The sequence below is a fragment of the Stenella coeruleoalba genome (assembly GCF_951394435.1).
Source record: "Stenella coeruleoalba genome assembly, chromosome: 14".
Classification (NCBI taxonomy): domain Eukaryota; kingdom Metazoa; phylum Chordata; class Mammalia; order Artiodactyla; family Delphinidae; genus Stenella; species Stenella coeruleoalba.
In genome coordinates, this window is record NC_137160.1 from 36,289,099 (window position 1) to 36,361,187 (window position 72,089).

Sequence of the window (72,089 nt, forward strand, 5' to 3'; positions counted from 1 at the left end):
TCATATGCTACAAAAGGGAAATAGCCCAAATTGCACCTACTTGGGCCTGAATTATCGACTTCAGCTTTGAAGTGCAAATGAGCTGAATGAAAACATACTTAGACTGCAACACAGAAACTACTCCTACTAGTTGATTGATGGTGCATTAACTGTCTTGTAAGGAAAGCCTTGTATTGCTATGGATTTGTCATCCCCTGGTCCAATTATCACACAGATGAAGGTAAACACCACACACCATATGAACTAGTCAGTAGTGGTCATTTCTTTCAATTCTTTACTTTTTCTTTTTTCTAACAATTCGAGTTACTGGGTCACCCATAAAATAGTTCTTTTGTGGTTTATCAGCCCTGCTGCTTCTAAAGTTAGACTTATGGACTTGAGCTAGGAAAACAAAATGCTATAAACAACTTCTCAGTAGGCTAAAATCATCAGTATTTATTGTGAATGCAAACTCCTTTGGAAACTTCTAATTACCATAATCCATCTATATAAAAATAATCCCTGACTAAATGAATATGCCTGGAAGGAAAAATGAACAGAGCATTTATACAACCACACAAAATGCCATGTGCAATTATTAAAAGGTCTTCAATATTTTGCAGCTTCAAAAAAAAATGAATCTATATAGATCCCGACCATACATGCTTTACTTTGGAAAATAACGTTAGAAATTTAGTAATTTCTTCCTGAAATCAGAGATATTTAAATGAATAAATGTATTCTTTGTTCATCATTTCCCATCTGTGACATTTTAAACCATGTATCAAGCATAATTGGGAGGACTTAAATCAAAATCTCTCTAGGGAATGTCTCAGTGATGTTAGCATAGTAAGATTTGCTTCAGAGGAGGGTCCCCTACCTTGCTGAAAAGAGTAACAGATAGGTAATGTTTAAAATCTGATTACTTTAAGGTACCATAAACATCTCTTTTGTAAGATTATGATTTTTAACAACTCATTCATTCATCTTTACTATTCTATCCAAGAGGACTTTCTTTTTGCATCCTAGAAATAATGCTTAGGGCTCTTAAGAAGGAAAGGAACCAAACTGAACAGGGGACAAATAAGGTTATATTAGTTTTCCCTTTTGCAGGCCCCTGTGTTGGAGACAGAATTTTAAGATTCACCCAAAAATGTTACTACTGATATAACCACCCTTTTTATGTAGAGAATTTCTCTAGAAAAGACAATAGCCCCAGGGAGTGCTTGGATATAGATTCTAACATTGTGTTCCCCACTGCTAAGATAAGGGAGAAGGTCTAGAAGTAATGACATGTAAAGATAATCTTCCAAATTCATTGTCCTTCCAATAACTTTCACTGCTTCCCTCACAGAATATTCAAGCACACATGTGCGCAAAGAGCAAGATTCATTGAGTTGAAATTCCTTTTGCTCACAAAAAAGGACAGAACAAAAGGGTCTTGCTAGCCAACAAATGAACTAATCAGACTCCAAATAATTAGCAGGTATCAATTCAGCAGTGCTGAAGTTTGAATCCTTAATACAGCCGTAAAATTGTCATGTGATGGGAACCAAATGAGAAAGAAGAAAAGAAGATGAACCCATTTGACTATAAAATTGTACCTGAGCCATTTCCCCAGGTTAGATAGACCTAAAATCCCACATTTGCAGCTTCAAAACAGTTTCAGAAAAGTTTTTATTATTATCATTGTTCAATTTCATGCATCTGTGCACTTGAACTTCCAGCCAGGAGCAGGAGTCGAACTGCCAGAAACACTGTGAACAAACAGTGTTTTTCCTGGCATTTCCAGCCAACATTTTCAGGTCCAGGAGATTTGAAGACACATCCAAACTTTTGAGTGCTAATAAAATATGAACATCTGAATCTTCTGAGATTTTTTTTCGCTGTCAATCAGAACCAAATTATGAGCTAAGGAAGCAGAAGGATGGAATACAATATGAGAAGTTATTTTCTGTGGTGGATACAATATCTGCTGGCCTCCAGATTTCTGGTATGTCCCATCTCTACTCTGAACATTAAATGTAATAGCTATAAAACTAATTATGATGCGTATTATCAAGAATGCCCAATGTTTCTTGTGAATAACCTCTCTGTGAAATTTCAATCTCTATTTGAATGAGTATTCAGTTAACAAGAAAATGTATATGCTTTATGATCAACATAGAACAGCTGTGCACTACACAGAACATATTAAATTATCATTTAATTTATCCAAAATTTTAAGGGGACAGGTATTTTCCAGATAACCAGAATCTAGTTTCACAAGTCAAAAACAAACTTATTTCAACAGAGTATGATGGAGTTATTCCTAACGTGTCTGATCCCAGAGAATGCTAAATATCACTTAACCACTGCTTGATAAATCCATCGCAGTTACCACTATGATTATTTTCCTGCTAACTGTAAATACACACTTTATCTTTGGTCTGATTTTTTGTGTAAATTTGTTGTTACTAACTATATTTACTTGCAAATGTCAGTCTGCTGATTCAAACAAAACCTCTCTCTTCTCTGATTTGAAACTTAAAATATGCTCTGTTATGAATAAGCAGATAATCAACTGTGGTATGTTAAATCAAAGTTTTTAGATGTTGAAGGAGAGCCCAAGTACCTGCATTTTACAGTATTTTTTTGTTTTGTTTTGTTTTGTTTTGTTTGTTTGTTTGTTTGTTTTGCCGTACACGGGCCTCTCACTGTTGTGGCCTCTCCCGTTGCGGAGCACAGGCTCCGGACGCGCAGGCTCAGTGGCCATGGCTCACGGGCCTAGTCACTCCACGGCATGTGGGATCTTCCCAGACCGGGACACAAGCCCGTGTCCCCTGCATTGGCAGGTGGACTCTCAACCACTGCGCCACCAGGGAAGCCCCTTGTTTTTTTTTTAACCAACTTTATAGGAGGATAATTGTTTTATAATGGTGTGTTAGTTTCTGCTTTATAAAAAAGTGAATTAGCTATACATATACATATATCCCCATATCTTCTCCCTCTTGCATTTCCCTCCCACCCTGACTATCCAACCCTTCTATGTGGTCACAAAGCACCGAGCTGATATACCTGTACTATATGGCTGCTTCCAACTAGCTATTTTACATTTGGTATTATATATAAGGCCATGCCACTCTCTCACTTCATCCCAGCTTGCCCTTCCCCCTCCCAGTGTCCTCAAGTCCACTCTCTACATCTGTGAATTTTTTTTCTGTCTAATATGATTTTTTTAATTTAATTTTATTTATTTATTTTATACAGCAGGTTCTTATTAGTCATCAATTTTATACACATTGGTGTATATATGTCAATCCCAATCACCCAATTCATCACAACACCACCCCCACTCCCCCACGGTTTCCCCCCTTGGTGTCTATATGTTTGTTCACTACATCTGTGTCTCAATTTCTTCCTGCAAACCGGTTCATCTTTACCATTTTTCTAGGTTCCACATATATGCGTTAATATACGATATTTGTTTTTCTCTTTCTGACTTACTTCACTCTGAATGATAGTCTCTAGATCCATCCACGTCTCAACAAATGACCCAATTTCGTTCTTTTCTATGACTGAGTAATTTTCCATTGTATATATGTACCACATCTGTATCCATTCATCTGTCGATGGGCACTTAGTTTGCTTCCATGACCTGGCTATTGTAAATAGTGCTGAAATGAACACTGGGGTGCATGTGTCTTTTTGAATTATGGTTTTCTCTGGGTATACGCCCAGTAGTGGGATTGCTGGGTCATACGGTAATTCTATTTTTAGTTTTTTAAGGAAGCTCCATACTGTTCTCCATAGTGACTGTATCAATTTACATTCCCAACGACAGTGCCAGAGGGTTTCCTTTTCTCCACACCTTCTCCAACATTTGTGGTTGTAGATTTTCTGATGATGCCCATTCTAACTGGTGTGAGGTGATACCTCATTGTAGTTTTGGTTTGCAATTCCCTAATAATTAGTGATATTGAGCAGCTTTTCATGTGCTTCTTAGCCATCTGTATGTCTTCTTTGGAGAAATGTCTATTTAGATCTTCTGCCCATTTTGGGATTGGGTTGTTTGTTTTCTTAAAATTGAGCTGCATGAGCTATTTATATATTTTGGAGATTAATCCTTTGTCCGTTGATTCGTTTGCAAATATTTTCTACCATTCTGAGGGTTGTCTTTTTTGTCTTGTTTATGCTTTCCTATGCTATTCAAAATCTTTGAAGTTTCATTAGGTCTCATTTGTTTATTTTTATTTTTATTTCCATTACTCTAGGAGGTGGATCAAAAATGATCCTACTGTGATTTATGTCAAAGAGTGTTCTTCCTATGTTTTCCCCTAAGAGTTTTATAGTGTCTGGCCTTACATTTAGGCCCCTAATCTATTTTGCATTTATTTTTGTGTATGGTGTTAGGGAGTGTTCTAATTTCATTCTTTTGCATGTAGCTGTCCAGTTTTCCTGGCATCACTTATTGAAGAGGCTGTCTTTTCTCCAATATATATCCTTGCCTCCTTTGTCATAGATTAGTTGACGATAAGTGCATGGGTTTAATCTCTGGGCTTTCTATCTTGTTCCATTGATCTATGTTTCTGGTTTTGTGCCAGTACCATATTGTCTTGATTACTGTAGCTTTGTAGTATAGTCTGAAGTCAGGGAGGCTGATTCCTCCAGCTCCATTTTTTCCCCTCAAGACTGCTTTGGCTATTCGGAGTCTTTTGTGTCTCCATACAGATTTTAAGATTTTTGTACTAGTTCTGTAAAAAATGCCATTGGTAACTTCATAGGGTTTTCATTGAATCTGTAGATTGCTTTGGGTAGTATAGTCTTTTTCACAATATTGATTCTTCTATTCCAAGAACATGGTATGTCTCTCTACCTGTTGGTGTCGTCTTTAACTTCTTTCATCAGTGTCATAATTTTCTGCCTACAGGTCTTTTGTCTCCTTAGGTAGGTTTATTCCTAGGTATTTTACTCTTTCTGTTGCAATGGTAAATGGGAGTGTTTCCTTAATTTCTCTTTCAGATTTTTCATCATTAGTGTATAGGATTGCAAGAGATTTCTGTGCATTACTTTTGTATCCTGAAACTTTACCAAATTCATTGATTAGCTCTAGTACTTTTCTGGTGGCATCTTTAGGATTCTCTATGTATAGTATCATGTCATCTGCAAACAGTGATAGCTTTAATTCTTCTTTTTCAATTTGCATTTCTTTTCCTTCTCTAATTGCCGTGGCTAGGACTTCCAAAACTATGTTTAATAATAGTGATGAAAGTGGACATCCTTGGATCTCTTCCTGATCTTAGAGGAAATGTTTTCAGTTTTTCACTGTTAAGAATGATGTTTGCTGTGTGTTTGTTGTATATGGCCTTTATTATGTTGAGGTAGGTTCCCTCTATGCCTACTTTCTGGAGAGTTTTTATCGTAAATGGATGTTGAGTTATGTCAAAAGATTTTTCTGCATCCATTTAGATGATCATATGGTTTTTATTCTTCAATTTGTTAATAGGGTGTATCACATTGATTGATTTGCCTATATTGAAGAATCCTTGCATCCCTGAGATAAATCCCACTTGATCATGGTATATGATCCTTTTAATGTGTTGTTGGACTCTGTTTTCTAGTATTTTGTTGAGGATATTTGCATCTATATTCATGAGTGATATTGGTCTGTAATTTTCTTTTTTTGCAGTATCTTTGTCTGGTTTTGGTATCAGGGTGATGGTGGCCTCATAAAATGAGTTTGGGTGTGTTCCTTCCTCTGCAATTTTTTGAAGCCATCTGCTCCAGGACTTCTTTTTGTTGGAAGATATTTAATCACAGCTTCAATTTTATTACTTGTGATTAGTCTGTTCGTATTTTCTATTTCTCCCTGGTTCCATCTTAGAAGCTTATACCTTTCTAAGAATTTGTCCATTTCTTCCAGGTTGTCCATTTTATTGGCATACAGTTGCTTGTAGCAGTCTCTTAGGATGTCTGCTTGTAGTAGCCTCTTTGTATGTCTGTGGTGTCTGCTGTAACTTCTCCTTTTTCATTTCTAATTTTATTGATTTGAGTCCTCTCCCTTTTTTCTTGATGAGTCTGGCTAAAGTGTTATCAATTTTTTTTATCTTCTCAGAGAACCAGCTTTTAGTTTTATTGATCTTTGCTATTGTTTTCTTTGTTTCTATTTCATTTATTTCTGTTCTGATCTTTATGATTTCTTTCCTTCGAAAACTTTGTGTTTTGTTTGTTCTTCTTTCTCTAGTTCCTTTAGTTGTAAGGTTAGATTGTTTATTTGAGATTTTTATTTTTTCTTGAGGTAGGCTTGTATAGCTTTAAATTTCCCTCTTAGAATTGTTTTTGCTGCATCCCGTAGGTTTTGGATCATCGTGTTTTCATTGTCATTTGTCTATAGGTATTTTTTGATTTCCTCTTTGATTTCTTCAGTGATTTCTTGGTTATTTAGTAACGTATTGTTTAGCTTCCATGTGTTTGTGCTCTTCAAGGTTTTTTTTCCCTGTAATTGATTTCTAATCTCATGCTGTTGTGGACAAAAAATGCTGAATATGATTTCAAATTTCTTAAATTTACTGACACTTGATTTGTGGCCCAAGGTGTGATCTATCATGGAGAATGTTCTGTGAACACTTGAGAAGAAAGTGTAATCTGCTGTTTTTGGATGGAATGTCCTATAAGTATCAATTAAATCTATCTGGTCTATTGGGTCATTTAAAGCTTGTGTTTCCTTATTAATTTTCTGTTTGGATGAACTGTCCATTTTTGTGAGGTGTTAAAGTCCCCCATTATTTTTTTGTTACTGTCGATTTCCTCTTTTATAGCTGTTAGCAGTTGCCTTATGTATTGTGGTACTCCTTGTTGGATGCGTATATATTTATAATTGTTATATCTTCTTGGATTGATCCCTTGGTCATTGTGTAGTGTCATTCCTTGTCTCCTGTAACGTTCTTTATTTTAAAGTCTATTCTATCTGATATGAGAATTGCTACTCCAGCTTTCTTTTGATTTCCATTTGCAGAGAATATCTTTTTCCATCCCCTCACTTTCAGTCTGTATGTGTCCCTAGGTCTGCAGTAGGTATCCTGTAGACAGCATATATATGGGTCTTGTTTTTGTATCCATTCATCAAGCCTGTGTTTCTTGATTGGAGCATTTAATCCATTTACATTTAAGGTAATTATCGATATGTATGTTCCTATGACCATTTTCTTAATTGCTTTAGGTTTGTTTATGTAGGTCATTTTCTTCTCATGTGTGTCCCACTTAGAGAAGTTCCTTTAGCATTTGTTGTAGATCTGGTTTGGTGGTGCTGAATTCTCTTAGTTTTTGCTTGTCTGTAAAGCTTTTGATTTCTCTGTAAAATATGAATGAGATCCTTGCCGGGTAGGGTAATCTTGGTTGTAGTTTCTTCCATTTCATCACTTTAATTATGTCATGCCACTCTCTTCTGGCTTGTAGAGTTTCTGCTGAGAAATCAGCTGTTAACCATAAGGGAGTTCCCTTGTATTTTATTTGCCAGTTTTCCCTTGCTGCTTTCAATATTTTGTCTTTCTCTTTAATTTTTGCCTATTTGATTACTATGTGTCTGGGCATGTTTCTCCTTGGGTTTATCCTGTATGGGACTCTCTGTGCTTCCTGGATTTGGGTGGTAATTTCGTTTTCCATGTTAGGGAAGTTTTTGACTATAATCCCTTCAAATATTTTCTCAGGTCCTTTCTCTCTCTCTTCTCCTCTGGGACATCTATAACACGAATGTTGTTGAGTTTTTGTTGTCACAGAAGTCTCTTAGGCTGTCTTCATTTCTTTTCTTTTTTTTCTTTATTTTGATCCACAGCAGTGAATTCCACCATTCTGTCTTCCAGGTCATTTATCTGTTCTTCTGCCTCAGTTATTCTGCTATTGATTCCTTCTAGTGTAGTTTTCATTTCAGTTATTGTATTGTTCATCTCTGTTTGTTTGTTCTTTAAAACTTCTAGGTCTTTGTTAAACATTTCTTGCATCTTCTCGATCTTTGTCTCCATTCATTTTCTGAGGTCCTGGATTATCCTCATTATCATTATTCTGTATTATTTTGCTGGAAGGTTGCCTATTTCCACTTCTTTTAGTTGTTTTTTCTTGGGTTTTATCTTGTTCCTTCATCTGGTATATAGCCCTCTGACTTTCCATCTTGTCTATCGTTCTGTGAATGTCATTTTTGTTCCACAGGTTGAGGGATTGTAGTTCTTCTTGATTCTGCTGTCTGCCCTCTGGTGGATGAGGCTATCTAAGAGGCCTGTGCCAGTTTCCTCCATCTGTGTCTTTATTCCAGTCCTGCCCCTAGGTTCTTCATGACCTTTTTGTATGTTTGTTGTTGGATTCCATATATATGTGTTAGCATACGGAATTTGTTTTTCTCTTTCTGGCTTAATTTCACTCTTTATGACAGACTCTAGGTCCATTCACCTCCCGAAAAATAACTCAATTTCATTTCCTTTTATTGCTGAGTAATATTCCATTGTGTATATGTGCCACATCTTCTTTATCCATTCATCTGTTGATGGACGCTTAGGTTGCTTCCATGTCCTGGCTATTGTAAATAGAGCTGCAAAGAACATTGTGGTGAATGGGTCTTTTTGAATTGTGGTTTTCTCAGGGTATATGCCCAGTAGTGGGATTGCTGGGTTATATGATAGTTCTATTTTTAGTTTTTTTTAAGGAACCTCCATACCATTCTCCATAGTGGCTGTATCAATTTACATTCCCACCAAAATTTCAAGAGGGTTCCCTTTTCCCCACACCCTCCCCAGCATTTATTGTTTGTATATTTTTTGATGATGGCCATTCTAAACTGTGTGAGGTTATATCTCATTGTAGTTTAATTTGTATTTCTGTAATGATTAATGATGTTGAGCATTCTTTCATGTGTTTGTTGGCAAAGTGTATATCTTCTTTGGAGGAATGTCATTTTAGTTCTTCTGCCCATTTTTGGATTGGGTTTTTTGGTTTTTTTTGTTATTGAGCTGCATGAGCTGCTTGTAAATCTTGAAGGTTAATCCTTTGTCAGTTGCTTCATTTGCAAATATTTCCTCCCATTCTGAGTGTTGTATTTTCATCTTGTTTATGGTTTCCTTTGCATGCAAAAACTTTTTAAAGTTTCATTAGGCCCCATTGTTTATTTAAAGTTTCATTAGGCCCCATTGTTTATTTTTGATTTTATTTCAATTTCTCTAGGTGGTGGGTCAAAAAGGATCTTGCTGTGATTTATGTCATAGAGTGTTCTGCCTCTGTTTTCCTCTAAGAGTTTTTAGTGTGTAGCCTTATATTTAGGTCTTTAATCCATTTTGAGTTGACTTTTGTGTATGGGGGTGTTCTAATTTCACTCTTCTGCATGTATCTCTCCAATTTTCCCAGCACCACTTATTTTGGTGGCTGCGTTTTCTCAGTTGTATATTCTTGCCCCCTTTAGCAAAAATAAAGTGACCATATGCATGTGAGTTTACCTCTGGACTTTCTATCCTGTTCCATTAATCTATATTTCTGTTTTTGTACCAGTACCATACTGTTTTCATTACTGTAGCTATGCAGTATATTCTGAAATCCAGGAGCTTGATTCCTCCAGCTCCATTTTTCTTTGTCAAGATTGCTTTGGCTATTTGGTGTCTTTTGTGTTTCCATACAAATTGTGAAACTTTTTGTTCGAATTCTATGAAAATGCCATTGGTAGTTTGATGGGAATTGCATTGAATCTGTAGATTGCTTTGTGTAATATAGTCTTACACAATATTGATTCTTCCAATCCCAAAACGTGCTAATATCTCTCCATCTGATGTATTATCTTTAATTTCTTCCATCAGTGTCTTACAGTTTTCTACATACAGGTCTCTGTCTCCTTAAATAGATCTATTCCTAGGTATTTTATTATTTTTGTTACAATGGTAAATGGAAGTGTTTCCTTAATTTATCTTTCAGATGTTTCATCATTAGTGTATAGGAATGCAAGAGATTTCTGTGCATTAATATTTTATCCTGCTACTTTACCAAATTCTTTGATTAGCTCTAGTAGTTTTCTGGCTGCATCTTTAGGATTCTCTATGTACAGCATCATGGCATATGCAAACAGTGACAGCTTTACTTCTTCTTTTCTGATTTGGATTCCTTTTATTTATTTTTCTTCTCTGATTGCTGTGGCTAAAACTTCAAAAACTGTTGAATAATCATGGTGAGAGTGGACCACCTTGTCTTCTTCTTGATCTTAGTGGAAATGGTTTCATTTTTTAACTATTGAAAATGATGTGGGCTGTGGTTTGTTATATATGACCTTAATTATGTTGAGGTAAGCTCCCTCTATGCCTACTTTCTGGTGGGTTTTTATCATAAATGGGTGTTGAATTTTGTCAAAAGCTTTTTCTGCATCTGTTGAGATGATCATATGTTTTTTCTCCTACATTTTGTTAATATGGTTTAGCACATCGATTGTTTTGCGTATATTGAAGAATCCTTGCATTCCTGGGATAAAACCCCACTTGATCATGGTGTATAATTCTTTTAATGTGCTGTTGGATTCTGTTTGCTAGTATTTTGTTGTGGATTTTTGCATTTATGTTCATCAGTGATATCGGTTTGTAATTTTCTTTATTTGTGACATCTTTTTCTGGTTTTGGTTTCAGGGTGATGGTGGCATCCTAGAATTAGTTTGGGAGTGTTCCTCCCTCTGCTATGCTTTGGAAGAGTTTGAGAAGGATAGGTGTTATTTCTTCTCTAAATGTTTGATAGAATTCACATGTGAAACTATCTGGTCCTGGGCTTTTGTTTTTTGGAATATTTTTAATCACAGTCTCAATTTCAGTGCTTGTGATTCGTCTGTTTTTATTTTCTATTTCTTCCTGGTTGAGTCTCAGAAGGTTTTGTTTTTCTAAGAATTTGTCCGTTTCTCTCAGGTTGTCCATTTTATTGTCATATCTTTGCTTTAGGAATCTCTCATGATCCTCTGTATTTCTGCAGTGTCAGTTGTTACTTCTCCTTTTTCACTTCTAATTCTATTGATTTGAGTCTTCTCCCTTTTTTTATTGATGAGTCTGGCTAATGGTTTATCAATTTTGTTTATCTTCTCAAACAACCAGGTTTTAGTTTTATTGATCTTTGTTATTGTTTCCTTCATTTCTTTTTCACTTATTACTGATCTGGTCTTTATGATGTCTTTCCTTCTGCTAGCTTTGCGGGGTTTTTTTTGTTGTTGTTGTTCTTCTTCTTTCTTTAATTGCTTTAGGTGTAAGTTTATTTTGTTTATTTGAGATGTTTCATGTTTCTCGAAGTAGGATTGTATTGCTATAAACTTCCCTCTTAGAATTGCTTTTACAGCATCTCATAGGTTTTGGGTCATCGTGTTTTCATTGTCATTATTTTATAGGTATTTTTTTATTTCCTCTTTGACATCTTCAGTGATCTCTGTGTTATTAAGTAGTGTATTTTTTAGTTCCATGTGTTTGTATTTTTTACCATTTTTTTCTGTAATTGTTATCTAGTCTCAGAGCATTGAGGTTAGAAATGGTACTTGAAACAATTTCTATTTTCTTAAATTTACCAAGTCTGGAGTTGTGACCTAAGATATGATCTATCCTGGAGAATGTTCCATGAGCACTTGAGAGAAATTGTATTCTATTGTTTTTGGATGGAATGTCCTATAAATATCAATTAAGTCCATCTTGTTTAATGTATCATTTAAACTTGTGTTTCCTTATTTATTTTCATTTTGGATGATGTCTCCATTGGCACAAGTGAGGGGTTAAAGTCCCATACTATGATTTTCTTACTGTTGATTTCCCCTTTTATGGCTGTTAACATTTGCCTTATGTATTAAGGTGCTCCTATGTTGGGTGCATAAATATTTATAATTGTTATATCTTGTTCTTGGATTGATTCCTTGATCATTATGTAGCATCTTCCTTTGCCTCTTGTAATAGTCTTTATTTTATAGTCTATTTTGTCTGATAGGAGAATTGCTACTCCAGCTTTCTTTTGATTTCCATTTGCATGGAATTACTTTTTCCATGCTGTACGTGTCCCTAGGTCTGAAGTGGGTGTCTTCTAGACAGCATATGTACAGGTCTCGTTTTTGTATCCATTTTCCCAGTCTATGTCTTTTGGTTGCAGCATATAATCCATTTACATTTAAGGTAATAATCAATATGTATGCTCCTATTACCATTTTCTTAATTGTTTTGGGTTTGTTATTGTAGGTCTTTTCCGTCTTTTATGTTTCCTGCCTAGAGAAGTTCCTTTAGCCTTTGTTGTAAAGCCGGTTTGGTGATGCTGAATTCTCTTAGCTTTTGCATGTCTTTAAAGCTTTTAATTTCTCCACCAAATTTGAATGGTATCCTGATGGGTAGAGTAAACTTTTTGTAGGGTTTTCCCTTCATCACGTTAAATATGTCCTGACACTCTCTTCTGGCTTGCAGAGTTTCTGCTGAAAGATCAGCTGTTAACCTTATGGGGATTCCCTTGTGTGTTATTTGTTGTTTTTCCCTTGCTGCTTTTTATATGTTTTCTTTGTATTGAATTTTTGACTGTTTGATTAATATGTGTCTTGGTGTGTTTCTCCTTGGATTTATCCTGTATGGGACCCTCTGTGCTTCCTGGACTTGATTAACTATTTCCTTTTCCATATTTGGGAAGTTTTCAACTATAATCTCTTCAAATATTTTCTCAGTCCCTTTCTTTTTCTCTTCTTCTTCTGGGACCCCTATAATTTGAATGTTGGTGCGTTTAATATTGTCCCAGAGGTCTCTGAGACTGTCCTCAGTTCTTTTCATTCTTTTTTCTTTATTCTGCTCTGCAGTAGTAATTTCCTCTATTTTATCTCCCAGGTCACTTATCCATTCTTCTGCCTCAGTTATTCTGCTATTCATCCCTTCAAGAGTATTTTTAATTTCATTTATTGTGTTGTTCATCCTTGCTTGTTTCATCTTTAGTTCTTCTATGTCCTTGTTAAATGCTTCTTGCATTTTCTCTATTCTATTTCCAAGATTTTGGATCATCTTTACTATCATTTCTCTGCATTCTTTTTCAGGTTGACTGCCTATTTCCTTTCATTTTTTGGTCTGGTCCGTTTTTACCTTACTCCTTCTTCTGCTGTGTGTTTCTCTGTCTTCTTATTTTGCTTAACTTACTTTGTTTGGGGATTCCTTTTTGCAGGCTGCAGGTTCATTTTTCCCCTTGTTTTTGGTGTCTGCCCCCAGTGGCTAAGGGTAGTTCAGTGAGTTGTGTGGCCTTCCTCATGGAAGGGACTGATGCCTGTGTTCTGGTAGACAAGGCTGGATCTTGTCTTTTTGGCAGGCAGGACCACATCTGGTGGTTTTGCTTTTGGTGTCTGTGACCTTATTATGATTTTAGACAGCCTTCTAATGGGTTGGTTTGTGTTCCCTTCTTGCTAGTTGTTTGACATAGGGTGTCCAGCACTGTAGCTTATTGGTCTTTGAGTGGAGCTGGGTCTTAGCCTTGAGATAGAGATCTCTGGGAGATCTTTTGCTGTTTGATATTACACCAAGAGATCTCTGGTTGACCTATGTCCTGAACTCGGCTCTCCCACCTCAGAGACACAGGCCTGACACCTGGCTGGAGCACAAAAACCCTGTCAGTCACACAGCTCTTGGGAAGTCTGAGGTTCTGACAGCATTCTCTAGGTGTTCTGTATGCATTGTTTGACATGTAGTTGTATTTCTGATGTATTTGTTGGGAGGAAGGTGTTCTCCACGTCTTACTTCTCTGCCATCTTGAAGGTCTCTATAGTGGGGTTTTTATGATGATTAATTTGTGTTGTCAGAGGAATTTTTCCTCTTTATTTCCAGAAATGATTTTATATTCTCACGAGACAGGATTACTGCAACAGTAATTTCTGCACATCTGTATTTAAAATCCATCAGTGATGGGTATCACAGTTAGGAAACTGGTTGTACAAATGTCATATAGCTACACTTTAGAAAAAACATAGGGTACATGTTAACAAAGATGGTTCTCTGAAGAATGTGACTGGAGGGACACTGGCATGTTTGTACCTGCCCCTGAATACCTTGTATATATTTTGGTCATAAGACTAGTTTCAAAATAACCTCACTTTTTTAGGTATAACTTTAGACCACCTCCACATAGAGTGAAGGATTGCCTTCAAATGATTAAAATCATCATGAAAAAATGGCAATTTCTGGAATCAGAGTCCAAATGCTTTCTCAAACACTTCTTAGCTTTTGATCACATGCAAGAAATATAGTACCCATCATTAGTATGGTTTGAGAATGCAATAACTTATTTTGTACATTAATATCAGTAAACATTATACTCTATGTCAGGCATTGTTCTACGTACTATTTATATGTTGAGGAATTGAATTCTATAATGACTCTATATAGTTGGTACTACTGGCACCTGAATTTCACATCTAGAAAAATCAAGGCACAGAATTTAAATAATTTTTTTGCTGCCATGTGGTTACTAACTGGAAAAATCAAGATATGAATGCAAGAAGTGTGATTCTGGAACCTATACTCTTAACCACCCAATAATAATATAACTAGGAGTAGGGTGAGTTAATTTTTTTTTCAATGTTATGTTACCTGGTGAGGAAAGGAAGTTCTGCTCTGTCATATGACTTTCACCATCTCTTGTGACCTGTTGGAAGTTTTTTTCATGCTGGTCAAGCATCTCTTTGAAGATCTAAGAAACTAGTCAAAGGGGATTGAACACCAACCATCTAAAAAGATACCAGGGCTGCTATTGGATAACTTGTTTTGAGGAGCAGAAGAAAGACAAGTTGAAAGAAGAAGGCATGAAGAAAGAAAGAAAAATAAATAGTAGGTTTACAATCTGAAGACAGTTTATGAAGGGGAGGCAGGGACCATATGGAGCAGCCCTTGGACAGGGAGGTGAATTGAGCAGATTGTGCACAGGGAAAGGGTGAGATTTGCAGGGAATTTAAAGTTCCCCATTAGTCATTTTTGTCTTATTATGATCGTGATTCATCCTAAGTTGACTTTTAAAATTCTTCTCTTCCCCACCTGTCATGGCACAGTGAATAATCAACAAACTTGCTGCTTCACAGATGTCTAATTCTACCTGTCAGTAATAGCTCTTAATATAAACAATGTCTTTTTTGTGTTTTTTAAACTGTTAACTCTATATTTACAATAATCTTAAATTTGGTTTTTGAGAAACGAGGCTAGGTATAATGAAGAATTTAAATATCTTCTCTTATGCGTATGTATAAAATATATGCACACATATACACACTAACCCTACTTATATTTATTATAACTCAAAATAAACTAATTTATAAGAATATGTTTTTAGAAATATAAATAATGCTGCAATGTTGGTAATAGCATACTGAGATTATTTTCTTATATGGTCTGGACAATACACTTCTTTAGTGTAGAGGGATTCCACGTGTACTTTTAAGAAAGTATATCATTATGTGAAACTAACACCTAGAAGTTCACCTGACTCCCTGGACATAAATCATGCTGTCATCACTCTGGGGAATAAAAATTGCATTTTGTAAATGCAGTGAAACATGCCCCTTCCCTCTTCATCCCCATCTTGATCAAATAACTGTGAAGAACATGACAGTATAATCATGGTCACATGACTGAGCATACAGGAAACAAGACTTACTTACATATATTTTCAATTCTTTACCTTACTTTTGTCTTAAAATCTTATTTATTTCACGATAGGTTTTCCATTTACAGTGGCACTTCAAGTAGTCAAGAATGAGTGAACACAAAAATAAGGCACCCACCTTAGTACAATGTGTATGTCTAATTTCTGGGATAGCTGTGTCTTAAAGAAATGGAATACTTGGTTACTTCCCTTTGAAACATCATTTTAAGTATTTTTTAAATATCAATTCACAGGAAAAAGGTCAGGGGAACAGTAGTTAAAAAGATCCTATTGAGGCTTACATTTTGTTTATGGAAAAGTTCTCTTCAATTTTTGACATATGCTGTAGGTTTTCCTTTGTCACTGATAGATATAGATATAGATGATATAAATATAGATACAGATATAGATATATTTATTTGCTGCACCGCACAGCTTGTAGGATCTCAGTTCCCTGACCAGGGTTTGAACCTAGGCCCTTGGCAGTGAAAGCACCAAGTCCTAACCACTGGACAGCCAGGGAGTTCCCTATTGCTGATATATTTTAAATGGCTCATGTATGTAGGACACCCATTCAATTTAAGGTTCTTAAAGCAAATGTCAAAAGTGGAAATATGGCAGCTTAATTGGAAAGTACACTGGGCAGAATATAGAGGATCCTGGGTTCTACACTGGGCAGAATGTAGAGGATCCTGGATTCTAGGCTTGGATTTGCTACAAATGTACTTGGCACCTGACTACAGTTTACTTATGTATCAAATGTTGATGATAAGCATGATCTCTCATGATGATAACCATTGTGAGCATGACAATGACATCCATGGTTTCATTTTGTGATACACTAGCCATGGTAAAAATAACAATTTCTAATTGTTATTGCCCTTAGTTCCTGGAAACCAGCAGAGCTACTGGCATATAGAAATTGCCAATAAATATGTATTTAAATGAGTGGGATGAAACTGTGTAAATAACAAAAATGTAAACAAGATGGCAACTCATTTACTTAAACTACTTGGGTAAAATGACAGTTTAAATTGTTAAGTATGATTATCAGAATGCTTTTAAAGAAACGCAGTATTTCTGACACATTTAGTAATGGATTTAACATTGTATCACCATGTATAGATTTCAAGGAAACCATCTTAAGAATAAATAATATCTCACAATTAATAAATAAAACCAACATGATGAAATTAAATCATTGGTGTGTCTCAAACTTTTGGAAATTATTCTCTGAAATTTTTCAGACATTATTCTGAGAACTTAGGTACTGAATATACTGATCAAGTACATTTTTAATGATGTGGTTTAGCTTTCCTACCCCTCATTCAGAATATTACTACATTAATTCTAAAATAAGGGAGGAATTGGTGAGGGAGATATTTATCAGATTTCATAGAATTCTGCTCATTTGGTATTTTCATTAGAATTGTTGTGCCTTATAGTAACGAGAAAATGCTAAAAAAAAAAAATCAGTAGATCAAGTCCGCTTTGTGGATAATGTGGGAAAGAGTAAAAGTCAACACTCTCTCTGATCTCCTCTTTTTCCTATGCTCTCCGGAGATTCACATCTATAAACCAGATCAGTTGGCAGCTGTAAAATGGCTGTTTACCTCATTGGCCCCATGAAGAATGGCTTTAGCTGAGATAAACAGTGAGGCTGATAGATTCTTCCCTGTTGGTTGAGTCCATGCCCACAACGGCTATAGAAGCCTAATTTTGTCAGTGTAAACTGAGGTTTAATAAATTTATCTCCCTATGAAATGCATTACTGCACTTAGTAGAAGACTTTTATGTCTTGATTCTTTACCATATTTTACAATATTTAAGCATTGTTTGTATTTTACTTGGTGTGACTTGGCAGCCCAGTAACCTCACAGCTGGTGTAGATTGGTTCCAATTGAACATGAGCTCTAGACTAGACATGAGAACCCAGTCTGTGAGCCAAGTGGAAGTGAGCTCCAAAGCTGCATTTTTGGTGTCAAAGTGTATAAAACAGCTTCAAAGGTGAAATACTGGGGGGAATGTAGGCAACAAGGTTGCCTTTTCTTATTCTAGGGCTTCTCAAGCCAAGAGAAGTATGTTATAATAAGTCTGATGTCTTCTGTCAAAACGAAATTACTCATTCCAGAAAGGACTGGTTTTTGAAGAATGTGTGATCATGATCAGTCCATTAGGAATACTATTTACTCAGTCAAAAATACACAAAATAATTGAATGTCTTTTGACCTTGAAATTTGATAACCCTTATATCCCTCAGAAATTAAGAAGCTTGGTGGAAAAGAATTGTAAACCAGTTCTTGGGAAACAGAAAAGCTAAAAATATTGAAACTATTCTCTTCCTAAATAAGCTTGCCTAATGTTATATTTATGGCTGAATTCATAACTGAACCTTATACAATACAATTGCCTAACTTCAAAGTTCAGACATTACTTTGTAATGGCAGAATTAATTTCCTTGATTGCTAATCCATCACGCCTAAGTGTGATGCATGCGGTATCAAACATGGGTATTTATGCTATCATTAATTGTGGCATATTGTCACAACCGATAAGGAAATGCAGTAAGAGAAAAAGAAGAGAGGCCCTGATATTGGAAGTTTAGCCTTGTTTTCCCATAAGCCATGGCAGGTACAGCCAAAGCCCTCAAAATAAAGGGAGGGGGCCCTTGTGATTCTCACAAAGAGAAAAGACAGGCATACAGAAGCATCAATCACTGGGTGAAGCCTGCTCACCATTTGCCAAGCTGTTGTTCATTGTGAGATAATGATTGATAGGGTCTAAACAAATGCTGGGAGAAATCACCAAAGATGCAGGCACTTAGGTGTGACATTTGGTCACAGGAAATCTTCAGGGAAGAGGCCAGCTGGCAATGAGGACATTCTGAGGGAATTAACATGGATGCATTTAAAAGAGCAAATAATGAACTGTGGGTTAAATGACAGCAAGGGAAAATGGCAGTTATGAACACCAAGTAGAATATGTGCCAGAGAGGAAAGTAAATGGGAAGAAGTAGGGCAATAAAGATTATTTGGGTGGCTTTCGTTAAGTAAAAGGCATCTTTTAAAGGAGCCACTCTTAATAAAAACAGAACATTCAGTTTGGAGGAGGGAAGATTTGAGCGAGAAAGTTCAGATAAAAGGAGTAGTTTTGGAAAATTTTGTCATGAATATAGGCACAATTGGAATCATAAAAAAATGTAAATTATTGATATACATATTTTTTTTCCATTAAAATTCAATGAGAGGAGGATGAAGAAATGCAGAAAGTCTTGTTCGTCAGCATCAGAACCATGGTCTCTTCTTAATGCAACACTGGCATCCATGTACTGAGAAATATCTGTGTGCTGAAGCTGAGACAAGCATCTATACAATTGACTTTATTTCCTTCTTTACCAGGAGATATGAGCACTGTGAAGACCAAGCCTCAGGTCAAGACTTTAACAGAAGGTCTTACCTGAATGCTGATTAAAGAAGAGCTTTCTCCATTGCAAACCCTGTTTGTTTCAGACACCTCTTCAGTGTAGTCACCCATGGTTTTTACAAAGAGCTACAATTAGCTCAGCACTTCCTCACTAATCACATTTCATTTCTCCCTTAAACACATATCTCTCTTAAGAATCTATTCCCCCTGCTGTCTTTTGCACAGGGCTTTTCTTTTCTCTGTCACTTCTTCCTGATCTCCCTCTTCACTGGGCCTTGCTCCATGCCTCTCTCAAAAAGGTGATGCCAGGTTTCTTTAACTTTTTCCATCCTTGTTTTTAAATTTCTTAAATAAGAATATATAAAACCCGCACAGAGAGTTATGAATGTTGAATGAGTTAAGCTCAATGTATAGTTCCTGGCTCAACAAATGTACTTTTCTTCTGTTATCTTATATACTTCCTTAAATGCTGTAGTTAATGGTGTGATGAGATTATTAGACAGTCTATTATGCAGACATACAATTAATGTGTTTATATAATAAGAGAGATAGAAGTAGATTATAGTTTCAAATCATTTTTCTAGCATATTTTTTACCAGGCTTTATTAGTTGTTGGCTCTGATTTATTTACAGTAACACATGGGACTTCTATCTGTACTTGCTTATATGTTCCCTTAGCAGGGAAGGTGTCAATTTCCGCTGTGTTGATGAGTGTTTGATGGGCCATCTTGAGAGCTTTCTTTTTTTTAATTTTTTTTTAATTTTACTTTTTCCATCTTTATTGAGGATGACAGCAAGAGTTGTAAGACAGAAGCCAGCTTCTCCTCTGAATCTGACATGCAAACTCACCTACCAGGTGATGGTGAGAGCAATCAAATAGGATTTAGGAGGTATGGTACCTAGTCAAAATATTTCCTGAAAATAATAGGGGCATTTATGCTCAAAAACTTGCATTTTTGACATCAGTCTCTCTTCATTTTTCTCTGGCTTTCATTTAGAAAAAAAAAAGAAAAATTGTGTAGAGAGCCATGTTCTGTTGGAAAAGAGCAGGACAGAGGTGAAAATCAGGTAGGCAAGCTTCAAAGTTTTTTTTGCATGAACTTCAACTTCCTTTCTGTGTGAACTGGGGAAAAATTACTCAACCTTTTTGAATCACAGTACAGTACATGGTTAATAAGCACAGTAATGTAATCAACATTTTCCTACTAACAGAACATGTTATTGAGAGGATAAAATAAAACTTTTTCCTGGAAGTTATTTGAAAGTTAAAAGGAAAAGAAATGAAGGATAAGAGGAAGGAAGGAAGGAAAGAGGGAGGGAGAAAGGAAGGAAAGATGGACGGAAGGAAGGAAATACAATATGAAAGTTCCAGTTGAACATAGTTAATTAAGCATCTCAGTGTATCTCTTCTCTCTTCCAAACCCAGCTAAGCAACTAAAACAAGGAACAAAGAGAAACGGAAAAAGGATACAACAAAGTTTTCATCAAGTCCCTTTTTCTCTATTTCCTATAGACATCTCTTAGCTTCTACTTTCCAGCCTTGCAGTTAGATATGTCTATGTTCTTGAATTCTGGCTTATGGAATAAGGGTGAAAGAGAAGTGCATCAATTCCAGGCTAAATGCTGATATATCTTTCCTATTATGGATGAAGTTACCAGTGAACTGATAACTACCTCTAGAAATGACAAAATATCAAAGAAGAAAGAAAATGTGTTCACAACGTATTCATGGCTCAGTCATGATCAGTTCTTATAGAATAATGTAAATAGTGAGGATAAATTTGATTTTTGATTGTGTCATGATCATATTGGGAGGTAGAGGAAAGGGTGAGTACAAACAGGAGGCATGTAAGAGTGTTCAATCCTCACCTCCTCCAGCCATAGAGAACCAGTCATCACAGCAAAAATTGCCAGCAAAATATAGCAATAAAAGCAGATTATTTGAAAGTATGTAAGTTAAGAAAAATGAGACTAAAAGGGTAGGAATCTGTTGACCAGGGAGTAGAAATTAGAAACAAAATGGTCTTACCATTTCTCATTATGAATACTATGAATACTATGATACTATGATTTGAAATTTAAAAATTATATAAATGCATTAAATGTTGAAAAATATTATTTTAAAGAAAGGCAACATAAGATGCAGAAAAATATTATAGCATAAAAAACTAAGTGAATGAATTTACCAGTGAACTCAGGGTAGGTTCACCAAACACTACTTGTGGGGTGTAAAACACATTCCAACCTTGCCAAAAGTAGGAAACTAGAGCATTTAAATATTCATACAATGGTCTTAATGCCAAATCACATCTCCATATACTGAGTTTTATTAACCCTGGCTCTGCCATAGGCTTAAATCTGACCCAAGTATCATTTCTTTCTTGGCTCCTCATAAAAACTAAAAATAATAACATTTGGGGGAGTGATATTGCACTCTGAATTTTGAAAAATAAAAATGGATTTGCCCAACCAAACTCAATAAAAATTGTCCTGTTGATTGCCCATATCCAATGCCAAAATACTCCCAAGATTTACTCTCAGTAAGGTTTGTTAGGGAGTTTTATTTTACAGTGACTAAGGAGCCTCATGAATTCTATAAAACTCTTAACCACATCCAATCTTCTCAAGCCCCCTTTCATTTAGTTCATGGATGGTGGCATCAATTGAACAATATTCTGACCTTTTTTAAAGGGCAAATATAATACTACATCAGCTTGGTTTGCTGAACTTTAGATTCCTCTGAATTGGAGAGCATTTGGGAGCTCCTGGGTAGATTTCACACATAATGTCATCGCAGGATTAATGATTCATTTCTTATAGGAATTACAAAGCTTTCCTTTAAAACAAGTTAAAATATATATCATTTAAACTTGAGTATTCAGACCTACTGTTGATTCAGCAGCCCTCAGGCTAAGTGGAACTAGATTGAAAAGAAAACAATGATTGGATCAAGAAAAATAAGCAAGATCAAAGGCATATTGTTCACTATTTTAGAGAAAGAACAGGAGTGGCTCTAGGCAGAAATAGAAAGTGGTTAGCACTTACCAGCAATTTCAAATATATTTTTGGGACCCTTTACTTGTTCTATTCTTCCTTGTCTGGCCAAAATCTATGCCTTATTCCTGGCACCCCAGATTTTTTCCTATGGTAGATTTTCCCTCATTGAAACTTACACTTTAAGTATTTTATCCCATAGGTCTTTCAACATTCCAAAATGAAGTCCAACCATTATGATAAATTGCCTCATCATCATCACAGTCCATGTCTCAAGTTTTATTGTTCACAGGATATTCTCTCATTCAACCCTCACAATCAACATGTGAAGGCTGGTGCTAATAATCTGTTCATTTTAAAGTTGATGTTAGTAATGCATATACAATTCTAATTATAGTATCTGACATAATATAAGTGCTTAATAAGTACTAGATATTAATTTAATTTAATTTATTTGTTTCATCTTTCATGACACAGTAGGCAGAAATGAACAGTGTATTTAGGAGAGAAACAATTCTTCCCTCTTTTTGTGCAAAGATAATATCATGTAACCCAAGATACATTAAAGGAGGCACCACCTGTTCCAATTAGATGCAAAACAGTTTCACTGATTGTTAGTTAATGGGTGTGTATTGAACTGTTGTACAAGATACCATATGAGGTAAGAGGAAGAAAACAAAAATAAATAATATCTTTTCTATCACCAGTAAGCTCTTAGTCTAGGCAGGGAGTCAGACCATATGATGGATTAAATAAAAAAGTAAAAAACAGAAGATAAATGAACAACATCTTTTTGATTGATAGGTGAGTTGAAGATAAAATAATGGTGAGCTCAGGCAGAGAACAACTTCAGTTTTATGTGACGTGGGAGGCATGCATGAAGACTAGGGAAACTTAGTAGGGACCTGAAGCAGCTCTACGTGCTGGTGGTTCACAGTGCTGTGTGAACTGGAATGGGGCTTATCTATGTGGTTTGAGCCATGCTGCCGGAGAGGCCCTTCTCTGCATTGTGGCACCAAGGCCTACTTTCTTTAGATTGAATCTCCAGTGTTTGAAGGACACAGCCAGCAGCAGGGTTCTTCCCAAAGCTGGGACATCCCCAGCCATGTTGATAACCTCAGAAGGTCCAGGCAAAGCAGTTGTGGAGGCCTCTGTAGCCAATATATGACAACTGCTGACTTGTATTTGTGAAAATATAAGCTTGTCCTAGTCTGATAGTGGTGGAGAGAAATGAATCCTTGAATGATCTTATGTAACACAACAGAGCCAGTTTCATACTAAGGTTCTTCTCCAAAAGGAGAAGAGATGGCCACTGATCACAGGAAGTTTCCATGTTAGGCTAATAAGACTATGACCCAAGGAAAAATAAAAATATTGCTACAAAATAAAATCAAATCTTGCTTTGTTCCCAACTTGTGTTTGATGTTCTATAAGTTCCTTCTGGTCTGTATACTCATTTATAAAGTGAAGGGTTGAATGAGGTATTCCTTGGTATCCTTGATTACCTTATGGTTTTCTAATAAAGAAAAGTGTGAGGTAGAGCAGTACTAGGAGTATTTGGCTACAAGAGGTAAGGAAGATAGAAATGGCAGAATGACTAAGAATATTTAGACTCTTGAGGTTTTCTGTCATAAAACGTGTTCAGTCCCAATTCCCATGAAAGTAGCTAAGGGATGGATGTACAGGGAGCTGGTAAAACACCATTATAATAACTACCTGTGGAGAGCTTAAAGGTGGCGGAAGATTAAGATGCAAAGAACACCTTCATCTCCACAAATACATCAGAAATACATCTACATGTGGAACTGCTCCTATAGAACACCTACTGAACGCTGGCAGAAGACCTCAGACCTCCCAAAGGGCAAGAAACTCCCCACGTTCCTGGGTAGGGTAAAAGAAAAAACAGTGACAAAGAATAAGGATGGGACCTGCACCAGTGGGAGGGAGCTGTGAAGGAGGAAAGGTTTCCACACACTAGGAAGCCCCTTCGTGTGCGGGGGACTGCGGGTGGCAGAGGGGGGGAGCTTCAGAGCTATGTAGGGTAGTGCAGCCACAGGGGTGTGGAGGGCAAAGTGGAGAGATTCCTGCACAGAGGAATGGTGCTGACCAGCACTCACCATCCCGAGAGGCTTGTCTGCTCACCCTCCGGGGCCGGCGGGGATTGGGAGCTGAGGTTCGGGCTTCGGAGGTTAGACCCCAGGGAGAGGACTGGGGTTGGCTGTGTGATCACAGCCTGAAGGAGGCTAGTGCACCACGGCTAGCCTGGAGGGAGTCCGGAAAAACGTCTGGAGCTGCCGAAGAGGCAAGAGACTATTTCTTCCCTATTTGTTTCCTCGTGCAAGAGGAGAGGGGATTCAGAGTGCCACTTAAAGGAGCTCCAGAGATGGGTGCAAGCTGTGGCTATCAGCTCAGACCCCAGAGATGGGCATGAGATGGTAAGGTTGCTGCTGCAGCCACCAAGAAGCCTGTGTGCAAGCACAGGTCACTCTCCACACCTCCCCTACCGAGAGCCTATACAGCCCATCACTGCCAGGGTCCCGTTATCCAGGGACAACTTCTCTGGGAGAACACAGGGTGCCCCTCAGGCTGTTACAACATCACACTGGCCTCTGCCACTGCAGGATCACCCTACATATGTACCCCTCCCTCCGCACAGCCTGAGTGAGCTAGAGCCCCCAAATCAGCTTCTTTAACCCTGTCCACTCTGAGAGAGGAACAGAGGCCCTCAGGTGACAAACACACAGAGGCATGTCGAAATCCAAAGCTGAACCCTGGGAGCTGTGAGAACAAAGAAGAGAAAGGGAAATTTCTCCCAGCAGCCTCAGGAGCAGTGGATTAAAGCTCCGGAATCAACTTGATGTACCCTCCATCTGTGGAATACCTGAATAGATGAAAAATCATCCCAAATTAAAGAGATGGACTTTGGGAGCAAAGATATATTATTTTTCCCCCTTTTAGTCTTTTTGTGAGTGTGTATGTGTATGCTTCTGCATGTGATTTTGCCTGTATAGCTCTGCTTCTACCATTTGTCCTAGAGTACTGTCCATCCGTTTTTTTGTTTGTTTGTTTTACTTTTTAAACATTTTTTTCTTAATAATTATTTTTTATTTTAATAAATTTATCTTATTATATTTTACTTTATTTTATTTTATCATCTTTCTTTCTTTCTTTTTTCTTTCTATTTTTTCTCCTTTTTATTCAGAACTGTGGACGAAAGGCTCTTGGCACTCCAGCCAGGAGTCAGTGCTGTGCCTCTAAAGTGGGGGAGCCAACTTCAGGACACTAGTCCACAAGAGACCGCCCAGCTCCACATAATATCAAATGACGAAGATCTCCCAGAGATCTCCATCTCAACGCCAACAGCTAGCTTTGCTCAATGACCAGCAAGCTACAGTGCTGGACACACTATGCCAAACAACTAGCAAGACAGGAACACAACCTCATCCATTAGTGGAGAGGCTGCCTGAAATCATAATAAGGCCACAGACACCCCAAAACACACCACCAGACGTGGACCTGCCCACCAGAAAGACAAGATCAAAACTTATCCACAACAACAAAGGCACTTGTCCCCTCCACGAGGAAGCCCACATACCCCACTGAAACAACCATAGCCACTGTGGACAGACAAAAAAACAACGGGAAGTACAAACCTGAAGCCTGTGAAAAGGAGATGCCAAACACAGTAAGTTAAGCAAAATGAGAAGACAGAAAAACACACAGCAGATGAAGGAGCAAAGTAAAAACTGATGAGACTTAGCAAATGAAGAGGAAATAGGCAGTCTCCCTGAAAAAGAATTCAGAATAATGAAAGTAAAGATGATCCAAAATGTTGGAAATAGAATAGAAAAAAATAGAAGAAATGTTTAACAAGGACCTAGAAGAACTAAAGAGCAAACAAACAATGACTAACAACACAAAAAATGAAATTAAAAATTCTCTAGAGGGGTTCAATAGCAGAATAACTGAGGCAAAAGTACAGATAACTGACCTGGAAGATAAAATAGTGGAAATAAGTATTGCAGAGCAGAATAAAAAAAAAAAAAGAATGAAAAGAACTGAGGACAGTCTCAGAGACCCCTGAGACATTAAATGCAACAGTATTCGAATTATAGTGGTCCCAGAAGAAGAAGAGAAAAAGAAAGGGGGTGAAAAAATATTTGAAGAGTTTATAGTTGAAAACTTCCCTAATATGGGAAAGGAAATAGTTAATCAAGTCCAGGAAGCACAGAGAGTCCCAAACAGGATAAATCCAAGGTGGAACATGCCAAGAAACATATTAATCAAACTATCAAAAATTAAATACAAAGAAAACATATTAATAGCAACAAGGGAAACACAAAAAATAAAACAAAAAGGAATCCCCATAAGGTTAACAGATGATCTGTAAGCAGAAACTCTGCAAGCCAGAAGGGAGTGGCAGGACATATTTAAAGTGATGAAAGAGAAAAAGCTACAGCCAAGATTACTCTACCCAGCAAGGATCTCTTTCACATTTGATGGAGAAATTAAAAGATTTACAGACAAGAAAAAGCTAAGAAAATCCAGCACCACCAAATCAGCTTTAAAACAAATTCTAAAGGAACTTCTCTAGGCAGAAAACACAAGAGAAGGAAAACACCTACAATAAGAAACTGAAAACAATTAAGAAAATGTAAATAGGAACACACATATCGATAATTACCTTAAATGTAAATGGATTAAATACTCCAACCAAAAGACATAGACAGGCTGAATGGATACAAAAACAAGACCCGTATGTATGCTGTCTACAAGAGATCCACTTCAGACCTAGGGACACATACAGACTGAAAGTGAGGCGATGGAAAAATATATTCCGTGAAAATGAAATCAAAAGAAAGCTGGAGTAGCAATACTCATATGAGACAAAATAGACTGTAAAATAAAGACTATTCCAAGAGACAAAGAAGGACACTACATAATGATCAAGGGAATGATCCAAGATGAAGATATAACAATTTTAAATATTTATGCACCTAACATAGGAGCACCTCAATACATAAGGCAAATACTAACAGCCATAAATGGGGAAATCAACAGTAACACATTCATACTAGGGGACTTTAACACCCCACTTTCACCCAAGGACAGATCATCCAAAATGAAAATAAATAAGGAAACACAAGCTTTAAATGATACATTAAATAAGATGGACTTAATTGATATTTATGGGACATTCCATCCAAAGACAACAGAATGCACATTCTTCTCAAGAGCTCATGGAACATTCTCCAGGATAGATCATATATTGGGTCACAAATCAAGCATTGGTAAATTTAAGAGAATCGAAATTGTATCATGTATCTTGTCCAACAACAATGCTATGAGGCTAGATATCAATTATGGGAAAAAATCTGCAGAAAATACAAACACATGGAGGCTAAACAATACACTACATAATAACGAAGAGATCACTGAAGAAATCAAAGAGGACATCCAAAAAATACCTAGAAACAAAGGACAATGAAAACACGATGACCCAAAAGCTATGGGATGAAGCAAAAGCAGTTCTAAGAGGGAAATTTATAGCAATAAAATCTTACCTTAAGAAACAAGAAACCTCTCAAATAAACAACCTAACATTATACCTAAAGCAATTAGAAAAAAACCCCAAAGTTAGCAGAAGGAAAGAAATCATACAGATCAGATCAGAAATAAATGAAAACGAAATGAAAGAAACGACAGTAAAGATCAATACAACTAAAAATTGGTTATTCAAGAAAATAAATAAAATTGATAAACCATTAGCCAGACTCATCAAGAAAAAAAGGGAGAAGACTCAAATCAATAGAATTAGAAATGAAAAAGGAGAAGTAACAACTGGCACTGCAGAAATACAAAAAATCATGAGAGATTACTACAAGCAACTCTATGCCAATAAAATGGACAACCTGGAAGAAATGGACAAATTCTTAGAAATGCACAACGTTCTGAGATTGAATCAGGAAGAAATAGAAAATATAAACAGACAAAACAGAAGCACTGAAGTTGAAACTATGATTAAAAATCTTCCAACAAACAAAAGAGCAGGACCAGAGGGCTTCACCGGCGAATTATACAAAACATTTAGAGAAGAGCTAACACCCATCCTTTTCAAACTCTTCCAAAATATAGCAGAGGGAGGAACACTCCCAAACTCATTCTACGAGGCCACAATCACCCTGATACAAAAACCAGACAAAGATGTCACAGAGAAAGGAAACTACAGGAGCATATCACTGATAAACATAGATGCAAAAATCCTCAACAAAATACTAGCAAACAGAATACAACAGCATATAAAGAGGATCATACACCATGATCAAGTGGGGTTTATCCCAGGGATGCAAGGATTCTTCAATATACACAAATCAATCAATGTGATACACCACATTAACAAATTGAAGGAGAAAAAACATATGATCATCTCTATCGATACAGAGAAAGCTTTCAACAATATTCAACATCCATTTATGATATAAACCCTGCAGAAAATAGGCATAGGGGAAACTTTCCTCAACATAATAAAGGCCATATATGATAAATGCACAGCCAACATCATTCTCGATGGTGAAAAATTGAAACCATTTCCACTAAGATGAGGAACAAGAAAAGGTTTTCCAACCTCACCACTATTATTCAACATAGTTTTGAAAGTTTTAGCTACAGCAATCAGAGAAGAAAAGGAAATAAAAGGAATCCAAATTGGAAAAGAAGAAGTAAAGCTGTCACTGTTTCAGATGACATGATACTATACATAGAGAATCCTAAAGACGCTACCAGAAAACTACTAGAGCTAATCAATGAATTTGGTTAAGTAGCAGGATACAAAATTAATGAACAGAAATCTCTGGCACTCCTATACACTAATGATTAAAAACCTGAAATTGAAATTAAGAAAACACTCCCATTTGCCATTCCAACAGAAACAATAAAATATATAGGAATAAACATACCGAAGGAAACAAAAGACCTGTATGCAGAAAATCATAAGACACAGAAGAAATTAAAGATGATACAAATAGATGGAGAGATATACCATATTCCTGGATTGGAATAATCAACATTGTGAAAATGACTCTACTACCCAAAGCAATCTACAGATTCAATGCAGTCTCTATCAAACCACCACTGACATTTTTCACAGAACTAGAAGAAACAATTTCACAATTTGTATGGAAACACAAAAGACCCTGAAGTGCCAAAGCAATCTTGAGAATGAAAAATGGAGCAGGTGGAAACAAGTTCCCTGACTTCAGACTATACTACAAAGATACAGTAATCAAGACAGTATGGTATTGGCACAAAAACAGAAATATACATCAATGGAATAGGATAGAAAGCCCAGAGATAAACCCATGCACATATGGTCACATTATCTTTGATAAAGGAGGCAAGAATATACAGTGGAGAAAAGACCACCTCTTCAATAAGTGGTGCTGAGAAAACTGCACAGGTACATGTAAAAGTATGAAATTAGAACACTCCCTCACACCATACACAAAAATAAACTCTAAATGGATTAAAGACCTAAACGTTAGGCCAGACACTATCAAATTCTTAGAGGAAAACATAGGCAGAACACTCTATTACATAAATCAGAGCAAAATCCATTTTGACCCACCTCCAGAGAAATAGAAATAAAAGTAAACAGAAGGGACCTAATGAAACTTAAAATCTTTTGCACAGCAATGGAAACCATAAACAAGATCAAAAGACAACCCTCAGAATGGGAGAAAATATTTGCAAATGAAGCAACTGACAAAGGATTAATCTCCAAAATTTACAAGCAGCTCATGCAGCTCAATATAAAAAAACAAACAAACAACCCAATCCAAAAATGGGCAGAAGACCTAAATAGACATTTCTCCAAAGAAGATATACAGATTACCAACAAACACATGAAAGAATGCTCAACATCATTAATCATTAGAGAAATGCAAATCAAAACTACAATGAGATATCATCTCACACCTGTCAGAATGACCACCATGAAAAAATCTACAAACAATAAATGCTGGAGAGGGTGTAGAGAAAAGGGAACCCTCTTGCACTGTTGGTGGGAATGTAATTTGATACAGCCACTATGGAGAACAGTATGGAGGTTCCTTAAAAATAGAACTACCATATGACCCAGCAATCCCACTACTGGGCATATGCCCTGAGAAAATTATAATTGAAAAAAAGAGTCATGTACCAAAATGTTCATTGCAGCTCTATTTACAATAGCCAGGACATGGAAGCAATGTAAGTGTCCATCAACAGATTAGTGGATAAAGAAGATATGGCACATATATACAATGCAATATTACTCAGCCATATAAGGAAACAAAATTGAGTTATTTGTTTTGAGGTGGATGGACCTAGATTCTGTCATACAGAGCGAGGTAAATCAGAAAGAGAAAACCAAATACCGTATGCTAACACATATATGGAATCTAAGATTAAAAAAAAAAAAAGGTCATGAAGAACCTAGGGGCACGACAGGAATAAAGACACAGACCTACTAGAGAATGGACTTGAGGATATGGGGAGAGAGATAGGTAAGCTGTGACAAAGTGAGAGAGTGACATGGACATATATACACTACCAAATGTAAAATAGATAGCTAGTGGGAAGCAGCTACTTAGCATAGGGAGATCAGCTCAGTGCTTTGTGACCACCTAGAGGGGTGGGATAGGGAGGGTGGGAGGGAGGGAGACACAAGAGGGAAGAGATATGGGAACATATGTATATGTATAACTGATTAACTTTTTTATAAAGCAGAAACTAACACACTAGTGTAAAGCAATTATACTCCAATAAAGATGTTAAAAACAAAACAAAAAAACAAACAAAAAAAAAACACTACTTGCCTCAGGAATTAATTTCTGTAATTCTGGCTATTGTCTAAATTGCTCCTATTTGACTAGTATATGTTGCAACCACACCAGTACTGCAGGAGACCTTTTCATCTTTCACTATGTTCAAATGTATGTGCAAGGAAATAGGAGCACTGTCTTAGAGGGACACACAAGGGAGGCTGTGTCCTTGGGACTCAGGGAGCAGTGACTGGTTGGAAGACACTGAGACACATTTCCAAGTCTTATCTGTTGGTCCGGGGTTTACTCAGCTTGACAGACTCAAACCTTAAACTACATTAACGTCTAATATTCCTGACTGAGGAAGAAATTAAATGACAACCCAGGGAAGTTATGTAAAAAGGAGGGTGGGGTAGCTGTCATTTTCAGGACCTAGCAATCACCCACCACTTTCTCCTAGTTATAAAGATGAGAGAAAGACAAAGTGATGAGAGAAAGGCAAAATAATGAGATTTTAACCTATAGGTTGCAATTAAAACAAGAATGAAGCTACATTTTAAAGAGCTTTTTTTTAAAAAAAAAATTTATTTTTTGTGGTATGTGGGCCTCTCACTGTTGTGGCCTCTCCCGTTGCGGAGCACAGGCTCAGCAGCCATAGCTCATGGGCCCAGCTGCTCCACGGCATGTGGGACCTTCCCGGACTGGGGCACGAACCCGTATCCCCTGCATCGGCAGGTGGACTCTCATCCACTGTGCCACCAGGGAAGCCCGAAGCTACATTTTATAGATTGATTATGACTTACACTAATCCACCGGCTGCCCCAGGGTTTTATTTTGCCCCTCCATCTCTGATGCCTCTGCAGTACATAGTCATTGTTCCTTGAATCCTTCTCATTCTCATTCCCATCCCAGCCTCTGCTTGAAGCCCCCAGTTGTCTTGGTGGCTGGCTCAAATATAACATAAGCTAGTAGGATCAAGCCAACATGCCAGGTAGTACTGAGTTATTTATCTTGACATATTCCTTCCTGCTGATGATTGTGCTTTAAGACTAATGGTATGGGGAATACAGGAGAGAAAGGACTAAGTACTTCAGAGCATCTACTGAGTGTCAAGTACTATACAGGCACTTTAGAAATTTTATTTGATTATATTTTCAAAATCACCCTAATTTTTAAAAATTACTGTTGCTGTTTCCTCCTCCTGAAAGAGAAGCCCAGAAAAGGTCAATAATAGTGATAGAGCTCAAATATTTCCATCTAGTTATATTATATCTATAGCTTGTTATCACTTTATGCCTTTATGGTCACCAGATGCTTGTGCAAAGGAGATATATTGAACTGCTACCCCAGCTTGTTCAAACCCAGGCATTATTTTAGAGATTTCCCTTTCTTCTTCTACCCAGCTTTCTGCAGGTGTTCGGGGTTATGTTTCCTTTGTCCTGTGCTAATAGGATTCTGCCAGAAAATTTGCAAGTCTGGACTTGTCCTTATGGAAAAAGAAAATGGATTGGCACCAACTAGGGTCTTGGGGCACAGAGGGCACTTTCAATGAGAGACCAAAGAGCACAGTCCTGGATGCCCTTGAAGAGGATTCCATAACAAACCATGAGAATGTGATCCCTGGTAATCACTGAAGTAAAGCAGGTGATCTGTATATAAAGTTACATGCACCGCCCACCCCCTTAGCCCCAGAACACTTGAGTAATGTTCCTCATCCATATGCCTTGGTGCTTAGCCCTGTCTCTCTGGATTTTACACACTTTCTCTCTATCTCTCTACATTTCTTACCACAGAAGTACTTTTAATGGCTATTCAATCCATAAAAAGTATATGTACTCTATGCCCAAACACATTCTAGGTCATCCAAGAAAAGCCAAAGAAATAATTTCATTTTCAAGATATTACAAAGTCATTGGATTAATAAAGGCATAAACCCATGAAGTAAGAAGAGTCTAAAAATATAGTGTGGACTCAAGGGCAGGTCATGAATGATAGATATGATCAAGATTCTAAGTAACCTAACTCATTAATTCTACCACTGCTGTACTGATTCATGCCTTGTGGAAAGCAGGAACCCTGAATTCAAGGTGTGTTAGTTATATTTGTATATATATTTGCGTATTTTTCTGAAAGCTGACCAACATCTAGTGGATATAAACTTCTATCTACAGCATTTCTGGCTATTAGCAGAGCTGTGATAGAAATCTGAATTATTAATGCTTTTATTTCCCCATGGAATTGCACAAACAGATGTTCATTTATGCATTTATAAAAAGAATATCTATAACAGACAGCCAGGAAGATCAGAGAAAGAAAAGGCTTGGGATCAGGCTATCCTGCCAAGGTATAAAAGATTCTTTCCCATTTGTTTCTAGCCTTGATTTGCCTGACAGTAGTTTTTGACAAAGACCTTTTCCAAATGCTGATATGAGTATATGTAGTACAGAGTACAGCAATTGGCATCTAGTGCACAACAAATAAAAGTTTATGGAGTGGATGAATAAATGAATACCGATCATGAAACCTGAAGAAATTATTTTTTTTTATAATCCATTACATCAATGGTTAAGTATATTATCTTTTATTTTTATTATTATTTTTATTGAAGAATAGTTCATTTACAGTATATCATGTTAGTTTTAGGTGTACAGCACAGTGATTCAGTTATACACGTATATATGTTCTTTTTCAGATTATTTTCCTTTATAAGGTACCTCAAAATATTGAGTATAGTTCCCTGTGCTATGCAGTAAGTCCTTGTTGGTTATTTATTTTATACACAGTAATGTGTATATGTTAATACCAGCCTCTTAATTTACCCCTGCCTCCACTTTCCCCTTTGGTAATTATAAGTTACCAAATATCAAATTATTCCATTACATCAGCCATAAATATATTCTTAAATCTTTTTATATCAAGTGTCACCAGATACTTCTAGATATTGATTCGGTCGCTTTCACCTCTCTCAAATGGACACATTCTTGGTGATATTGTGTATATATGTTTATGTATTGATTGTTTGATTCCTTTAGTTTTTTTTTTAATATTGGAGTATAGTTGATTAACAATGTTGCATTAGTTTAAGGTGTACAGCAAAGTGATTCAGTTACATATATATATATGAATCTATTCTTTTTCAAATTATTTTCCCATTTAGGTTATTATGGAATATTAAGCAGAGTTCCCTGTGTTATACAGTACATCCTTATTGGTTATCTATTTTAAATATAGCAGTGTGTACATGTCAATCCTAAACTCACAATCAATCCCTCCCCCCAACTCTTCCCACCCTGATAATTGTATCTTTGTTCTCTAAGTCTGTGAGTTTGTTCTGTTTTGTAAATAAGTTTATTTGTATTTTTTTCTTAGATTCTGCATATAAGCAATGTAATACATTTGTCTTTCTCTGTCTGACTTCATTTAGTACGATAATCTCCAGGTCCATCCATGTTGCTGCAAATAACATTATTTCATCCTTTTTAATGGCTGAGTAATATTCCATTGTGTATTTGTACCACATCTTCTTTATTCATTCCTCTGCTGATAGACATTTAGGTTGTTTCCATGTCTTGGCTATTGTAAACAGTGCTGCAATGAACACTGTGGTGCATGTATCCCTTTGAACCATGTTTTTCTCTGGATACATGTCCAGGAGTGGGATTGTTGGTAGCTCTATTTTTAGTTTTTTTAAGAAACCTCCATACTGTTCTCCATAGTGGCTGTATAAATTTACATTCCCACCAACAGTGCAGAAGGGTTCCCTTTTCTCCACACCCTCTCCAGCATTTATTGTTTGTAGATTTTTGATGGTGGCCATTCTGACTGGTGTGAGGTGATATCTCATTGTAGTTTTTACTTGCATTTCTCTAATAATTAGCAATGTTGAACATCTTTTTATGTACCTCCAGGCTATCTGTATGTCTTCTTTGGAGAAATGTCTATTTAGGTCTTCTGCCCATTTCTTGATTGAGTTGTTTGTTTTTATGATATTGAGCCACATGAGCTGTTTATAAATTTTGGAGACTAATCTTTTGTCAGTCACACAGTTTACAAGTATTTTCTCCCATTCTGTGGCTTGTCTTTTCATTTTGTTTATGGTTTTCTTTTTTGTGCAAAGGCTTTTGAGTTGATTAGGTTTCATTTTTGTTTTTATTTCTTTTACTCTAGGAGATGGATTGAAAAATATATTGTTGCAATTTATGTCAGAGATTGTTCTGCTTATGTTTTCCTCTAAGGGTTTTATAGTATCTAGTCTTACATTTAGGTCTTGGAGACACAAAAGACCCTCAATAGCCAAAACAATCTTGAGAAAGAAAAACAGAGCTGGATAAATTAGGCTCCCAGACTTCAGACTATACTACAAAACTACAATCATCAAAACAGTATGATACTGGCACAAGAACAGAAATATAGATCAATGAAACAGGATAGAAAGCCCAGAAATAAACCCACACCTATGGTCAATTAATCTGCAACAAAGGAGGCAAGACTATAAAATGGAGGAAAGACAGTCTCTTCAATAAATGTTGATGAAAAAAAAAAAAATAAATGTTGATGAATAACTGGACAACTACAGGTAAAAAAATAAAATTAGAATACACTTTAACATCATACACAAAAATAAACTCAAACTGGAATAAAAACCTAAATGCAAGATCCCTTTAGTGTTATATTGCTATTTTGCATATATTGACCTGTGATATGTAAGGTCTGTATTTCCAATACATATATAAGCTGAGAGTTGGTTCAGACCTTCTGGACCAAAATCAATCACACATTTATTCTCTTGGTTCTTCAGTTTAATTCCTCCTCAGATGTCATTCCTTCTGTATTTCAACATATTCCTTTCCTTCATTAATGTCCATCATGCTAAGATAAATAGAAATGTGCTTCTTGCTTGTTCAACTCAGTTTAAAATATATTTTTGAGCATCCAAAATGTGCTGAGCACTGTGGTAGGTGGGGATATAAAAATAATTATAACACTGAACATAGGCACTTGCAAGTTGTTAGAGGAAGGTAGACAAGTAAACAGCTTATTTTGATATAGTTTGGTACATGAAATTATCCAGAAATATCATTAAGATGAGCATAAGAGTTTAAGAGAGCTGTACAAATTAGGTAGAGGCTCCTAGAGGAGGTGCACTCAAACTGTGTCATGAAGAATGAGGAAGAGTTAATGAGGTAAAGAGGTAAAAGGAGAAGAAACAGCTGTTCTAGGAAAAAAGAACAATAAAGAAAAGAACATGCCACATGTGGAGAGAAAATCATGTTGGGAGAGAAGTCCAAAGAAATTTGGTTCTATCTAGTCACCTACATGACAAAAGGTTTCACTGAGTTTTCTCCTACATTAGCTAACATTTTCTCCTACATTAGCTAACATTTTATAGCACTAATTATAGACCAGGTACTGTTTTACATGCTTTATATAGATGTTCATGTCTACATTAATTCATTTACACTTCACAATAACCCTACTAAATTAGGTGCTATTATGACTTCAATTTTACAGATGAGAAAACTCAGAAAGATGGCAGAAGAATAAGATGCGGAGATGACCTTCCTCTCCACAGATACAACAGAAATACATCTACACGTGGAACAACTCCTACAGAACACCTACAGAACGCTGGCAGAAGACCTCAGACCTCCCAAAGGAAAGAAACTCCCCATGTACCTGGGTAGGGCAAAAGAGAAAAGAATAAACAGAGACAAAAGAATAGGGATGGGACCTGCACCAGTGGGAGGGAGCCATGAAGGAAGAAAGGTTTCCAAACACTAGGAAGCCCTTTCGCGGGCGGAGACTGCGAGTGGCGGAGGGGGGAAGCTTTGGAGCCACGGAGGAGAGTGCAGCCACAGGGGTGTGGAGGGCAAAGCAGAGAGATTTCTGCACAGAGGATCAGTGCCGACCAGCACTCACCAGCCCGAGAGGCTTGTCTGCTCACATGCCGGGGTGGGCAGGACTGGGAGCTGAGGCTCCAGCTTCAGTAGGAGAGCAGGGAGAGGACTGGCAGTGTGAACACAGCCTGAAGGGGTTAGTGCACTATGGCTAGCCGGGAGGGAGTCCGGGAAAAAGTCTGGACCTGCCAAAGAGGGAAGAAACTTTTTCTTCCCTCTTTCTTTCCTGGTGCGCGAGAAGAGGGGATTAAGAGCGTTGCTAAAAGGAGCTCCAGAGACGGGTGAGAGCCGCGGCTAGCAACGCGGACCCCAGAGACAGGCGTGAGCTGCTAAGGCTGCTGCTGCCACCAACAAGAAACTTGTGAGCGAGCACAGGTCACTGTCAACACCTCCCTTCTGGGGAGCCTGTGCAGCCTGCCACTGCCAGGGTCCTGGGATCCAGGGACAACTTCCCCAGGAGAATGCACAGCGTGCCTCAGGCTGGTGCAATGACACGCTGGCCTCTGCCACAGCAGGCTTGCCCCACACTACATAACCCTCCCTCCCCCTGGTCTGAGTGAGCCGGAGCCCCTGAATCAGTGGCTTCTTCAACCCCGTCCTGTCTGAGCGAAAAACAGACGGCTTCCGGGGACCTATATGCAGAGACGGGGTCAAATCCAAAGCTGAAACCTGGGACCTGTGCAAACAAAGAAGAGAAAGGCAAATCTCTCCCAGCAGCCTCAGGAGCAGCAGATTAAATCTCCACAATCAACTTGATATACCCTGAATCTGTGGAATACCTGAATAGACAATGAATCATCCTAAATTAAGGATGTGGACGTACAGAAAAAGATTTATTATTTTTTCCCCTTTTCCTCTTTTTGTGAGTGTGTATGTGGATTCTTCTGTGTGAGATTCTGTCTGTATATCTTTGCTTCCACCATTTGTCTGAAGGTCATATCGGTTCGTTTTTTTTTTTTTAGTGTAAAAAATTTTTTGTCTTAATGATTATTTTTATTTTAATAACTTTATTTTATTTAACCTTATATTATTTTATCCTCTTCCTTCCTTCCTTCCTTCCTTCCTTCCTTCCTTCCTTCCTTCCTTCCTTCCTTCCTTTCTTTCTTCCTTCCTTTCTTTCTTTCTTTCTTTCTTTCTTTCTTTCTTTCTTTCTTTCTTTCTTTCTTTCTTTCTTTCTTTCTTTTTCTTTCTGTCTACATTTTCTCACTTTCATTCTGAGCCATGTGGATGAAAGGCTCTTGGTGCTGCAGCCAGGAGTCAGTGCTGTGCCTCTGAGGTGGGAGAGCCAACTTCAGGACACTGGTCCACAAGAGACCTCACAGCTCCACATAATATCAAATGACAAAAGTCTCCCAGAGATCTCCATCTCAACACCAACACCCAGCTTCACTCAACGACCAGCAAGCTACAGTGCCTGACACCCTATGCCAGACAACTAGCAAGACAGGAACACAACCCCACCCATTAGCAGAGAGGCTGCCTAAAATCATAATATATCCAAAGACACCCAAAAACACACCACCAGACATGGACCTGCACTCCAGAAAGACAAGATCCAGCCTCATCCACCAGAACACAGGAACTAGTTCTCTCCACCAGGAAGCCTACACAACCCACTGAAACAAATTTAGCCACTGGGGACAGACGCCAAAAACAACGGGAACTATGAACTTGTGGCCTACAGAAAGGAGACCCCAAACACAGTAAGTTAAGCAAAATGAGAGGACAGAAAAAGACACAACAGATGAAGGAGCAAGATAAAAACCCACCAGACTTAATAAATTAAGAAGAAATAGGCAGTCTACCTGAAAAATAATTCAGAATAATGAGAGTAAAGATGACCAAAAATCTTGGAAATAAAACAGAATAAATGCAAGAAACATTTACCAAGGACCAAGAAGAACTAAAGATGAAACAAGAAATGATTAACAACACAATAAATGAAATTAAAGATACTCTAGAAGGGATTAATTGCAGAATAACTGAGGCAGAAGAATGGATAAGTGACCTGGAATATAAAATAGAGGAAATAACTACTGCAGAGCAGAATAAAGAAAAAAGAATGAAAAGAACTGAGGACAGTCTCAGAGACCTCTGGGACAACATTAAATGCACAACATTCAAATTATAGGGGTTCCAGAAGAAGAAGAGAAAAAGAAAGGGACTGAGAAAATATTTGAATAGTTTATAGTTGAAAATTTCCCTAATATGGGAAAGGAAATAGTTAATCAAGTCCAGAAAGCACAGAGGGTCCCATACAGGATCAATCCAAGGAGAAACATGCCAAGACACATATAAATCCACCTATCAAAAATTCAATACAAAGAAAACATATAAAAAGCAGCAAGGGAAAAACAACAAATAACACACAAGGGAATCCCCATAAGGTTAACAGCTGCTCTTTCAGAAGAAACTCTGCAAGACAGAAGGGACTGGCAGGACATACTTAAAGTGAAGAAGGAGAAAAACCTACAGACAAGATTACTCTACCCAGCAAGGATGTCACTCAGATTTGATGGAGAAATTAAAACCTTTAAAGACAAGCAAAAGCTGAGAGAGTTCAGCACCAAAATACCAGCTTTACAACAAATGCTAAAGGATCTTCTCTACGTAAGAAACACAAGAGAAGGAAAAGACCTATAATAACAAACCCAAAACAATTAAGAAAATGGGAATAGGAACATACATATCGATAATTACCTTAAATGAAAATGGATTAAATGCTCCCAGCAAAAGACACAGACTAACTGTATGGATACAAGAACAAGACTCATATATATTCTGTCTACAAGAGACCCACTTCAGACCTAGAGACACATACAGACTGAAACTGAGGGGATGGAAAAAGATATTCCATGCAAATGGAAACCAAAACAAAGCTGGAATAGCAATTCTCATATCAGACAATATAGACATTAAAATAAAGACTATTATAAGAGGCAAAGAAGGACACTACATAATGATCAAGGGATCGATCCAAGAAGAAGATATAACAATGGTAAATATTTATGCACCCAACATAGGTGCACCACAATACATAAGGCAAATACTAACAGCCTTAAAAGGGGAAATCGACAGTAACACATTCATACTAGGGGACTTTAACACCCGACTTTCAGCCAAGAACAGATCATCTAAAATGAAAATAAATAAGGAAACACAAGCTTTAAATGATACATTAAACAAGATGGACTTAATTGATATTTATAGGACATTCCATCCAAAAACAACAGAATACACATTTTTCTCAAGTGCTTATAGAACATTCTCTAGGATAGATCATATTTTGGGTCAAAAATCAAGCCTTGGTAAATTTAAGGAAACTGAAATTGTATCAAGTATCGTTTCCAACCACGACGCTATGAGACTAGATATCAATTTCAGGAAACGATCTGTAAAAAATACAAACACATGGAGGCTAAACAATACACTAGTTAATAATGAAGTGATAACTGAAGAAATCAAAGAGGAAATCAAAAAATACCTACAAAGAAATGAAAATGGAGACGTGACCACCCAAAACCTATGGGATGCAGCAAAAGCAGTTCTAAGAGGGAAGTTTACAGCAAAACAATCCTACCTTAAGAAACAGGAAACATCTCGAATAAACAACCTAACCTTGCACCTAAAGCAATTAGAGAAAGAAGAAGAAAAAAAGTACCCCAAAGTTTGCAGAAGAAAATAAATCATAAAAATCAGATCAGAAATAAATGAAAAAGAAATGATGGAAACAATAACAAAGATCAATAAAACTAAAAGCTGTTTATTTGAGAAGATAAACAAAATTGATAAACCATTAGCCAGACTCATCAAGAAAAAAATGGAGAAGACTCAAATCAATAGAATTAGAAATGAAAAGGAGAAGTAACAACTGACAATGCAGAGATACAAAAGATCATGAGAGATTATGACAAGCAACTCTATGTCAATAAAATGGACAACCTGGAAGAAATGGACAAATTCTTAGAAATGCACAACCTGCCAAGACTGAATCAGGAAGAAATAGAAAATATGAAGAGATAAATCACAAGCACTGAAATGGAAACTGTGATTAAAAATCTTCCAACAGGGGCTTGCCTTGTGATGCAGTGGTTGAAAGTCCGCCTGCAATGCAGGGGACACAGGTTCATGCCTCAGTACGGAAAGATCCCACATGCCATGTATTGTCTGGACCAGTGGGCCATGGCCACTGGGCTGTACAGCCGGAGCCTGTGCTCCTCAATGGGAGAGGCCACAACAGTGAGGGGTCCACGTAGTGAAAAATAAAATCTTCCAACAAACAATAGCCAAAGACCAGATGCCTTCACAGGCGAATTCTGTAAAAATTTTGAGAAGAGCTAACACCTATCCTTCTCAAACTCTCCCAAAATATAGGAGAGGCAGGAACACTTCCAAACTCATTCTAAGAGGCCACCATCACCCCGATGAAAGAAAGAAAACTACAGGCCAATATCACTGATGAACATAGATGCAAAAATCCTCAACAAAATACTAGCAAACAGAATCCAACAGCACATTAAAAGGAACATACACCATAATCAAGTGGAGTTTATTCCAGGAAGGCAAGGATTCTTCAATATATGCAAATCAATCAATGTGATACACTATATTAAGAAATTGAAGGAGAAAAAACATATGGTCATCTCAATAGAGGCAGAGAAAGCTATCGACAAAATTCCACACCCATTTATGATAAAAACCCTCCAGAAAGTAGGCATAGAGGGAACTTTCCTCAACATAATAAAGGCCATATATGACAAACCCACAGCCAACATCGTCCACAATGGTGAAAAACTGAAAGCATTTCCACTAAGATCAAGAACAAGACAAGGTTGCCCACTCTCACCACTCTTATTCAACATAGTTTTGGACGTTTTAGCCACAGCAATCAGAGAAGAAAAGGAAATAAAAGAAATCCAAATCGGGAAAGAAGAAATAAAGCTGTCATTGTTTGAAGTTGACATGATACTATACATAGACAATCCTAAAGATGCTACCAGAAAACTACTAGAGCTATTCAATGAATTTGGTAAAGTAGTGGGATACCAAATGAATGCACAGAAATCTCTGGCATTCTTATACAATGATGATGAAAATCTGAAACTGAAATCAAGGAAACATTCCCATTTACCATTACAACAAAAAGAATAATGTATCTAGGAATAAACCTACTTAAGGAGACAAAAGACCTGTATGCAGAAAATTATAAGACACTGATGAAAGAAATTAAAGATGATACAAATAAATGGAGAGATATACCATGTTCTTGGATTGGAAGAATCAACATTGTGAAAATGACTCTACTACCCAAAGCAATCTACAGATTCAATGCAATCCTTATCAAACTACCACTGGCATTTTTCACAGAACTAGAACAAAAAATTTCAAAATTTGTATGGAAACACAAAAGACCCCGAATAGCCAAAGCAATCTTGAGAACAAAAAATGGAGCAGGAGGAATCAGGCTCCCTGACTTCCGACAAAACTACAAAGCTACAGTAGTCAAGACAGTATGGTACTGGCACAAAAACAGATATATAGATCAATGGAACAGGATAGAAAGCCCTGAGATAATCCCACGCACATATGGTCACCTTATCTTTGATAAAGGAGGCAGGAATGTACAGTGGAGAAAGGACAGCCTCTTCAATAAGTGGTGCTGGGAAAACTGGACAGGTACATGTAAAAGTATGAGATTAGATCACTCCCTAACACCATACACAAAAATAAGCTCAAATGGATTAAAGACCTAGATGTAAGGCCAGAAACCATCAAACTCTTAGAGGAAAACATAGGCAGAACACTCTATGACATAAATCACAGTAAGATCCTTTTTGACCCTCCTCCTAGAGAAATGGAAATAAAAACAAAAATAAACAAATGGGACCTAACGAAACTTCAAAGCTTTTGCACAGCAAAGGAAACCATAAACAAGACCAAAAGACAACCCTCAGAATGGGAGAAAATATTTGCAAATGAAGCAACTAACAAAGGATTAATCTCCAAAATTTTCAAGCAGCCCATGCAGCTCAATAACAAAAATCAAACAACCCAATCCAAAAATGAGCAGAAGATCTAAATAGACATTTCTCCAAAGAAGGTGTACAGACTGGCAGCAAACACATGAAAGAATGCTCAACACCATTAATCATTAGAGAAATGCAAATCAAAACTACAATGAGATATCATCTCACACCAGTCAGAATGGCCATCATCAAAAAATCTAGAAACAATAAATGCTGGAGAGGGTGTGGAGAAAAGGGAATACTCTTGTACTGCTGGTGAGAATGTGAATTGGTACAGCCACTATGGAGAACAGTATGGAGGTTCCTTTAAAATCTGCAAATAGAACTACCATACGACCCAGCAATTCCACTACTGGGCATATACCCTGAGAAAACCATAATTCAAAAGAGTCATGTACCAAAATATTCATTGCAGCTCTATTTACAGTAGCCATGAGGAGGAAACAACCTAAGTGTTCATCATCAGATAAATGGATAAAGAAGATGTGGCATATATATATATATGTATATATATATATATATATATATATATATATACACACACACACACAATGGAATATTACTCAACCATAAAAGGAAACGAAATTGAGCTATTTGTAATGAGGTGGATGGACCTAAAGTCTGTCATACAGAGTGAAGTAAGTCAGAAAGAGAAAGACAAATACCTTATGCTAATTCATATATATGGAATTTAAGAAAAAACATATGTTATGAAGAACCTGGGGGTAAGACAGGAATAAAGATACAGACCTACTAGAGAATGGACTTGAGGATATGGGGAGGGGTATGGGAAAGCTGTGACAAAATGGGAGAGTGGCATGGACATATATACACTACCAAACGTAAGGTATATAACTAGTGGGAAGCAGCCGCATAGCACAGGGAGATCAGATCGGTGCTTTGTGACCACCTAGAGGGGTGGGATAGGGAGGGTGGGGGGGAGGGAGATGCAAGAGGGAAGAGATATGGGAAAATATGTATATGTATAACTGATTCACTTTGTTATAAAGCAGAAACTAACACATTATAAAGCAATTATACTCCGAGAAAGATTTAAAAAAAAAAAAAAAGAAAACTCAAGAAGAGCATGTTATACAACTTGCTGGAGCTGTGTTTTGAACCAGGCAATCTAGTCTTGAATCCAGTCTTTAAAATTCTACACTGTCTATATGCATAAACTGATCAATTAAGATGACTAATTTTACCTCTTCCCTTTTATAGTGAATAATATAGACATCCTTTTAGGGGTTTCAAAAGATATTAGATTTTCCTGAATATCCAGGTTTGAGAGTTGGAGAGAGACAAGGTGTATGGGTTGGAAGAGTGTAATTCTATATTCATGGTGATATACCTGTAAAATTCTCCCTCAAAACAATCATGTGCTATGTGAATTCAACAGAAGTATGTGGAAAACTAGTCTAGTCAGTTCCTTCAATAACTATGTGACTGAGGTAAAAATCACTCTTGTGTCAGTTTCCTCACTTGTAAAATAAAGGATTTCACATAGGGGTTGCCAAGGTCCTTCCAAACAGTCCATTCCATATTGTAGTACTACAATACACCTTTCATACTCAGATTCCTAGATACAATTTCCATACTTTGATAGTTGATGATATCATCAGTTAAGAAAGCTAATAAAAAAAAGAAGGTAGAATCAGTAAGAAGAGTGATGAGGTTAGATCATAACATTAAACATATTGCATTCTTTGGGTAAAATTCAATTGAGGTATATCAAAAACACTTATTCAAAGAGGTATATGTAAATTATTTTATGTAAAAATATTTCTTTTTTTCAAAACTTATGCATCATACATAAAAGGTAATTGGTAGCAATAAATAGTCTTAAGTTGAGGACTCTTTAAGCTCTCTCAGTATCTTAGTTACCCTGCCTCATCTGCTCACACCTGTTCCAGAAGAATAACCGCAATATTGGAGATGGGGCACCTTGTAACCAAAGAGATATAAACTAAAGATTGAGACCTAGGCCAATAACTCAGCCAACCCAAAGAGTCCAAGAGTGTCATGCTACTTGCAAGTCCTTTTCTCCTTTGCACGCAAAGCAGGCTACAAAGGCACAAAGTATATACTTGAAGAGCCCTTTCCCCTTTCCCACATGGCACAGCTAAAGGTGAGCTCTCCTATGGGTTGCTCCCCAACCCAGTCCTAAATAAATACTCTCATGAAGCAGAAACCTTCTCTCTATGAACTTACCTAAAATCTATCCTAGAAATATGAAAACAAATATCATGAAGGATGGTCCCTGTCTACAAAGACAGCAATGTTTTCATGGAGACACTAGATATAATGCAATTTTCATTTAAAAATGTTGAGTAAAATATACTGCAGAAATAATACAGTATGGTACTCACTGAATTTTTTTTCCTAAAACATGCCCTTCAAGGGGCCATGTTTGAAATACTCCAAATCTATCTTCGTAACCATGTCCAGAATATGTCATGTCTGCCAGCCTGGCATCTAACGGTGATTCATTGAAATGTGTTGGAAATATGATTTGTGTGGGAGTCAAATAGAAATCAGATTGACCCCATCCCTTATATCTATATCTCTATATATACATTTGGCTTTGACATTCATCAAATTACTCTGTCCTAACAAAGCTTTCTTGCACAAAGTAATCTCAAGCGACAGTGTGTAGCGATATGTATAATATGAAAGGAGCTGAATGGCTAAGTAGTCAGCTTGACAGTATCACTGAAATCTTCTATTGCATATATTAGAGAGTTAAACATTGCAATCTGCTTTTCCTATGAGACCCAATAAATAAGAAAAAGGCAGGTTTACTCAGGATTAGGCTGTTTTTCCTTTGTTTTCTTGCCAAAAAATAAGTCTTGATTAGCTTATGGAAGGCAAAATTTGCATCTCTATGCTTAGAAGGGTGAAAATTTTCTGCTAGAAATCCATTTTCAGAAGGATCCTCTTGAGCTCGATGTTTCATCCCATTCTTCTGTCTGCTAAATTATAAACAACTTTATTTTCATTTCTGACTTTGTAAATGGGAATTATATCCACTTCATGAGAATGACTCATATATGAATCATACACTTTGGGGAACTGCTGAATTTAAAAGTCTTTTTGTTTGTTGTTTGCTCATCTCACTTCGGAAGCAGCTCTTGTGCTCAACCCAGTTCTCCTGGACATGCCAGTCTCCACACTCTGATAATCAGATGAATATAAATTATAACAATATCAATAACAATGACAATGGAGAATGAAGAGGAGGAAAGAGCTGCCAGTTCTCAAATGGCCACTGACAGTCTGTGACCAGATCATCAGTGCATTAAAAAAAAAAAAAGTATATACACATATGCATACACACAGGCAAACACACATACAAACATAATCTTCACTGAAGTATGTCACTTCTTCATCTTGGGATGGAGTTTTTTCTTTGGGGAATCCATGATAAATTTTATACCTTTACTATAATTTTCTAGAAACATGACTAATTTCTGAAAAGGATCATAACTTACTCTTTTTTTGTTTTATTAGGGGTATAGTTGCTTTACAATGTTGTGTTAGTTTCTACTGTATAGTGAAGTGAATCAGCTATACATATATCCCCACTTTTTTGGATTTCCTTCCCATTTAGGTCACTACAGAGCATTGAGTAGAGTTCCCTGTGCTATAGAGCATGTTCTCATTAGTTATCTATTTTATACATAAACGCAAATCAAAACTACAATGAGGTATCACCTCACACCAGTTAGAACGTCCATCATTAAAAAATCTGCAAACAATAAATGCTGGAGAAGGTGTGGAGAAAAGGGAAGCCTCTTGCACTGTTGGTGGGAATGTAAATTGATACAGCCACTATGGAGAACAGTGCGGAGATTCCATAAAAAAACTAAAAATAGAACTACCATATGATCCAGCAATACCACTACTGGGCATATACCCTGAGAAAACCATAATTCAAAAAGACACATGCACCCCAATGTTCATTGTAACACTATTTACAATAGCCAGTTCATGGAAGCAACCTAAATGTCTACTGACAGATGAATGGATAAAAAATATCTGGTACATATATACAATGGAATATTACTCAGCCATAAAAAGGAAAATGAAATTGAGTCATTTGTAGAGATGTGGATGGACCTAGAGACTGTCATACATAGTGAAGTAAGTCAGAAAGAGAAAAACAAATATTGTACATTAAGACATATATGTGTAATCTAGAAGAAAGATACAGATGAACCTATTTGCATAGCAGAAATAGAGGCACAGACATAGAGAACAAACATAAAACTTACTCTTAATTAAATCCTATTCAAGACACTCTGATTTCTCTGTATTTTTTTTTTCCTGAGGGGAAAAATAACATGACATCCTTACATTAGTATATGAACCACTGTAACTACACCAAATCCAGAAAGAATTAATGCATTTTAGTTAAGAATTGCTGTATAATACTTATGAGATACCAGGCACTCTGTGCTCTAAGCCTTTACCCACTATGACTCATTTGAACCTCATGAATCCACTATGGGGAAAGTATAATTGTTATCCTCATGTGAGGAAACTGAAGTACAGAGGGCTTACGTAACTTGCTCAAGTTCACATAGGTAGGAAATCTCAGAGTCTCACTTGAAAACAGACATTCTGGCTCTGGAGTCCATTATCTTAACAAGTCTGCTATGCTTGGAAACTAGGAAAATATACTGAGAAATTTAAATGTAAAAAATAAGCATAGGATTAGACAGAAACATGATCACAGAGACTGGCAAATGATCCTCCAGAAGAGTATGTCCTCCATCCATCTTTCCCATTATTTGAAATTATATTTTTAAGCATTCATGGTGGAATTATAACATTTTATAGGGAAAAGACAGGTAAGAATTTACCTATTCTCTTGGCAGGTAAATTGAGAAATACAGCACTTGAACAACGTATTCAAGATAAAACAGCAAATAAATTTCAAAACTAGAACCTATTCTTGTGCTTTCTATTTTAGGATATATGTCCAAAATGAATCAGGTGGGACTAAATTAAATCTTAATAATTATATATTTAAGTGGAACACTTCTATGAATTTTAAACATATCAAGGTTTTCTTTCTACCTTTATCATTCATAAATAGTTTGCACTAGTAAAGCAAGCTAATCATATATTTTAGTTAATAATAAAACACCATGGAGACATATTTTATATGTTCTAGATTGAATGATTCATAAGCAGAATAAAGAAATACTTCAAAGACAATTTTCCTTCTAGATAGAAGCTCTGGGAAGTTGTAGAAGACATTCTCATTTTAATTCATATATTTTGTGTTTCAAATTTTTATAGGCATTTAACTTTTGTAATTAAATCAAAGCACTATAAATGACAAGGTAGAGGAAAAATGTTCTGAGTGAGAAGGTAAAACAAAAAACTGCAAGTTGATAACTCAAAAAATGTGACCCAGAGGGAATCGGGAAGATGGCGTAAGAGTAAGACCCGGAGATTACCTTCCTCCCCACAGACACACCAGAAATACATCTACACGTGGAATACTTCCTACAGAAAACCTAATTAACACTGGCAGAAGACCTCAGACCTCCGAAAAGGCAAGAAACTCCCCACGTACATGGTTAGGGGAAAAGAAAAAAGAATAAACAGAGACAAAAGAATAGGGAAGGGGCCTGCATGAGTGGGAGGGAGTCTCAGAGACTTCAGGGACAGTCTCAGAGACTTCAGGGACTTCAGGGAGCTGTGAAGGAGGAAAAGTTTCCACACACTAGGAAGCCCCTTCATGGGCAGAGACTGCAGGTGACGGAGGGGGGAAGCTTCGGAGCCATGGAGGAGAGTGCAACAACAGGGGTTCGGAGGACAAAGCAGAGAGATTCCTGCACAGAGGATCGGTGCCAACCCGCACTCACAACTGAGAGGCTTGTATGCTCAGCCTCCGGGGTGGGCGGGGATGGGAGCTGAGGCTCCAGCTTCAGTAGGAGAGGAGGGAGAGGACTGGCAGTGTGAACACAGCCTGAAGGGGTTAGTGCGCCATGGCTGGCCGGGAGGGAGTCCGGGGAAAAGGCTGGACCTGCCGAAGAGGCAAGAGACTTTTTCTTCCCTCTTTGTTTCCTGGTGCAAGAGGAGAGGGGATTAAGAGTGCTGCTTAAAGGAGCTCCGGACGGGCTCGAGCTGCCGCTAACAGAGCAGACCCCAGAGACAGGCCTGAGATGCTAAGGCTGCTGCCGCCACCACCAAGAAGCCTGTGTGCAAGCACAGGTCAATCTCCACACCTCCCTTCCAGGGAGCCTGTGCAGTCCGCCACTGCCAGGGTCCCGGGATCCAGTGACAACTTCCCCGGGAGAATGCACGGCACGCCTCAGGCTGGTGCAACCTCATGTTGGTCTCTGCCGCTGCATGCTCGCCCCGCATCTGCACCGCTCCTTCCCCCCGGCCTGAGTGAGCCAGAGTCCCCGAAGCTTTTCTGTTCCTTTAACGGATCATGTTTCTGTTCCTTTAACACCGACTTGTCTGAGCCAAGAACAGACGCCCTCCAGTGACCTACACCCAGAGACGGGGCCAAAACCAAAGCTGAGCTGCAGGAGATGTGCGAGCAAAGAAGTGAAGGGAAATCTCTCCAAGCAGCCTCAGAAGCAGCAGATTAAAGCTCCACAATCAACTTGATGCACCCTGCATCTGTGGAATAAATGAAGAGACAATTCATCCCAAATTGAGGAGGTGGACTTTGACAGCAAGATTGATTATTTTTTCCCCTTTTCCTCTTTTTGTGAGTGTGTATGTTTATGCTTCTGTGTGAGATTTTGTCTGTACAGCTTTGCTTTCACCATTTGTCCTAGGGTTCTATCCATCCATTTTTTTTGTTTGTTTTCTTTTTAAAAAATTTTATCTTAATAATTATTTTTTTATTTTAATAACTTTATTTTATCTTACATTTTTATTTTATCCCCTTTCTTCTTTCTTTCTTTCTTTCTTTTCTTCCTCCCTTCCTTTCTTCCTTCCTTTCTTCCTTCCTTCCTTCCTTCCTTCCTTCCTTCCTTCCTTTCTTTCTTCCTTTCTTTCTTTCCTTCCTTCCTTTCTTGCTTTCTTTCTTTCTTTCTTTCTTTCTTTCTTTCTTATTTTTCTCCCTTTTATTCTGAGCCATGTGGATGAAAGGCTCTTGGTGCTCCTGCCAGGAGTCAGTGCTGTGCCTCTGAGGTGGGAGAGCCAACTTCAGGACACTGGTCCACAAGAGACCTTACAGGTCCAAATAATATCAAAGGGCAAAAATCTCCTACAGATCTCCATCTCAACACAAGCACTGAGCTTCACTCAATGACCAGCTAACTACAGTGCTGGACACCCTATGCCAAACAACTAGCAAGACAGGAACACAACCCCACCCATAAGCAGAGAGGCTGCCTAAAATCATAATAATCAACAAACACCCCAAAACACACCACCAGACATGGACCTGCCCACCAGAAAGACAAGATCCAGCCTCATCCACCAGAACACAGGAACTAGTCCCCTCCACCAAGAAGCCTACACAGCCCACTGAACCAACTTCAGCCACTGGGGACAGACACCAAAAACAACGGGAAGTACAAACCTGCAGCCTGCAAAAGGAGAACCCAAACACAGTAAGATAAGCAAAATGAGAAGACAGAAAAACACACAGCAGTTGAAGGAGCAAGATAAAAATCCACCAGACCTAAAAAAAGAAGAGGATATAGGCAGTCTACCTGAAAAATAATTCAGAATAATGTTAGTAAAGATGATCCAAAATCTTGGAAATAGAATAGAGAAAATGCAAGAAACATTTACCAAGGACCTAGAAGAACTAAAGATGAAACAAACAAAAATGAACAATACAATAAATGAAATTCAAAATACTCTAGATGGGATCAATAGCAGAATAACTGAGGTGGAAGAATGGATATGTGACCTGGAAGATAAAATAGTGGAAATAATTACTGCAGAGCAGAATAAAGAAAAAAGAATGAAAAGAACTGAGGACAGTCTCAGAGACTTCAGGGACAACATTAAATGCACCAACATTCGAATTATAGGGGTTCCAGAAGAAGAGAAAAAGAAAGGAACTGATGTAATATTTGAAGAGATTATACTTGAAAACTTCCCTAATATGGGAAAGGAAGTAGTTAATCAAGTCCAGGAAGCACAGAGAGTCCCATACAGGATAAATTCAAGGAGAAACATGTCAATACACATATTAATCAACCTGTCAAAAATTCAATACAAAGAAAACATATTAAAAGCAGCAAGGGAAAGACAAAAAATAACACATAAGGGAATCCCCATAAGGTTAAAAGCTGATATTTCACTAGAAACTCTGCAAGGCAGAAGGGACTGGAAGGACATATTTAAAGTGATGAAGGAGAAAAACCTGCAACCAAGATTACTCTACCCAGCAAGGATCTCATGCAGATTTGATGGAGAAATTAAAACCTTTACAGACAAGCAAAAGCTGAGAGAGTTCAGCACCACCAAACCAGCTCTACTTCAAATGCTAAAGGATCTTCTCCAGGCAAGAAGCACAAGACAAAGAAAAGACCTACAATAACAAACCCAAAACAATTAAGAAAGTGGGAATAGGAACATATGTATCCATAATTACCTTAAATGTAAATGGATTAAATGCTCCCAGCAAAAGACACAGACTGGCTGAATGGATACAAAACCAAGACCCATATATATCATGTCCAAAAGAGACTGACTTCAGACCTAGAGACACATACAGACTGAAAGTAAGGGGATGGAAAAAGATATTCCATGCAAATGGAAACCAAAACAAAGCTGGAGTAGCAATTCTCATATCAGTCAAAATAGACTTTAAAATAAATAATATTAGAAGACACAAAGAAGGACACTACATAATGATCACGGGATCGATCCAAGAAGAAGATATAACAATGGTAAATATTTATGCACCCAACATAGGAGCACCTCAATACATAAGGCAAATACTAACAGCCATAAAAGGGGAAATCGACAGTAACACACTCATAGTACGGGACCTTACCACCCCACTTTTACCAATGAACAGATCATCTAAAATTAAAATAAATAAGGAAACACAAGCTTTAAATGATACATTAAACAAGATGGACTTGATATTTATAAGACGTTGCATCCAAAAACAACAGAATACACATTTTTTCTCAGGTGCTCATGGAAAATTCTCCAGGATACATCATATCATGGGTCACAAATTGGTCAATTTAAGAAAATTGTAATTGTATCAAGTATCCTTTCCAACCACAAAGATATGAGAGTAGATATAAATTACAAGAAAATATCTATAAAAAATACAAGCACATGGAGGCTAAACAATAAACTACTTAATAACGAAGTGATCACTGAAGAAATCAAAAAGGAAATCAAAAAATACCTAGAAACAAATGACAATGGAGACACGACGACCCAAAAGCTATGGGATGCAGAAAAAGCGGTTCTAAGATGGAAGTTTATAGCAATAAAATCCTACCTTAACAAACAGGAAACACCTCGAATAAGCAACCTAACCTTGCACCTAAAGCAGTTAGAGAAAGAAGAACAAAAAAGTCCAAAGTTAGCAGATGGAAAGAAATCATAAAGATCAGATCAGAAATAAATGAAAAAGAAATGAAGGAAACAGTAGAAAAGATCAATAAAACTAAAAGCTGGTTCTTTGGGAAGATAAACAAAATTGATAAACTATTAGCCAGACTCATCCAGAGAAAAAGGAAGAAGACACAAATCAATAGAATTAGAAATGAAAAAGGAAAAGTAACAATTGACACGGCAGAAATACAAAAGATCATGAGAGATTATGACAAGCAACTCTATGCCAATAAAATGGACAACCTGGAAGAAATGGACAAATTCTTAGAAATGCACAACATGCCAAGACTGAATCAGGAAGAAATAGAAAATATGGACAGACCAATCACACACACTGAAATTGAAACTGTGATTAAAAATTTTCCAACAAACAAAAGCCCAGGACCAGATGGCTTCACAGGTGAATTGTATCAAATATTTAGAGAAGAGCTAACATGTATCCTTCTCAAACTCTCCCAAAATATAGCAGAGGGAAGAACACCCCCAAACTCATTCTATGAGGCCACAATCACCCTGATACAAAAACAAGGCAAGGATGTCACAAAGAAAGAAAACTACAGGCCAATATCACTGATGAACATAGATGCAAGTATCCTCAACATAATGCTAGCAAACAGAATCCAACAGCACATTAAAAGGAACATACACCATGACCAAGTGGGGTTTATTCCAGGAATGCAAGGATTCTTCAATATATGCAAATCAATCAATGTGATACACCATATTAACAAATTAAAGGAGAAAAAACATATGATCATTTCAATAGATGCAGAGAAAACTATCAACAAAATTCAACACCCATTTATGATAAAAACCCTGCAGAAAGTAGGCATAGAGGGAACTTTCCTCAACATAATAAAGCCATATATGACAAACCCACAGCCAGCATCCTCTTCAGTGGTGAAAAACTGAAAGCATTTCCACTAAGATCAGGAACAAGGCAAGGTTTCCCAGTCTCACCACTCTTATTCGACATAGTTTTGGAAGTTTTAGCCACAGCAATCAGAGAAGAAATGGAAATAAAAGAAATCCCAATCGGAAAAGAAGAAGTAAAGCTGTCACTGTTTGCAGATGACATGATACTATACATAGAGAATCCTAAAGATGCTACCAGAAAACTACTAGAGCTAATCAATGAATTTGGTAAAGTAGCAGGATACAAAATAAATGCACAGAAATCTCTGGCATTCCTATACTCTAATGTTGAAAAATCTGAAAGTGAAATCAAGAAAACACTCCCATTTACCATTGAAACAAAAATAATAAAATATCTAGGAATAAACCTAACTAAGGAGATGTAAGACCTGTATGCAGAAAATTATAAGACACTGATGAAAGAGATTAAAGATGACACAAATAGATGGAGAGATATACCATGTTCTTGGATTGGAAGAATCAACATTGTGAAAATGACTCTATTACCCAAAGCAATCTACAGATTCAATGCAATCCCTGTCAAACTACCACTGGTATTTTTCTCAGAACTAGAACAAAATATTTCACAATTTGTATGGAAACACAAAAGACTCCTTATAGCCAAAGCAATCTTGAGAAGGAAAAACAGAGCTGTAGGAATCAGCCTCCCTGGTTTCAGACTATACTACAAAGCTACAGTAATCAAGACAGTATGGTACTGGCACAAAAACAGAAATATAGTTCAATGGAACAGGATATAAAACCCTGTGATAAACTAACGTACATATGGTCACCTTATCTTTGAAATAGGAGGCAGGAATATGCAGTGAAGATAGGACAGCCTCTTCAATAAGTGTTCCTAGGAAAACTCGACAGGTACATGTAAAAGTATCAGATTAGATCACTTCCTAACACCATACACAAAAATAAGCTCAAAATGGATTAAACACCTAAAAGTAAGGCCAGAAACTATCAAATTCTTACAGGAAAACATAGGCAGAACACTCTATGACATAAATGACAGTAAGATCCGTTTTGACCCACCTCCCAGAGAAATGGAAATAAAAATAAACAAATGGGACCTAATGAAACTTCAAAGCTTTTGCACAGCAAAGGAAATCATAAACAAGGCCAGAAGACAACCCTCAGAATGGGAGAGAATATTTGAAAATGAGGCAGCTGACAAAGAATTAATCTCCAAAATTTACAAGCAGCTCATGCAGCTCAATAACAAAAAAACAAACAACCCAATCCTGAAATGGGCAGAAGACCTAAATAGATATTTCACCAAAGAAGATATACAGACTGCCAACAAACACAAGAAAGCATGCTCAATATCATTAATCATTAGAGAAATGCAAATCAAAACTACCATGAGATATCATCTCACACCAGTCAGAATGGCCATCATCAAAAAATCTAGAAACAATTAATGCTGGAGAGGGTGTGGAGAAAAGGGAACACTCTTGTACTGCTGGTGGGAATGTGAATTGGTACAGCCACTATGGTGAACAGTGTGGAGGTTCCTTAAAAACTACAAATAGAACTACCATACGACCCAGCAATCCCACTACTGGGCATATACCCTGAGGAAACCATAATTCAAAAAGAGTCATGTACCAAAATATTCATTGCAGCTCTATTTACAATAGCCATGAGATGAAAACAGCCTAAGTGTCCATCATCAGATGAATGGATAAGGAAGATGTGTCACATATATATAATGGAATATTACTCAGTCATAAAAAGAAATGAAATTGAGCTATTTGTAATGAGATGGATGAACCTAGAGTCTGTCATACAGAGTGAAGTAAGTCAGAAAGATAAAGACAAATACCGTATGCTACCACATATATATGGAATTGAAGAAAAAAAAATGTCATGAAGAACCTAGAGATAAGAAAGGAATAAAGACACAGATCTACTAGAGAATGGACTTGAGGATATTGAGAGGGGGAAGTGTAAGCTGTGACAAAGGGAGATATTGGCATGGACATATATACACTACCAAACGTACAATAGATAGTGGGAAGCAGCCTCATAGCAAAGGGAGATCATCTCGTTGCTTTGTGACCACCTAGATGGTGGGATTGGGAGGGTGGGAGGGAAGGAGATGCAAGAGGGAAGATATATGGGAACATATGTATATGTATAACTGGTTCAATTTGTTATAAAGTAGAAACTAACACACCATTGTAAAGTAATTATACTCCAATAAAGATGTGAAAAAAAAAAAGAATTAAAAACCAGTATTGGCTAACAATAAAAAAAACAAATGTGATCCATATATGAAAATAATAGGTTTTTTTCACTTTTCATTTTAAACTAATTTTCGACTTATAGAAAAGTTGTAAAAATAGTTTAAACAGTGCTTATTATGACTCACACAGCTACCTCTTATATTAACACCCTATATGAATATGAAAGTATCCAAACAAGGAAATAACATTGGTACAACACTATTAACATACTGTTATTTCCTTTTCAAATTTCACTAGTTTTTCACTAATGTTCTTTTTCTGTTTGAGGATATCACATCACATTTAGAGGTTATTTCTTATTTGTCACCTCTAACATATCACATTCCCTCAGTAATTCTTTTTCTTTCATGTTGCTGACACTTGAAGAATATTGGTCAATTATTGTAGAATGTCCCTCAATTAGTGTTTGTGTGACATGTTCTTAAAATTAGATTGAAGTTATTCATATTTTACAAAATTACCACAGAAATGATATTGTGGTCTCAGTGCATCTACCAAGGGATTCATGAAATCATTGTATTACTTTTGTTGATGTTAACTTTTATCATTTGATTTCTTCTGCCTGTCTGAGTTTCTGCATTATAAAATACACATTTTCCCTTTCTAGTTAAAATTATCGGGAGGTAGATAACTTGAGAATATACAAGATTTGTTTCTCCTCAAACTTTTAACTACTAATTTTAGCATCCATTAAGGGACCTTATCTATAACTATAACTCCGGTATTTACTTAATATTTCCTTTTGTTTTTCTGAATTTTTGAATTTTATTTTATTTATTTTTTATACAGCAGGTTCTTATTAGTTATACATATTAGTGTATATATGTCAATCCCAATCTCCCAATTCATCACACCACCAAACCCCTGCCACCTTCCTCCCCTTGGTGTCCATACATTTGTGCTCTACATCTGTGACTCAAATTCTGCCCTGCAAATTGGTTCATCTGTACATTTTTCTAGGTTACACATATATGTGTTAATATACGATATTTGTTAATCTCTTTCTGAGTTACTTCACTCTGTACAACAGTCTCTAGATCCATCCATGTCTATAAATGACCCAATTTCATTCTTTTTATGGCTGAGTAATACTCCATTGTATATATGTGCCACATCTTCTTTATAATTCATCTGTCGATGGGAATTTAAGTTGCTTCTATGATGTTGCTATTGTAAATAGTGCTGCAACGAACATTGGGGTGCATGTGTCTTTTTGAATTATGGCTTTCTCTGGGTATATGCCCAGTAGTGGGATTGCTGGGTCACATGGCAATTCTATTTTTAGTTTTTTTAAGGAACCTCGATACTGTTCTCCATAGTGGCTGGATCAATTTCCATTCCCACCAACAGTGCAGGAGTGTTCCCTTTTGTCCACACCCACTCCAGCATTTGCTGTTTGTACATTTTCTGACGATGCCCATTCTAACTGGTGTGAGATGATACCTCATTTTAGTTTTTATTTGCATTACTCTAATAAATTGTGATGTTGAGGAGCTTTCCATGTACTTCTTGGCCATCTGTATGACTTCTTTGGATAAATGTCTATTTAGGTCTTCTGCCTATTTTTGGATTGGGTTTTTTTGTTTATTTGTTTGTTTTAATATTGAGCTGCATGAGCTGTTTATATATTTTAGAGTTTAATCCTTTGTCCATTGATTTATTTGCAAATATTTTCTCCCATTCTGAGGGTTGTCTTTTTGTCTTGTTTGTAGTTTCCTTTGTTTGCGAAAGCTTTTAGGTTTCATTAGGTCCCATTTCTTTATTTTGGTTTTATTTCCATTACTCTAGGAGGTGGATCAAAGAATATCTTGCTGTGACTTTTGCCAAAGAGTGTTATTCCTATGTTTTCTCCTAAGAGTTTTAGAGTGTCTGGCCTTACACTGAGGTCTCTAATCCATTTTGAGTTTATTTTTGTGTATGGTTTTAGGGAGTGTCCTAATTTCATTATTTTACATGTAGCTATCCAGATTTCCCAACACCATTTATTGAAGAGACTGTCTTCACTCCATTGTATATCCTTGCCTCCTTTGTCATAGATTATTTGACCAGAGGTCCGTGGGTTTATCTCTAGGCTTTCTATCCTGTTCCGTTGATCTGTATTCCTGTTTTTGTGCCAGCACCATACTACCTTGATTACTGTAACTTTATAGTGTAGTCTGAAGTCAGGGAGTCTGATTCCTGAAGCTCTGTTTTTTCCCTCAAGACTGCTATGGCTATTTGGGGTCTTTTGTGTCTCCATACAAATTTTAAGATTTTTTGTTCTAGTTCTGTAAAAAATACCACTGGTAATTTGAAAGGTATTGCATTGAATCTGTAGATTTCTTTGGGTAGTATAGTCATTTACACTTTATTGATTCTTCCAATCAAAGAACATGGTATATCTCTCCATCTGACTGTACTGTCTTTAATTTCTTTCCTCAGTTTCTTATAGTTTTCTGCATACAGGCCTTTGTCTCCCTATGTAGATTTATTCCTAGGTATTTTATTCTTTTTGTTGCAATGGTAAATGGGAGTGTTCCTTTAATTTCTCTCTCAGGTTTTTCATCATTAGTTTATAGAGATGCAATAAATTTCTGTGCATTAATTTTGTATCCTGCAATTTTACCAAATTCATTGATTAGCTCTAGTAGTCTTCTGGTGGCATCTTTAGTATTCTCTATGTAGAGTATCATGACATCTGCAAACAGTGACAGTTTTACTTCTTCTTTCTAATTTGTATTCCTTGTATTTCTTTTTCTTCTCTGATTGCCATGGATAGGACTTCCAGAACTATGTTGAATAATAGTGGTGAGAGAGGACATCCTTGTCTTGTTCCTGATTTTAGAAGAAATGCTTTCAGTTTTTCACCATTGAGAATGATGTTTTCTGTGTGTTTGTCATATATGGCCTTTATTATGTTGATGTAGGTTCCCTCTATACCCATTTTCTGGAGAGTTTTTATCATAAATCGGTGTTGAGTTTTCTCTAAAGCTTTTTCTAAATATATTGAGATGATCATATGGTTTTTATTCTTCAGTTTGTTAATATGGTGTATAACATTGCTTGATTTATGTATATTGAAGAATCCTTGCATCCCTGGGATAAATACCACTTGATCATGAAATCCCACTTGATCATGGTGTATGATTCCTTTAATGTGTTGTTGGACTCTGTTTGCTAGTATTTTGTTGAGGATTTTTGTAGCTATATTGATCAATAATATTGAGCTGTAATTTTCTTTTTCTGTAGTATCTTTTTCTGGTTTTGGTGTCAGGGTGATGGTGGCCTCATAGAATAAGTTTGGGAGTGTTCCATCCTCTGAAATTTTTTAGAAATGTTTGAGGAGGATGGGTGCTTGCCCTTCTCTATATGTTTGATAGAATTCACCTGTGTAGCCATCTGGTCCTGGACTTCGTTTGTTGTAAGAGTTTTAATCACAGTTTCAATTTCATTACTTGTGATTGGTCTGTTCATATTATCTATTTCTTCCTAGTTCAGTGTTGGATGGTTATATCTTTGTAAGAATTTGTCAATTTCTTCCAGGTTGTCCATTTTATTGACAGACTTGCTTGCAATAGTCTCTTAGGATCTTTTGTATTTCTTTGGTGTCTGTTGTAACTTCTCCTTTTTCATTTCTAATTTTATTGATTTGAGTCTTCTCCTTCTTTTTCTTGATGAGTCTGGCTAATGGTTTATCAATTTTGTTTATCTTCTCAGAGAACCAGCTTTTAGTTTTTTTGATCTTTGCTATTGTTTCCTTCATTTATTTTTTCATTTATTTCTGATCTTATCTTTCTGATTTCTTTCCTCTGCTAACTTTGGGTTTTGCTTGTTCTTCTTTCTCAAGTTCCTTTAGGTTTAAGTTTAGATTGTTTATATTTATTTTTTCTTGAGGTAGGATTTTATTACTATAAACTTCCCTCTTAGAACTCCTTTTGCTGCATCCCATAGGTTTTGAATCATCGTTTTTCATTGTCATTTGTCTCTAGGTATTTTTTGATTTCCTCTTTGATTTCTTCAGTGATCTCTTGGTTATTTAGTAACGTATTGTTTAGCTTCCATGTGTTTGTGCTTTTTACGTTTTTCCCCTGTAATTGATTTCTAATCTCATAACGTTGTGGTCCAAAAAGATGCATGATATGATTTCACTTTTCTTAAATATACTGAGGCTTGATTTTTGACCCAAGATATGATCTATCCTTGAGAATATTCCATGTTCACTTAAGAAAATATAATCTGATGTTTTTGAATGGAATATCCTGTAAATATCAATTACGTTTACCTGGTCTATTGTGTCATTTAAACCTTCTCTTTCCTTATTTATTTTCATTTTGGATGATCTGTCCATTGGTGTAAGTGAGGTGTTAAAATCCCCCACTATTTTTGTGTTACTGTCTACTTCCTCTTTTATAGCTATTAGCAGTTGCCTTATATATTGAGGTGCTCCTATGTTGGGTGTATATATATTTATAATTGTTATACTTTCTTCTTGGGTTGATACCTTGATCATTATTTAGTACCCTTCCTTGTCTCTTGTAACATTCTTTATTTTAAAGTCTATTTTATCTGATATGAGTATTGCTACTTCAGGTTTCTTTTGATTTCAATTTGCATAGATTACTTTTTTCCATCCCCTCACTTTCAGTCTGTATGTGTCCCTAGGTCTGAAGTGGGTCTCTTGCAGACAGTATATATATGAGTCTTGTTTTTGTTTCCATTTTTTGAGCCTGTGTCTTTTGGTTGGAGCATTTAATCCATTCACCTTTAAGGTAATTATTGATATGTATGTTCCTATTACCATTTTCTTATTTGGATTGGTTCATTTTTGTAGGTCCTTTTCTTCTCTCTTTTTCCCACTTAGAGAAGTTCCTTTAGCATTTGTTGTAGAACTGGTTTCTTGGTGCTGAATTCTCTTAGCTTTTGCTTGTCCATAAAGCCTTTGATTTCTCCATTGAATCTGAATGAGATCCTTGCCAGGTAGAGCAATCTTGGTTGTAGGTTCTTCCCTTTCATCAATTTAAACGTCATGCCACTTCCTTCTGGCTTGTAGAGTTTCTGCTGTGAAATCAGCTGTTTACCTTATGGGAGTTCCCTTGTATATTATTTGTCATTTTTCCCTTTCTGCTTTCAATAATTTGTCTTTAATTTTTGCCTATTTGATTACTATATGTCTCTGCATGTTTCTCCTTGGGTTTATCTTGTATGGGACTTGCTTTGCTTCCTGGACTTGGGTGGATATTTCCTTTCGCATGTTAGGTAAGTTTTCAACTATAATCTCTTCAGATATTTTCTTGGGTCCTTTCTCTCTCTCTTCTCCTTCTGGGATCCCTATGTGTTTCATATTGTCCCAGAGGTCTCTTAGGCTGTTTTCATTTCTTTCCATTGATTTTTCTCTATTCTCTTCTGCAGCAGTGAATTCCACTATTCTGTCTTCCAGGTCACTTATCCATTCTTCTGCCTCAGTTATTCTGCTATTGATTCCTTCTAGTGTACTTTTCACTTCAGTTATTGTATTGTTCAAATCTGTTTCTTTGTTCTTTAATTCATCTAGGTCTTTGCTAAATATTTCTTGCATCTTCTTGATCTTTTCCTCCATTCTTTTTCCAAGGTTCTGGATCATCTTCACTATCATTATTCTGAATTATTTTTCTTGAAGATTGCATATCTCAACTTCATTTAGTTGTTTTTCTTGGGTTTTATCTTGTTCCTTCATCTGGTACATAGCCCTCTGTCTTTTCAACTTGTCTATCTTTCTTTTAATGTGGTATTTTTTCTGCAGGCTGCAGGATTGTAGTTCTTCTTGCTTCTGCTCTCTTCCCTCTCTCTTTAGTATTTTCTTTCTACATAAGTTGATAAGAAATCTGCTGTAAGAAGGAATTACATTTTCTCTCCTATTTACTTATTCATTTAATTATTTGTTTATATTAGAATGGACTCATAATATTTATTTTTTTCTATGGAATAAAATTCAATTTTTACTCTTCATTTTCATTGCTCAAAGTGTTCCAGCTTTGGTCATTAACAGCTTCTTCAGGGTGTTTCCTATATTGTTAAAACAAGTGCTTCTTCTTTTTGAAATCTTTCCTACTTTCTGGTACTGCAGGATGCTCCAGGGTCATCTTGTAATTTCCCCTGCCCAAGAAGTGGAATCAAGCACTTCTCCAAAGAGACCTTGTTCCTTTTTATTAAAGATTGGTATTTAGCAAGCAAAATCTCTTCACTAGATATGCTATTACTACTGGGGTGTCATTGCCTCTAAGCCTTGTCAGAAGACAAATGAAAAAAATATATGCTTATATACTAAACCTATGCATATGAACACATTTCTCTCTTTCTCTCTATACATATATATATACACACATGTACAAAAACATATAACTATATCTATCTGTTTAGTTGTACATATATAGATATATCTATATCTATATGTGTATTTACCTACATAAACATACATATGTTGATATAAATGCATACATATACATCTATGTATATGTCTATATTTATATCTGTATCTGTTATTATGTGTTCACACATTGCATTCAAATCCAATATCACAGGGTTATTTTTATCCCTTTCTTTCCTTCTTTGTAACTTCTTTCTCCAACAGAGAGAAACCTGACCTTATTATGGTTGATATACTTACTTTTTGAATATTAATCTACAAATTAATTAGTTTCATGATTGCTAACCTTTATTCCCATGAGAAATACATGACTACATAGCTGCATTTATGTACTGTTCAATTTGTCTTTATCCTCACTGTAACCAGTCTGAAGTTTATATTGCCTTTTTCTTGCTCCTTTCCACCCCACCCTACTACTACTACTACCTTCTGGTTAGATTTCATTGTTTATTTGAAGACATATTAAATAGGTATGAAACATTAACTTTCTTTCTAGGAATAACAGCTATACAAAAAGATGTAATCAGATAAGTCTCAAGTGCTCTTCATCTGCTGTGCTAATCCCTCACCCTTTTTTCCACCTCTTTTGCTCCCATCTCCCTGAAGGCAACAAGTCTTTTTAGTTTTTGCAATATCCTTCCTGTATTGCTGTTTTATGATTAAGTGGATTCCTGTGTATTTTTTATATATTTTGCAAGTGAAGAATGCTATTTTATTTTATGTTTTTTTTCCTCCACTTACACAAATGCTTGGAACTCACTCAATATCTGGTTATAGAAATATTCTTTATGCTTTTTGCTACAGCATAATTGTACTCTGGTGTGTGACTATATTATATTCAGCCACTCTTTAATGATGGATGTTTAAGGTTTGTTACAATACTGTAATTGCAAATAATGCTGTAAGAAATTATATATATATATATTTTCATATTTGTAGAGTTATATATTAAAGGAGATACCTAGAAGTAAGATTTCTGGGACAAAAGGCAAATAGAGTAAGTTGTTTGCTATTGCCAATTTGCCTACCAAAAGGTTGTATCAATTTGTCTACCAAACAGCCATATATTAAGCATGACTGTTTCTTTCCCATGTTTGACAACAGAATGTGTTCTCTTCCTTTTAAATTTTTAGACTAAAATGTAATGTCATATCACAGTGTTATTTTAAATGTGTTTCTCTAACTATAAATAAGAGTGAACATTTATTTCATAAATACAGGAGTCAATTTCATCTTTATTTTTATATTTATTTTGGTCATTTTTTTTCTTGATGAGTCTGGCTAAAAGTTTATCAATTTTGTATTTCATGTCAAAGAACCAGCTCTTAGTTTCATTGATATATTCTATTTATGTTTAAGTCTCTATTTCATTTATTTGTACTCTGATATTTATTTTTTTTTTCTGTTACTAACTTTGAGATTTGCTTTTTCTTCTTTTCCTCATTCCTTTAGTTGTAAATTTAGGTTGATTAAGATTTTTCTTTTTTCCTTAGGTAGGCTTATATTGCTATAAACTTCCTTCTGAGAACTGCTTTTGCTGCATCCTACAGATTTTGGATTACTGTATTTCCATTTTCATTTGTTTCCAGGTATTTTTGATTTTCTTTTTGGTTTATTCAGTGACCTATTATTTTCTTAGTAGCATATTGTTTGGCCTCCATGTGTTCGTGTGTTTTTTTTTTTAATAGTTTATTTCCAGTCTCACAGAGTTGTGGTTGGAAAAGATCCTTGATATGATTCAATGTTCTTAAATTCATTGAAACTTGTTTTGTGTCCTCACATGTGACATGGCTTGAAGTATGTTCCATGTGCACCTGAATGTATATACTGTTGCTTTGAATGGAATGTTCTACATATATCTACTAAGTCCATTTGTTCAAAGGTGTCATTTGAAGCTAGTGTTTTCTTACTGATTTTCTCTTTGGATGACATGTCCATTGATGTAAGAGGGTATTAAAATTCCCTACTATTATTGTGTTACTGTCAGTTTTCCCCTTTACATTTGTTAGTATTTGCTCTATGTATTTAGGTACACCTATGTTAGGTGCATATATATTTACAGTTGTTACACTTTCCTGTTGGATCAATCCCTTTATCATTTGTAATATGTAATGTTCATCACTTCTTTGTCTCTTGTCTCTTGTTACAGTCTCTTTTAAAGTCTATTTTGTCTGATATAAGTATTGCTACACCAGCTTTCATTTTGCTTCCATTTGCATGGAATATTGCCCCCCCAACCCCAGTCTGTGTGTCTTTAGATGTGAAGTGAGTCTCTTTTAGGAAACATATATATGGGTCTTGTTTTTGTATCCATTCAGTTGTTTTATGTCTTTTGATTGGAGCATTTAGTCATCTTACATTAAAAATAATTACTGAAAGATATGTACTTGTTGCCATTGTGTTAATTGTTTTCTGATTATTTCTGTAGTCCTTTTTGTTCTTTTCTTTCTTTTTTGCTCTCTTCCCTTGTGATTTGATGACTATCTTTACTGTTCTGTTGGTTTTCCTTTCTTTTGCGTGTGTGTGTGTGTGTGTGTGTGTGTGTGTTTGTCTATTATAGATTGTTGGTTTTTGGTACCTTGAGGCTCACATTTCTTAATATATAAAACTTTAAATTGATTATTTTATTTTTGAATTTTAAATTGATGATCTCTTAAGTTTGAACACATTCTAACAACCCTGCATTTTTACAAACACCTGCACATGTGTATTGGTTTTGGCATCATATATATTTTTTTAAAGATAGATTTTATTTATTTATTTTTGGCTGCATTGGGTCTCGAGTGTGGGCTTTCTCTAGTTGTGGTGAGGGGCAGGGGAGCTACTCTTCATTGCAGTGACTTCTCTTGTTGCAGAGCGTGGGCTCTAGGCATGTGGGCTTCAGTGGTTGTGGCACATGGGCTCAGTAGTTGTGGTGCATGGGCTTAGTTGCTCCATGGCATGTGGGATCTTCCTGGACCAGGGCTGGAACCCATGCCCTCTGCATTGGCAGATGGATTCTTAGCCACCATGCCACCAGGGAAGCCCTGGCATCATATTTTATATCTTTTGTTTTGTGTAACCCTTAACTACTTATTGTGAATATAGGTGATTTTACTCTTTTTGCATTTTTAACCTTCCTACTAGCTTTATAAGTGATTGATCTACTACCTTTACTATAAATTTTGCTTTGTCAATGAGATTTTTCCTTTGTAGTTTTCATATTTTTATTTGTGGTCTTTTTTTTTTGCGGTACGCGGGCCTCTCACTGCTGTGGGCTCTCCCGTTGTGGAGCACAGGCTCCAGACGCACAGGCTCAGCGGCCATGGCTCACGGGCCCAGCCACTCCACGGCATGTGGGATCCCCCTGGACTGGGGCATGAACCCGTGTCCCCTGCATCGGCAGGCAGGCCCTCAACCACTGTGCCACCAGGGAAGCCCTGTGGTCTTTTTTTTTTTTTTCACTTAGAGAAGTCCTTTAACATTTCTGGTAAAGCTAGTTTAGTGGTGCTGAATGAACACTTAGCTTTTGCTTGTCTGTAAAATTATTTATCTCGCCTTCAAATATGAATGTTAGTGTTGCTGGGTACAGTATTCTTGGTTGTAGGCTTTCTCCTTTCATCACTTTAAATGTATCATGCCACTTCCTTCTGGGCTGCAATATTTTACTAGTTGTTTTTCTCTTGTTGCTTTTAAATACTCTCTTTATATTTAATTTTTTCAATTTTAAATAAAATGTGTTTTGATGTGAACCTCTTTAGGTTGATATTCTATGGAACTCACTGTGCTTCCTAGACCTCAATATCTGTTTCTTTTTCCAGGTTATGGAAATTTTCACCTATCATGTTTTCAAATATATCTTCTGTCCCTTTCTCTAACTCTTCTCCCTCTCAGACCCCAATAGTGCAAATATTAGTGTGCTTGATGTTGTCCCAGAAATTTCTTAATCTGTCCTCATTTGTTTTTCATTTTTTTCCCCTTCAGTTTCAGTGATTTCCACTACTCTGTCTTTCACTTCACTGATTTGTTGTTCTTCCACATCATTTAGTCTACTGTTGTTTACTTCTAGTGTATTTTTCTTTATATTTTCTAACTCTTTGTTAAGCTTTTCACTGTGTTCATCCATTCTTCTCCTGAGTTCACTAAGCATCTTCATAATCACTACCTTGAACTCTTTATCAGGTAGATTGCTTATCTCCATTTCACTTATTTCTTCTTCTAGATTTTTATCTTTTTATTTGGAACATATTCTGTTGTTGCCTCAATTTGCCAATTTGTGTGTGTGTGTGTGTGTGTGTGTGTGTGTGTGTGTGTGTGTTTATCTGTATGTATTAGCTAGGTTGGTTGCAATTCTCAATATTAGCCTTATGTGGGATATGTCCTATGGGGCCCAGAAGTACACTCACCTTTGGTTATCAAATCCATATGATCTAGAGTTGACTCTTATGTGAGCTGTGTGGTCCCTTCTCTTGTGGTTGTTCTGATACAATTGGTGTGCCGGCAGGTGGGGTTAGTACCCTGACCAGTTGACTGCCAGTCTGCTTTGTGTGGAGGCTGCTGGCTGCTGTTGGGCGAGGCTGGGTCCTGGTGCAGCTGGCTGGGTGACCCAGGTAGTCTCAGGGATGGTAGCCCAGTGATGATCAGGGCTAGTTTATTGCATTCCTGATTTTGAGGCCCTGGGATCCCATGGATGGTGCCAGACTACTGGCAGACTATGCCAGATCCCAGCTCAGTTGTCTGTCAAGCTTATGGTGCCTGGGGCATTTCATAATGCCTTTGAATATTAATATTTCCTCATTCCTTTTTCTGTAACTAGAATAACATGTTTTACACATTTATCCACCATATCATTCAGGTTTTCTTTCATATTCCACTTTCTTGTCTCTTTGCTATATTCTGAAAACTTTTCACAGACCTCTACTGCTTTTCATAATTTTACACTAATTCTCTCTTCAGCTGTGTTTAATATGCTGTTAAATTGGTCCATTAGATATATAACTTTAGTTATTATATCTAATATCTTTAGAAATTATATATAAAGTTTGCTTTGTCATTCCTTAAAGTTTTTTTTTCTCTTTGATGCAAATATTTTCAAGCTTATCTTTTAAGAAAGATAATCTTAAAAACAGCAAAAAAATAAACACAACTACCTACAAGACATGCTGATTTTGCAATGGTAATCATGAAAAACATAAGAAGGAGGAAAGAGTATTCCAAAGTACTTAGAGAAAATAAACTAAACCTAGAATTCTATGCCCAGGGAAAAACATGAAAACAAGAAAGTTAATAGTTTTTTTTTTCTGTTTTTCTTTTTGTCAATTGCACAATGTGGACAGAGTTTTCCAATTACACATTCTCAATGAAATACATAAGAAAAATTATTTTAAATGTAAATTAGGTAAAACTAGAAAGAATGAAGAACAAAGGAAGTGGTGAATATTCTGTTAAAACTAAACATCACTGACTATGTAAAAAAATAATAATAATAATGTTGTGTGATTAAAAATGACAGAATGCAATTACACAAAACCAAAGTATTTAAATATCAATGCAATGAAGAAAGTGTAATAAAATCTTGTATTACTTGAAAAAGTTGATTGTTTTGGCTTTAGTAAATTAAGTGCCCTAAAACAAATTCTAAAAAAATAGAGACAGAATTTGTAATATTCAGGTAGGAAAGGTAAAATAAAATAAATACAAAAATAATTAATCTAAAAGAAAAAATATGATAAGAATAATGGAAAAGACAAAATGGTAACACAATGGGGTGATAAAGTGGTAGACAAAAATCCAAATTTCATTAACAGCCATAGATTATTAAAGAGACATAATATCCAAGTAAAACTATCAAATTACATTTTTAAAATACAACTTTGTTATTTACATATACTGGTCCAAATCATATATATATATATATATATATATATATATATATATATATATATATATATATATATATATATATATAGCTGGAAAATAAAGAATGAAAAATAACCAAAACCAGACAAAGATACTAAAAAAAAGGAAATTACAGACTGATATCACTGATGAATATAGATGCAAAAATCCTCAACAAAATACTACAAAACAGAATCCAACAACACATTAAAAGAATCATACACCATGATCAAGTGGGATTTATCCCAGGGATGCAAGGATTCTTCAATATACGCAAATCAATCAATGTGATACACCATATTAACGAATTGAAGAATAAAAACCATATGATCATGTCAATAGATGCAGAAAAAACTTTTGTAAAAATTCAACACCCATTTATGATAAAAGCTCTCCAGAAAGTGGACATAGAGGGAACCTATTTCAACATAATAAAGGCAATATATGAAAAACACACAGCAAAAACATACAGGTTCTGGATACTGTCATCTGCCCTGGTTTTTCTATTCACCCAGCTGAACTTCCTTATTAGTTATGTGATACAGACAGAAAGAGGGGATATGCCTTGGATGGTTTCTTTCTGTTTTGTTAGTTTTCTTCAAATTAAGGGCTCTAACTGGAACCAAGGGTCTAAGATTCTAGCTATTCTATTAACTACAAGCTCGATCAGGAAAAACTGAATAACTGCTCCTGGTCTCTGGCTCTTCAGCTTCTAACTAAAGAATAAAGTTTTCTCTGTTTTCTTGGAATTCTAACATTGACTTGAAAATAGCTCTTTGTAAAAATTAATTGTATTTAATTGAAATAAACTTTGAATGGTCAGGGAAAAAAAAAGAATGAAAAATACATACTGAAGAAATCAGTAAATAAAATAAAGCCAGCTGCATGCCCCCCTCACTACACACACACACCAGGCTTGCTCCCTGGTTTGCTTGTTCACTTGCTTGCTTGCTCACCAATGGGCACAGTATATGTAGAGCCAGGGGAAGAAAACACTGGGGCTGCCAGGAGGCAGAACCTGACTTTTCTTCATTGTGGCCTCCTATTGCAACGAAAAACAATCAAGTTTTTGCTTTGATGACAGTAGGGGAAAACAACAAGGTTTGACCACTTCCTTAAAGGAAGAAAATGTCTTTTTTTTGACACACCACCTACCGCTAAATTTGCAGATCTCAACTCTGCATTTCAAGATTTTGCAACTCTGGCTTAACACTTTATCATCTACAAGATGCAGCAAATTTGACTTTGATGTGGAGATTAGAGCTTTTGAGATCTTGTTTCCAGGCTGGAGGTCAGGGCTGAGCTCCTGTGGTGGGAGATCTGAGTCTAAACAGCTGGACTAACAGAGAACCTCAGACCACAGGGAATATTAATCAGAGTGAGGCCTACCAGAGGTCTTCATCTAAGCACCAAGACCCAGCTCTATTAAAGTGCCAGCAAATTCCAGTGCTGGACATCTTGGGCCAAACAACCAGTAAGACAGAAATACAGCACTACCCATCAAAAATGAGAGAAAAAAAAATTAAATGACAAAAAAACATGTTACAGATGAAGGAGCAAGGTAAAAACCTACAGCACCAAATAAATGAAGATGAAATTGGCAAACTACCTGAAAAATAATTCAGAATAATGATAGGAAAGTTGATACAAAATCTCGGAAACAGAATGGAAAAAATACAATAAACATTTAACAGGATCTAGAAGAACAAAAGAACGAACAAACAGTGATTATCAACCCAATTACTGAAAGTAAAAATACTCCATAAGGAAACAATAGCAGAAAAACAGAAGCAGAAGAATGGATAAGTGAGCTGGAAGATAAAAGGGTGGAAATAGTTACCAGTACCAGAATGAAGAAAACAGAATGAAAAGAATTGAGGACAGTCTCAGAGACGTCTGGGACAACATTAAATGCACAATATTCAAATTATAGAGGGTCCCAGAAGAAAAGAGAAAAAGAAAGGGGCTGAGAAAATATTTGAAGAGATTATACTTTAACACCTCCCTAATATGGGAAAGGAAACACTCCATCAAGTCCAGGAAGCACAGAGAGTACCATACAGTATAAACTTAAAGAGAAACACACCAAGGCATAAATTAATTAAACTATCAAAAATTAAATACAAAGGAAAAATATTAAAAGCAGCAAGGTCAAAGCAACAAAAAACATACAAGGGAATCCCCATAAGGCTAAGAGCTGATTTTTCAGCAGAAATTCTGCAAGCCACAAGGGAGTGGCAGGACATATTTAAAGTAATGAAAGGGAAAATAAAAACTACAATAAACATTATTCTACCCAGCAAAGATCTCATTCAGATTCTACAGAGAAATTGAAAAACTTTACAGACAAGCAAATGCAAAGAGAATTCAGCACCAAAAAACCAGCTTTACAACAAATGCTAAAGAAACTTCTCTAGGCAGGAAACACAAGAAAGGAAAAGACCTACAATTACAAACCCAAAACAATTAAGGAAATGGTAATAGGAACATACATATTGATAATTACCTTAAATGTAAATGGATTAAAATCTCCCACCAAAAGACATAGACTGGTTGAATGGATACAAAAATGAGACCCGTATATATGCTGACTAAAAGAGATCCACTTCAGACCCAGTGACACATACAGACTGAAAGTGAGGGGATGGAAATAGATATTCCATGCAAATGGAAATCAAAAGAAAGCTGGAGTAGCAATTCTCATATCAGACAAAACAGACTTTAAAACAAAGGCTATTACAAGAGACAAAGAAGGACAATACATAATGATCAAGAGATCAATCCAAGAAGAAGATATAACAATTGTAAATATTTATGCACCCAACATAGGAGCACCTCAATACATAAGGCAAATACGAACAGCCATAAAAGGGAAAATCGACAGTAACACAATCATACTAGGGGATGTTAACACACCACTTTCACCAACAGACAGGTCATCCAAAATGAAAATAAATAAGGAAACACAAACTTTAATTGACACATTAAACAAGATGGTCTTAATTGATATTTATAGGACATTCCATCCAAAAACAACAGAATACATTTTCTTCTAAAGTGCTCATGGAACATTCTCCAGGATAGATCATATCTTGGGTCACAAATCAAGCCTTGGTGAATTTAAGAAAATTGAAGTCATATCAAGTATCTTATCTGACCACCACGCTATGAGAATAGATATCAGTTACAGGAAAAAGTCTGTAAAAAATACAAACACATGGATGCTAAACAATACACTACTTAATAACACAGAGATCACAGAAGAAATCAAAGAGAAAAGCAAATAATACCTAGAAACAAATGATAAAAACATGATGACTCAAAACCTATGGGATGAAGCAAAAGCTATTCTAAGAGGGAAGTTTATATCAATACAATTCTATCTCAAGAAACATAAAAAATCTCAAATACACAATGCAACTTACACCTAAAGCAATTAGAGAAAGAAGAACAAAAAAAAGAAAACCCAAATTTAGCAGAAGGAAGAAAATCATAAAGATCATATTAGAAAAAATGAACAACAAATGAAAATACAATAGCAAAGATCAATAAAACTAAAAGCTGGTTCATTGAGAAGATAAACAAAATTGATAAACCATTAGCCAGACTCATCAAGAAAAGAAGGGAGAAGACTCAAATCAACAGAATTAGAAAATGAAAAAGAAGTAACAACTGACACTGCTGAAATACAAAGGAACATGAGAGATTACTACAAGCAACTAAACCCCAATAAAATGGACAACCTTGAAGACATGGACAAATTCTTAGAAAAGCACAAACTTCCGAGACTGAACCAGGAAGAAATAGAAAATATAAACAGACCAATCACAAACACTTAAGTTGAAACTGTGATTAAAATTCTTCCAATAAACAAAAGCCCAGGACCAAATGGCTTGACAGGCGAATTCTATCAAACATTTAGAGAAGAAATAACACCTATCCTTGTCAAACTCTTCCAAAATATAACAGAGGGAGGAACACTCCCAAACTCATCCTACAAGACCACCATCACCCTGATACCATAACCAGACAAAGATGTCCCCAAAAAAAGAAAACTACAGGCCAATATCTCTGAGAAACATAAATGCAAAAATCCTCAAAAAAAAAAAAATTACTACCAAAGCAAATCTAACAGCACATTAAAAGGATCATACACCATAATCAAGTGGAGTTTAGGCCAGGAATGCAAGGATTCTTCAACATACGCAAATCGATCAATGTGATACACCATGTTAACAGTGTGAAGGACAAAAACGGTAAAATAATCTCAATAGATGCAGAAAAAGCTTTCGACAATATTCAACACCCATTTAGGGCAAGAACCCTTCAGAAAGTAGGCATAGAGGGAACTTACCTCA